This window comes from Rhipicephalus microplus, chromosome X, assembly GCF_043290135.1.
Source record: "Rhipicephalus microplus isolate Deutch F79 chromosome X, USDA_Rmic, whole genome shotgun sequence".
In the NCBI taxonomy this organism is placed as follows: domain Eukaryota; kingdom Metazoa; phylum Arthropoda; class Arachnida; order Ixodida; family Ixodidae; genus Rhipicephalus; species Rhipicephalus microplus.
This window is the reverse complement of record NC_134710.1, coordinates 97,012,327-97,084,415: the sequence shown is the minus strand read 5'-3', so window position 1 is coordinate 97,084,415 and position 72,089 is coordinate 97,012,327. Positions and strand designations below refer to the sequence as shown.

General features: G+C 44.9%; 1 pseudogene; it reads right to left on the bottom strand.

Annotated features, from left to right (window-relative positions):
• Nucleotides 1–24,220: 24,220 nt before the first annotated feature.
• Nucleotides 24,221–53,194, bottom strand: LOC119176313 (testicular acid phosphatase homolog; annotated as a pseudogene).
• Between the last annotated feature and the right edge of the window lie 18,895 nt (nucleotides 53,195–72,089).

Below are 72,089 nucleotides of genomic sequence, written 5' to 3'. Positions count from 1 at the left end.
AGGTGAAATGCAGGAGGCCCGTGTACTGTGTGTGGTTTAAGTGCATTTAAAAAAAACCCCAGAAGGTTGCAGTTATCTGGAGCCCTCCACTACGGCGCGTCTCTGATGGCCTGAATCACTGTGGGACGTTGAATCCCGAAAATCCACCGAATATCGCAGTATGAAAGCAAATAAGCAGGCCAACAGAATAAAACAACTAACTCAAAAACCAGCAATCTTTCACCTGACTTTCTGTTTATTTTCAAAAATAAAGGGATTGTGGTTTCTTCACTGAGACACTCACCCTATTATAAGGATGGATATTGTGCATATTTCATCATAAAAAAATCTAAGCTCTCTCTTACGCACTACTGCGGCATAACGCACTGTACGCCATTTACAGTTACCATTTCGTTCAAAAATAAAAATAAAAACGGGATCCATTTTGTTGTGACTACTGTAGAATACTTTGTGAGCGATCGAAGACACGTCAACAACGTGACAATAACACAAACTGTATTACATAAATATTACAAGAGCACACAGATACAGAGAATGAAACTCAGACCTGTTCAGTTCACTTTTCAAGTATCATCTGTCTGGGTTCACTCTGTTGCCAGGTTCTCAAAGTCTCATTCACTATCTGCTGAATGTCTATCATCACACCACATATCGGCATTTTTTCCCCGGAGTCGAGAAACCACGGTGGTGGCGCCAAGCACACTTGTAGCGTTGTGGTAACAGGATAGAATAAGGTGGGTCCACGCCTGCCCGAGACCTACACTCTATAACACTGTCTTCCTCTCTTCGTTCTTTCTTTCTTGAAGGCCCGCTTTTGCTATGCACTCCCTCAGAGAGTGAAACACATGAAGGTAAAAAAAAAAGACACAGCCACCTCCCAACGCCGGAAATGTTATACCTAGGAAGAAAATTTCAGAAGGTAAAGTAGCTGTATTGGCCGCCGTAAGCAGGACCCAATGGAAAGCTTCGCCATGCAGGCTCTGACCTTATTATCTCTTGTATAATGTGCCTCAAAATTGTGCTTATCTTTCACATCTGACGGGGAGCTTTCTCCTCATAGATGAGCACTAAATATCCAACATTCATGCTCCGGGTCATATTGTCAGAAATGTGCGATAAGAGGTATTTTTTCTTCTGGCGTATCCAAAAGTGCTCCAGCATTTGATTTTTGTGTCTCCAATTAATGCCGTGTCACCGTCTTCTTTGTCGAATCCTTTTTCTACGCAGAAGATGGTAGGGTGGTAAGCCTTATTCCCGTCAAAAAATGGGCTGAATTGAACACTTCAGGATCCTCAGGAGAAGTCGAGATGTATGTGAGAGGACGAAAATTCACGATACCTTCGACCTCATAGAGGATCGCATTCAGCTCCTCAAACGTCTGCTTTGCATGCCCAAGTACTTTTCTTAGGCAAACCTTTACTGTTCTCACCATTCTTTCCCAGAAGCCACCCCAACAGGCCGCTCTCTCAGCAATAAATTTCCATTTTATGCGCGCAGCCGTGCAGTGGCTCTGGAACTTTCTATCAAATAGCATTTTCTGCAAGGTCGCAATATCTCTTGTCGCTTTCTTGAAGGTTTTAGCGTTGCCAGTGTATATCACCGACGACAAACCTCTTCGTGCAGCGAATCGTCAGAAAGCCAACAATAATATTTCTTTTGACAGGCAAAAGACAAGCTCAAGGTGCACCGCTCTTGTTACAGCACAAGTGAATAGAGTGATGTAGGACTTGGAAAACAACTCTTTTTCTTTCGTAAACAACGGTCCTTCGAACTCAATACCCACAACCTCAAATGGTTTCAAACGGCAGATTCTTCTGCTGGTAAAGGTTCAGGGGGTGCATCACGTGGTTTTGCACGCATTCTCGCACACGAGTTGCATTTGCTGTCAACCCTCTTGACGTGCTGTCAGCCTCTTGGGATCCAAAACCTTTCGCGTACATCGATCAACGTGTCTCGAAATCCGCCATGCAACATTCTTTGGTGGGCGTGATGTATAACAAGCTTACTGAAATGGTGGCCAGTAGGCAATAGCAGCGGATGCTTGACGTGTTCACCTTCTTCTGAGAAATTCAGATGGCCTCTCACACGCAACATCCCATTATTATTCAAAAATGGACTTAGCTTGTGTACGCTTGGCTGCAAACCTACAGGATGCATTTGCCAAAGCCGGGAAATCTCTTCAGTGAATCCCTCCTCCTAGATAGTCTTGACCTAATAGACTTCTGCTTTTTCAAGTTCCTCAGTAATACTAGTAAGCGTGCCCTCGACCTGCATGGATGGCTCTTTGAAAACTTTTAAATCTAAGAACCCATGCTGTCACACGCAGAAGCCGGAGAAAATTGCTGCGATGAGTCAGCTATAAAATGGGCATGAAGGTTTTCACCAGCACCACCATTACTCCTTTCCTTTCTTCCGCCAACATCAGATGTCTGGCAGGCGTGATATGCTCTTGAGAGCCGGCCAATTATCAACATTCTATGAGAGCCACGAAGGTCCTTGCCACCATTGTCGTTCTTTTTGGAGGCTGTGTAACGACATGCCTCGCGACAAATGATACGCTGGGTTCTCGGTGCCTCGGCACTGTCTCCACTAACCGTTGTATGTTCAACTTTGAATCTCGACCATACGATTCCGGACAAATTGGAGGTCGCTTCAATCAACGAAACACTCTGCTAGAGTCTGCCAAGTAGAAACGTTGCAGTTCGCGTTGACAGATCAAACATCTAATAAGAAAGGCCGCTGTCCGAGCACCAAGAAGTCCTCCCAATAGTTCCACCTGTGAAAGCGTCATTTTCATCAGAGGCGAAACTGTAGACTTGGCAAATATAAGCTTTGTGTGAAAAGAGTCGTCAGGGCCTTCTATGCGCAAGTATATCCAACATCCGTATGCTCGTCGACTGGTGTCTCAAACTGTGTGCAGTTGCACTATTTCGACTCAACGCCCGGAGAAACACAACGTGGTACTGTAAACATGCACAAGTTAGTCGCCTCAGACCTCCATCTTTTCCCCTGCTCTACCATATCCCCGGGCAAATCTTCGTTCCACCCAATGCCCAATTTCCATAAGTCTTGGAAAATGATTTTGGCTGTAAAGGTGAAAGTGGCCAACATCCCCAGAGGGTCAAATATTCTGGCGATCGTCTGAAGAACCAATCGTTTGCAGTCGTGTTCTTTGCATAAAATGTTGTTCACCGACGTGGTGGCGACTGTGATAGTATCTTGCCGCGGATTCCGAAGGAGACCATGCACCCTCAAAGAGTCCTTCGAGTCGGAGGCGTCATCATGGTAAGTGAATAACTCCCGTAAGTGTTCTGAGCTAACGACTACTTTCGCAGCTTCATGTCGCAAGCCTCTAGAATGTTACTAGACTCAAAAAATATTTGTCCAGCCGCCTCTTCTGTTTCCGCTCCCACCAGGAGATCATCAACATAAAACGAGCTGGCGAGAAGGGCCGCTCTCCTAAGCTGAGGTCATTTGATTGTGTTCAGGTGATGCTGCAGAGTAGCATTCAGTAGAAAAGGACTATCTCTGGTTCCGAACGGCATCCTTTTCATTCTCCACTCCTCCATTTCTGGAGCTGGCTTCTCGTTCGAAGGCAATGTCCGGCACCAAATAAACCGTAACGCGTCCCTGGTGACCTCTTTGACGTTTATCTGCAAAAAGACCTTTTCTATGTCCGCTGCCAACGCTATCCGGTACGCTTTTAACTTGATCAGCAACCTGACGAGATCGGAAAGGAGGCATGGTCTTTTTTCATGGTGTTCATTCAGTGGCGTAGCACCCTGTTCATGAGAGGAAGCGTCAAACACAACCCGCAGCTTTGTTGTCATTGAGTCACCGCGCAGCACAGCGTGGTGAGGCATAAAGTAGATTGGATGACTGCTGTACCTTTCTTTAGATGCTCTTTCAGTGAAATTTATCTCCCTGTAGCTTCGCATGACAGCATCATATTGCAAGGCAAATTCGGGAGTGCGTAGCATCTTTCGGCCAAGACTCTGTAATCGCTTAGTGGCCTGTGCGCGATTATCAGACAGTTGGCCACAGTTTCCATTAACGGGGCAGTGCTACTTCGTAGCAGTCATCATTCGTTTTGATGTGCTGTTCAAACTGGCTAAGAACCGCTTAGACGTCCTCACAAGGTCCCTAAATTGATCCAAGATCCCTACGCTCTCCAAGAACCAAAACCTTCGAGCAAGTCTCTGCAGTTTCGACCGAGGTGCTCGCTCTCAAAACGCATGTTTTTAAACAGACGTGTAGGGGGCTATGGATGCCTATCGGACCCTGAAACATCCAACCAAAGACGGAACGGAGTGCAACCGAATCCGTATTGTCGATGTGCCATCACATTTCTTCGGTCATAAACTTCCATAGATAGTCTGCACCAATGAGGAGTACAATTCCAGGTATGGCAGGCATACCCGGTAAAAACAGTTTGTCAGCGAAACAGTTTGGCTGTCCACCGTCTTCCATAGCTTTCACTAACTCATTTTCAACTGGCACATGTATGATGTCGTTGCGAATTAACGGCATCTCAATGGCTTCGACATAGTAAACCTTTCCGTCATACTGGCTACGCAGGCATACCTGCACCAAATGACACTCTTGCTGGGCTGAAGAGGCATCTCCGAATGTGCCAAATTGAATTCTAGTCTTTCCAATCTTCTTCAGACAGAGATTTCTAGAGAAGTAGCGTCTTTCTGGGTTCACTGTCTGGCGCGATTCTCGCAGTCTCGTTCACTATGTGCTGAATGTCTGTCATCACACCAGATATAGGCATTCTTCCCCCGGAGTCAAGAAACCATGACCATGGCGGTGGCGCCAATCACACTTGTATTGTTGCGGTAACAGGATAGCGGAAGGTGGGTCTGTGCCTGCCCGAGACCTAGACTATATAAATCTGTCTTCCTTTCTTCGTTCTTCCTTTTTTGAAGGCCCGCTTTCGCTTTGCGCCGCTGAGAGGGAAACACACAAGGGTAAAGAAAATACACAACACCTTTAGTATAACTCAAGCATGCTGAACGAAAACGTCATATTTAAATGAAATGCTTCACTGGTTTCGGGCTGTTTTACTGCACCAGAGGCAGACTACCACATTGGGCATCACTCTCTGTCTCTCTTGCATGCTTGCTCGCTTCTAAAAGAACGTGCTGCCTTCGCAAGAACTTATTTTCAATGCGTGCGATGCTCTCTTCATAAGCTGCCGCACTTCATACGGCAACCTGCGAAATGCACGCACTGACGTCACCTCTATAATTATGTTTGTTGGCACATCACTCAAAAAGTGGCGAACGTAAATGCTGCGTGACAGCTCAGCTAGCAACCTCTAGAAAAATATGGAGGCCTTAGCTCTCTTCGCGTCACGCCACACGATGGGGCGGATAAAAAAAAGAAGATATGGAGCACTGTTCAAGAGAGGTTGTCTCGCAGGTGCACTGCGCGGAAACATTTTCTTTTTCTTCATGAAGAAGCATGCATGCATTTAAAAATATTATGCCACAAAACTGTAGCAGCAAACATTCATTTACGAAGCCCAGTTTTTTTTTTGTACTCGTTATATATTTGGAGCAATGCATGCAGTTATTTGGCCTCAAAAAATGTGGCTTTCCTTTTTTTGTTTGTCGGCAACGTCGAGAAGTTTGTCCTTCAGCTTCCTACAACAGTTCTTTAGCAGAATGCTGGTGCTCTACCGCAGGATGTGTTCAAGCACTAGTTCAACCATGTGGCCGTTCTCACATGTATTGAAGTCGGACTGCTCTTCTCTAGCCAGAAATTGTAGCGTCATTTTGGTTACGAACTTGCGTTGTTCAGGCATCATAAGCAGTGCTGGCTCTGTAATGAGCTGTTCTACTACAAAGTTGATGTGAGCAACTGTGTTAAGTGCAAACACTGATAGATAAACTACACCTCCTTGGTCCAGCTGCTTCACGAGCCCTTATTGTTCGTTTGTGGCAGTAACTGTGATCTTCTTGTCCATGGTCGGCAAGTCCTTGCATTGTTCGCAATTCATTTTTTAAGAGTCTCGTATACGGCATAACCTGCAACGTAGACGAGGACTGGATGGAGGCCCTTTATTTTCGTAAGAGCCTGGCTGGTAACAGCAACGTTGCTGCTAGGAAGCAATGCCTAGACTTGCTTTCGAACTCATTCCCAGTACAGGTCAGGGGAAACTGTAGGCAAGGTGTTCTGCAGGCGCAGCTTCTTTTCAACTTCACAAATCTGCCTGATCAAGATGGGATATTGCGCACCGGCCAGCTGCCTATACTTTCCAAACCGATCTTCAAGGCAGTCTGTATGATTTTTCTCAAAAAGTACATGCGACATTCCGAGCTCTCCGAAGCTGTACCTAGCGAGCTCAAAAAGCGCATATGTGGTGTGTTCTAGAACAGCGTGAGTCTCCTTTGTAGTACGCTTGTGAAAACCTTTGTTTTTCCACGCATCCAGTCACTTCAGGAACATGTACAAGAAGTCAATTTTCAGATTGTTATCAATAGTGCCACCTAAAGTTGTGAGCCGGCAAGCCCTAGCGATCCGAAAAGGGAAAAGAGAACAAAAAAGAAGTGTGTGTTAGCGCTTCGTTTAAAGATACATGCTCGTGCTCTTTCTGCCCCTCTGTTCCTGTCTTGTCTTCACGGCTCTTGGTGCGTAACAAACTGGTGGACGTGCTGGGTAATCTATGCACCCTACCCCTCCACATAGCAAGAACTCAAGCGCCGTACCGGTGGTTACTCCTGTGCCCCACGCCAGCAGAAGAATCCGAGGGCAATCCCCTGAGTTTGTACTGCTCGTAAACAACATGGCAGCTCGGACCAGCCCTACTGACACCAACTCAAACGGTACGAACGACACAACGCCGCTTCATTGCACCTTACTCACACCGCGAACGCCAAATCCCTTTCATGGCACTGCAGTTGAGGATGTCGAAGATTGGCTCGTTCATTACGAGTTTGTTGCCGTGCACAACCAGTGGGACGACGCAGACAAACTGCGGCACGTCTATTTCAGTCTTTTGGACGGCGTACGTGTATGGTATGAGAACCGGGCAGGTATTCTTACATCGTGGGAAGACTTCAAACGCCGACTTCTTCAGACATATGCCAGCCCTGACCGACGGGAGAGAGCTGAGCGCGATCTGCAGTCTCGCATACAACTGCCGAATGAAGGGGTTGCGATGTATGTCGAGGACATGACGCGTCTTTTCCACTGAGCTGATCCTGACATGCCAGAAGAAAAGAAAGTACGGTACCTCATGCGCGGGGTGAAAGAACAGCTTTTCTATGGGCTTGTGCGCAGTCCTCCCAAGACTGTGTCCGAATTTTTCAGAGAAGCCGTCATTATCGAAAGCACTCTTAGGCACCGGGCCTCGTCATACGAACGGCACGTCAACGCTTCAACTACGGACTACTTGGGAGCTTTCGGTGGCCAAATGGATTTCTTCCGAGAGATCATACGTTCAGTCATCCGCGAAGAACTCCAGAAGCTGTCAGTGCCCTCGCAGCCTACTATCTCTTCGTTGTCCAGCGTAGTTCGAGATGAAGTCCAGCATGCCTTAAGAGAACCTCCTTTCATGCGGGATTATTAACCACCCAGTGACTTCCTCCGCATGTCGTATGCTCAAGCTTTGCGGCAACCTGTTACACCCGCAATCCCGCATCCCACCGTGGCCCCAGCCATGCTGCAGACGGTCGAAGCGGCGCCATGTTACAGCGCACCTCGCCCGATTTCGCGGAAATCAGACGTCTGGCGTGCGCCAGATAGACGTCCTCTCTGCTTCCACTGTGGCGAAGCTGGGCATCTTTACCGACACTGTTCTTACCGGCAACTTGGACTACGCGGATTTTCGACGAACTCACCGTCACCCAGGTTCGGTCAGCGGCCCCCTGAAATTGAAGAGTATGTGGCTCAGCAGCGCGGAACTTCGTCGTCCTTGCACAGGTCACGCTCCCCATCACCGCGGCGATTTTCTCCTAATCGCCGTACCTATTCGAGCGTGGCGCAGGGTTGGTCACTCAGTCCACGCCGGCAAAACTAACCACAGCGACCATCGGGGGCGAGGCCGCTCATACTGGACAAGCTCAAGGCTTCCTACCGACGCTTCCGCAAACTGACGATACCCCGACGACGACGACACCAGCTGGTTCCGCAAAGATCTCATTAGACATTCCAGTGCTGCTCGACGGTCGCAAAGTCAGTGCTTTAGTTGACACGGGTGCGGATTTTTCTATAATAAGTGAAAAACAGGCTGCTCTCCTGAAGAAGGTCACGATGCCTTGGAACCTCAAACCAATTCGTACTGCTGGCGGGCACATCGTCACGCCACTCGGCGTTTGCACAGCACAAATACAGATTCGTGGTTCTACCTTTGTTGTCAGCTTGAGCGTTCTCCGTCAGTGTTCTCGAGACCTCATCATTGGCATGGACTTCTTGAGGAAGCATCGTGCTATCATCGACATTCGACAACGCCTCGTCACATTTTCAACAAAAAGTGCCACACCAGAGCATAATCCCAGCCACAATTGAGTATGTCTGCGTGTAATTGACGATGATGTGATGATACCACCGCGCTCAAGTGTTATGGTTAAAGTGGCGTGTAACGAATCAGCACAATCTGAAATGGTGGCGGAGAGCAATCGATCCCTACTCTTTTTCCAGGGTGTCTGCGTAGCACGAAGCCTAGTAGACCTCCAGGCTGGCCATTGCGAGGTTCTTGTTACAAACTTCAGCTACGAGCGCCGACACCTTTTCACTGGTACTGTCATCGCCTATGCCTACCCAGTAACCAATGTGACTGAGTGTTTTGCTTCCGAGGCGACCGATAATGCCGAAGCACCTCTCCAGTGTGTCGACGTAAATTCAACGCTTTCTGACGAAAACAAACGAAGGCTTAACGACCTGTTGATAGAATTCCACGGCTGTTTTGCACGTTCATCGAGAATTCGTCAGACATCGATTATCAAACACCGCATTATCACCTACGGCGACGCGCACCCTATACGGCAACAGCCTTACCGAGTTTCATCAACTGAACGACGCGTGATTCAAGAGCAAGTGAAGGAAATGCTTCAAGACAGTGTAATACAGCCATAAAGCAGCCCTTGGTCATCGCCAGTGGTCCTTGTAAAGAAGAAGGATGGTACACTTCGCTTTTGTGTCGATTATAGGAAGCTGAATAACGTCACAAAGAAAGACGTGTACCCATTACCTCGAGTGGATGATTCTCTTGACAGGCTGAGGCGAGCAAAGTACTGTTCCTCAATCTACCTCAAAAGTGGTTACTGGCAAATTGAAGTTGATGAACGTGACCGCGAAAAAACTGCTTTTGTAACTCCCGACGGTCTGTATGAATTCCGAGTGCCCCCATTCGGTCTCTGTTCTGCTCCGGCCACATTCCGACGAATGATGGATACCGTTCTCGCTGATCTCAAGTGGAAACGTAGCCTCGTCTATCTAGATGATGTCGTTGTCTTTTCAAAAACGTTTGATCAGCACCTTCATCGCATTCGGAGTGTTCTTGAAGCTATACGATCCGCTGACCTTACCCTCAAGCCTGAGAAGTGCCATTTCGGCTACAAAGAACTGAAGTTCCTGGGTCATGTTGTGAGTGCTGCAGGCGTTCAGCCCGATCCCGAGAAGACTGCCGCTGTGGCCGCTTTTTCAGCTCCGACAGACAAGAAAAGTATTCGACGACTTCTAGGGCTCTGTGCATACTGTCGCCGCTTTATCGAAAACTTCTCTAAGATTGCGGAGCCACTCATCAGACTTACGCGTGACGACAGCCCATTTCTGTGGACTGACGAACAAGTGACTGCCTTTGCGGAACTGCAACATTGATTGTTTTCCTCTCCTGTGCTTGGTCATTTCGATGAGGACGCTGACACAGAGGTGCGCACTGACGCAAGCAACATTGGTCTCGGAGCTATCTTGGTGCAAACACAAGATGGGACCAAACGTGTGATCGCCTACTCGAGCCGCACTTTATCACGTGCCGAAACCAACTATTCAACGTCAGAGAAGGAATGTCTCACGGTAATATGGGCAATTACAAAGTTCAGGCCTTATCTCTATGGGTGCCCATTTAAAGTTGTGGCTGATCGCCACGCTTTATGTTGGTTGGCTAACCTCCGAGACCCTTCTGGGCGATCAGCACGATGGAGTCTGCGACTTCAGGAGTTTGATGTCACCATCGTATACAAGTCGGGTAGAAAGCATGAAGACGCCGACACACTATCACGAGCACCTCTGGAATCCGACCATACTGAGCTGTAAAAGACTACAGTGCCTTCCTGGGGACTCTAAGTGGGGCGGACCTCCTCAGTAAGCAACGAGCGGGCCCCAAGTTAAGGCCAATCATCGACCATTTAGAAGGCAGCACCGTGTCGGTTCCTCGACAACTTTCCTGTACGTGGCCGTCATTTTGCTTACGACACGGCATATTATACAAGAAAAACACTGGTACCGGCAGCAGGTCTTATCTTCTAGTTGTTCCTCAAGACCTTCGTGATGATATCCTATTAGCCTGCCACGATGAGCCGACATCCGGCCATCTGGGATACTCACGGACGCTCTACCGGGTACGACAGCTATATTTCTGGCCAAAACTTGCAGCTTGTATGAAACGCTACGTGAAAGGATGCCGCGAATGTCAGCGTCGCAAGTCACCACCTGTAAAGCCTGCAGGCCTCCTACAACCCATCGACCCACCGCGTACGCCGTTTGACCAAGTTGGAATGGACCTTCTTGGACCGTTTCTTTTGTCTCACTCTGGAAACAAGTAGATCATCGTCGCAACTGATTATTTGACGCGTTACGCTGAAACGAAGCCACTGCCACGCGGTACAGCATCTGAAGTCGCCCAGTTTTTCATGCACCGCATAGTGCTTCGTCACGGCGCCCCGTCAGTCATCATCACTGACCGAGAGACAGCGTTTATGGCAAAACTGTTGGACGACATCTTCAAACTCAGTTACACGAACCACCGTAAGACAACCGCATACCATCCCCAAAGTAACGGCTTGACAGAAAGGCTAAACAAAACACTGGCTGACATGATTTCTATGTACGTGGATGTGCAGCATAAAACGTGGGACGAGATCCTGCCGTACGTAACGTTTGCGTATAACACCGCAACCCAGGAAACGACAAGGTTCACACCCTTCCGCCTCGTTTACGGTCGAGACGTGCAAACCATGCTAGACGCCATGATTTCTTGTGACATCGACCAGCACGAGCTGCTCACTCCTGATGTCGAGGATTACATTCAGCGTGCAGAGGAAGCACGTCAACTAGCTCGCGTACACATAAGATGGCAGCAATGTAAAGACTCCCGACGGTACAACATCCACCATCCACCAGTTACCTATCAACCTGGCGACCAAGTGTGGGTTTGGACTCCTCTTGGACGGCGAGGTCTCAGCGAGGAACTCCTGAGCAAGTACTTCGGACCCTAAAAAGTATTACGGTGGTTGAACGAGGTCAACTGCGAAGTCATTCCAGAAGGAGGCTAGGCAACAGCCCAGCACCACTCACCACGAACAAAGATTGTGCATGTCGTCCGCTTAAAACCTTATTTTACGCAGTAATACTCTCCTTATTGTGCCAGGGCAGCAAACATTTTTTTTCGTTGTCCATAGGGTCTCGAACGAACTTTGAACTGTATTAATGTTTTTTTTTTCTTATGACCAACCCCACACATTTTCCTTTTTTTTTTTGCACCTGCATACGCCCTGTGCACTATAAGTATTGTTGCTCCCTTTCTTTTTATTCCCTTATGGCCCTTCTGTCACCTTGTGTATGAGCATCGAGTCGATGCTCTAATGGGAAAGGAAATAATGACACGTAGAGTTGTGAGCCGGCAAGCCCTAGCGAGCCGAAAAGGGAAAAGAGAACAAAAAAGAAGCGTGTGTTAGCGCTTCGTTTAAAGATACACGCTCGTGTCTTTCTGCCCCGCTGCTCCTGTCTTGTCTTCATGGCTCTTGGTGCGTGACAATAGAAAGCACTGGTTATTGGAAGTGATCTCTAAGCCTTTCTACCTTCCATGGAGTTTAGACGTTTACAATTTTCCACCACTCGAGTACGATCTCAATGAATGTAGCCGTGGCCTCGAAAGAAAATAAACGTTGTAATTTGCTCCAAGAGCACGTAACGTCTCTGGTAGATAGTCATGGAAGATTTTTAAAGCAAGCTTCACGTCCTACCTTTCAAGATTCGAAGGGTAGAGGGCTTCCTTGACACCCCATAGCCATATTTCAACAGCTGGTCACACTCCTTGCTGTGAATGTCCCTGATTGTTGCAAATGACGCTGTTTGCATTCACTCAGATTCTGGCGTGTCTCCTTGCATCTCCGGGAAATAGAAACAAATTTGGTTATTCTTCGGAATTATCTAGTTATTTTGTATGTATTTTAGAATGTGCATTGGGTATACTATAAGGAAGAACGACGGCATTGAAGGGACTCGCTCACTGGATTCAGTACCGACCGGTCGTGCTTCACGATCTCCGACGACAGCGCAGCTCTCGCCGACCGGCTCGTCCTCCGCTATCTCCTGACGCCGCGAAGATCTCGCTGAGTGCTGCCCCATCATCGGACTCCTGCGACCATGTCCCCATCTTTCTCTATCTTCTCTTTACTTCTGTATGTGGGTGTCCTCATCTCTATCCCTATTGATTTTAATCCCACTTTATCCCCAGCCCTCGTGAGCCACTATTGAGGTGTCGTACTATGATGCACACAGTTACGGGGATCACTTTTATCTTTTTTTTTTCCTTTTTAAGAATCACTTGCACTTCCTTGAAGGGTCTGATGGGTGTTGGTACACAATTCCTTACGCGGAGGTGATTCGTAATGTGACATCGGTTTTCTGTTCACAGAGATGTTGTCACTGATGACGCACAGAACTCGGTACCCCATCTTTTCCAGCCCACAGATCAAGTCTTTAAGCGTCTTTTGCAGGAACTGTGCCTCTACACGGTGTACCGGCACGATGTGCGCAACTTCTTTAAACTTACTCATCAGCGCTCGTGTTGTCCTCTTTGCCTTCCATACCTCGAATTTCGTCTGTTTTTTCTAGCACATTCGTGCTCACGCTGCAACCCATATTATCATTACTCGTCAGGCTGCGCACCATGAAAACGAGCGCACAGTAAGCAGCTTCATTTTTAATGAGTGAGCGCCGGTAATACTGCCGACGTGTTGTCACAGTTATGTAACTGAGGAATGTTTAACTCTGATGTTCTTGTTGAGGAGTTATACCATAACACCAGCACACTGTTCTTTTCGTCATGAAATGCGGCAAGGTGATGCTTCCATGGCTATATGCATGAACGCGTATGCATGGGGCTATATAGTAAAAACAATGCAGCAAAACGTCATGAGATCAGCAGAGTAGTGCCTGAGCTGTTTTTTCGATAGTTGAAAGGTGACTTGCTATTTCTGAAATCGAATCAGTTGGCGTCGTCTTCTGCTTGGGATGTGGAAAGGTGATCGAGCAGTAAACAAACAGCCTCGCTTGTTTCTTCGACTGAGTTGAACATCAGGTCACCACCCCACTTCTCTATGCCTTCCAGGAATTCCACCATACCCCTTTTACTGTTCGCGATTTCAGGAACGCAGAGATTCACACCTAGCTTTTTTATGGCCGTTTTTATAACGTTTAGTGTCACGCTCAAGTTTCCTTTCAGGCAGAGTAGTTCAAGCACGGTGCTTCATTGTCGACATTGATAGAGAGAAGAAACATTTCATTTATTTCGATAACATCCCCGAACTTAATCCGTTGGCTCCTTGTATGGTTCGTAAGTTCGCTCAAAATTTTAACTTTATCCTCCACACGGGCTCTGATAAACGCCTCATTGGATTCAGTGATGGCTTTCTGAAAGACTGCATTCTCTATGCGCGCGCGCTCGGAGTCAGTATCTTCCCTTCTCGTGGTCTTTCTGGGAAAATAGTTCGAATAATTTGGAAACTTCGACGGTACAGCGGCGTCTGTGCGAAGGCGCACATAAGATAGCGGCAAAGGCAATACGCGGTCACTTGCTTGATCTGTATACGCGTCGCGTCTCGAATAATGACCTCGTCCATGAAAGGAAGTTCAAATACCTAGAAAAAAATAAGCTCCAATCAGCAAACCGACGGCTACTGGTCAGACAATCATGCGGCTCATGAGCCACTTCCACATGTACGTGTATATTCTTTGAACTAACTAACACCTAAATAAAAAAAATTACCCTGTAATTTTTGGTTACCTTGAGGTTTTGCCAAGGTATACAGCAAGGTATCTAAGCGTCCCTTAGAGCTTGATCTCTGTGAACTTGAAGACGTGCACCTTCGTGGCCCCCCTGTAGTTTCCGCGGCATCGAGGACGCAGCACTTGCACGGCATCGGGGTGTCGTCGCTTTCACATTGTTTTAACAGCGAAGAAAACTCGTCCGACTGAACAGCGAAGAGATGTACTACAGTACATACGCGCCGGGTAAGGAGTTTCTGGAGACGTGCGATCAACGCGCACCAGCGCGATACGGAGGCGCGGATGCGTCGTCGTGGCTACGGGCAAAATGCGCTCGCCGCGTCATGCGTCCGCCCCACCTACTGACATAGCGCGAGGGGAAAATGAAAAGAACTAAGGCCTTCATATTTTTCTAGAAGGTGGTGGCTCAGCAGGCTTCGTGGCCTCCGCCCGGCGCACGCAAAAGGATCACAATGCGCAAAAACAAGGGCATGAAATAGAAAGACGAGCACAGGACTTCTTCCGTGCACTACTCCCATCATGCCTTAAAGAACCTGCTTACCCAAACTTATAGCTATGATTTAAACAGTACATCTCCGTATGGGCAATACCGAGACGTTCTATTTCCTGAATTGGTGGTGTTGGCGGTAAGCTCAGGGGATTATTTTTGTGCTGACGATGAGCTGAGGATGAGGTTGCCACCTTATCACGGAGCAACGACAAAGGCGGACTAATTGATGGAAAAATAGAAGCCAGTTTTGAGCTTATAGCAACTGTCACAGCGAAAAAAAAAGAGTGTAATAAAATAGAACATAAGAATCCAATTCAGCGTGCCGGTATTGCAATCTCTGTTTCTAGGGCCAGTACGCTTTGGAAGATCAGATCTGATCTTCTGCAATGCGTCTTACAGAGCAATGGCTGACGCGGATTGCAGAGTTTTCTGTGGTTACCTTCCTGACTTACAGAAGAGCACTCAAGACTTTCGCAGCGTTTTTTGAACCTTCCCATTTGTCTACCGGCACCGACGTCTCGTATCAACTTTTCACTAAGCGACAGTCATAAGATCTACTGGGGAAACTTTTTGCTTCAATAAAATTCAACCAGCCATTTTGCATGCCTTTCCCGTGTGTAGATCATGTTAGGTTAGGTAAAGATGGGTTGGGTTGGGTCAGCATAGGTTAGGTTAGATTAGGTTAGCAAGCGTTTGGTGATGCATGTGCCGTAGCGTCTGGGACCCTGCAGCACACTCTACACTATGTGCGGGTGGCATTTTGTTCGTTTATAATTTTTACTCCCTCTACGGTAAGCCTGCGAGGCAGTTAATGAGTGGCTGATCAACCTCGTCTTTGTTTCAGATCCCTCTATATCATACTTACTCTTTCTGAAGTAGATATCACCGCAGATATTGCCAAGATTGTTGATCTGCTTAACTTCTATACGATGAGCCGGGTAATCTCTTCGCTCTTGGCGATATCAGCGCTAGCAAGCCATCTGTTTCATTGCCGTCAAAAGAGTTCAGGTTCTTGCGAGAACGCTCACGTCCTGCTACTGTTTGGTTATTACCTGCTATGGTGCTGTTGTATGAATAATTCTCTCGCACATGTCTGTCGTTATCATCGTGTGACGTTTTTTTTTCACTCTCGAGGCATAGTGATATACTTAGGGCTGTGTGGGTCTCAAAAAAAAAACGCTGTTGTCGCTATAGTGTAGCGTTGCGTGTGTGGTCTTCTTTCTTGTGGTCCAGTTCACGCTGCAACCAATTCTCTCATTGCTTACCATCAAGCCCACTTTGCAACTCTTGTGTCTGCCTCGTCAAGCCAGCGTGCGAGGGCCTTCGTTCAGCCGTTGTGCCATGGTTGCGCTATGGAAGAGAAAGCGAAGACGCTGGTCCCTTTGTGCCGAAGTTGTCTGCGTGGTCTCAGTGACGAAAGCGGCAAGCATGCATCGGACCATCCTGTGGACGCCACTCAGCTTGCCAATGAGTTAAAGCTGAAATATGTGTACCAGTGCTCAAATAGGCTAAGTGACAGGTTAAAACGAGTGATGAACGGAAAAATCGGTAATCTAAACGAGGAAAAGAAAGAAAACGCATAAAAACGACATCGACGAGCTTTATGGCTGACAATGAATGCCTCACTATCGACTTTGGTGACGCGTTGTGAAACTGATTACACGACGGTGCTGAGTGCTCACAGTGCGGCTCGTTCGACTATATAACCTTATCGTTCATCGGGTGAACTGTGCTTCGTCTACGAGAATAAACATTCATAACCAAGTGTAACGAATTTTCGCTTACATATGTGGGCCTAGCCGAGCTAAGTCGCAGCCATTTTTTTTATCGCGCTAACTACCCCTTGTGTATAGCTGTCGCGCTGTTAAACTTAAGGAGGCGGGTTCAATTACCGGTCATGGCGACCGCATTTCGATGGTTGAAAACTCAAAACCAGGCGTCTGCTAAGAGTACTGTGCAAGTTAAAGAGCCTGCGGGGGTCCCAATTTGGTAAAAATAATTCGGAGCCCCCCAATACAGCTGCATCCTTGAAAAAAAAACAAGACCACTTGTCAGAAAGCGTGATTATTATAACCATTGGTCAAATGCGTTGGAAGCGGCAGTAGTTTGAGAAGGTTTCAAATGTGGAAATTACTCCTCAAATCACAATTTCTCATTTTCAGTTATTCACTGTCGAACCATAGTTCTTGGATAATATAACGTAAGCAGATACATCGACACCTCATATCATCTAACCTTGTCGAAAATTTATCTTGTCATTACCAATAGAGCTCAGGCCACCGATGAAGGTTGGCGAAGCTACTGGGAAAAATGGTAATGGGCTTTTGTCGTGTGAAAATCAGCGTAGGTTTTTGTGACTTGGACGGTAGCGGCAAAGCGTACTCACAGACGTTTTTAAAGGGGTCCGCCACCCCAAAGCAATTGAGTTGAGGGGGAGGGGTGTTTGCTGTACTGCCGTGACATCAGTGAATAAACTTTTTTGTTAATTTCATAAAACAGACTATGAAGCAGCAAATAAAAGCCGTTCTCCGACATTTTGACGAGCCTGCCGACCCCATTACAAGGGCTCATGGCAGCACAGTAAGAGTTATTTACAACTTAAAAAGAAAAAGAAGGAAAAACGTACATCATTGTAAACAACTATACATTGCTTGTGAACATGGGCTTGAACGAAAGTAAGCAAAAGAGCTATGTACATCAGTAACCACTAGCGTTTACAAATTTGAAGCGTAACTTGCTTGATGCACAACAAAAGAGACATGACCGCCATGATTAGTCGTGTGCAATAACGTTTAAAATTGGTTCGCAATCCTGAAGGCCGTTTCACTCTGGTACGAGGACCCAGAGGGGGCTTATCGACGGATGCAGCTTATTGCAATGGCGTAGAAAAATATTGTAGAAAATTCCACTGGGTTCGGGGAGACCACTTCGGGACCTCAGAGGGTGCTGGCCAGCGGTGATCCTTTGTTATTTGTTCGTCACCGGCGGGTGGTTATGTCGTCTCTCGAATCTCCCTGCTGCGGCGAGGTCGCAGTCCCTTCGGCAGTCCCAACGTCCCGAGGCAGCGCCGAGCCATCGTGCATCGCGTGTTTTTGTCATCTGTACCTATGTCTGTTCTGTCTCTTGTGCGCTGGGCTGCAAAATTGCAGGAGCGCCAGCCAAAGGGTATAGGTCGTCCCTCCTGACTTGGTTCTTCGTTTTGTAGGCATGCCATGTTTGGTGACTAATTGAAATATTCAGTAGATTGTATTAGCTAATTAGTGCACTGTTACTGTACAATTACGCCCCAATTGGTTCTTATGTGAAGCAGTTCGTCTCATTGTTCTGAAATCCTGGTAATAAACAACGCTAGTGCAAAGTGTCACCTATCTCCCTCACTGCGTGCGCACTCGCCGTTCTTCGCGGTTGGCTCATTGTGTGCAGTCCCCGTGCGCAGTCCGAGAGCGCAGAGGTGTGATTGGTGCACAGTATGACAAACGGGGGTACGGCACCCTACATAAAGCTCACAATGCTCGGATCCTTGGTGGGGTTCGGCGCGTTCGGCCAAGAGTATAGCGAGGCCGTGTGTGCCGGAGTTGGTTAAGATGCATTACATGCAATGCAAAGGCAGATAAGTTAAACAATTAACGTCATAACTATATTGTTTGAAGATAACCCCCTTTTTTAGTACCTCGCACAAATACCACAAAGACAGACCCCTTTGCCGGAACGTAAGTTCAGGTGACATTCCTTGTTCGAACGCGTTTGATTCAATGGAGGCGTTCTCGAGATAATGGTGGTGTCTGCTATCAAACTTAATGAGTTAGGAACACTGAAAATCGCTGATGTCTGATGATATCTTGTATTGATTCTGAAGCAGACAAACACTCTAATGGTTCAAAGGTATACGCATCTGAGCTTTTTACAACACGGCAGCATGACTTTGTTTGCTTGCTGCTGTGTTTTTGTTTTCCCGCAATACCTGCTGTACCTATTGCTATTCTACTCTCAAGTTGCCGTTTGTCATAAAAAAAAACGAAACCATAAAGTACATCGTAGTTACTGGTGAAGAAAAAAGTTCACAGTAACTATTCACAGTAACTGAAGGTGAAAATGATAATTGAATGTGTGTCCATGTTGTGAAAAGTATTGACTAGCCACTGAGAAAGTCGCGCTTTGAATAAATTTATGCAGCTACGTTTATTGTGTTTTAATAGTGTTTGGGTATTTAGTTCTGAGGCGTTCCGGTTATCAATAGCTGCTGTGTGGCTCTGCTGCGGAAAATAAGGATACCCAATAAAGATACATAAAGCGTTTCTCTTGTGGTTTTTACACCTCTCCCGGCTCTGCAGTTTTCTGGACTACTATCCCATACGTCGCGGTTATGCATATACAACCTCACGAAACCCCCTCTTGTTTCGGGTCTGGCAGCGGAAAAGCATTGCATCCAGTGAGAGTGAGGTCACTGAGCCGCACCGCGCACCAGACGATGGGTCCTCGGAAGATTGCTTTCAGCTTGTCTTCTACCTCAAGGTGAAACGTCCAATCATTAACGCACCTTTAGCGTCTATTTCAATCACCATAAAAACTGCGTGTCAGCGATGGCCTCACAAAACACCACTGATAACCTACGTGTCTTGAACAGTCAGGCGCTGTCACTGTACCTTGAAAACACCGTACCGAAGGAAGTGAAGAATCTCAGGCAAAACATGACGGCTAAACTATTTTGGCTAAACTAAACTATCAGGCTAAACTAGTTTGGCAATTGATGTGAGAAACCTGAGTGCACTGAGTGCACTGAGTTGCCAAATTTGATAGGTTGGACTTGGCAACATCTTTCTAAACCAGCGAATAATGACAACATCTTGTGTTGGCCGGTGACCGGGTTACGCGCGTTGTGTGAAAATAACACTGAAAATGGCAGTCTTCCCTAATACGGGAAAGTGGCTTCTTATGTCACGGTGTTCTACAATTTGTTCCGAGGTCTACGCAATGTTTTACCAGCCAGAAGATCTACGATGTGAAGGGCATTCGCAGAAATTCTGCAGTGTGCCCCTTGATACACGGAACTCAACCTAGAAGCAACAGCTAGTAACGAAAATGTTGCATTGCAGTCTTCTGTCAGCATTACTTCGCGGTCCACATGAAGTGCCAGTATTTCTGACAGCAGAACTGTTACACCACCTGAAAATGGTCATACAATCAAACTTCAGCGGGTACCATTCACCACGGGATTATCAGCAATGAATGGGCCGATAAAGATTCACGTGGAAGATTCCCGATTGTAGAGACCACTTTCAAAGACCGAGTCAGAACGGAAGCTCCGCGTGCTCATTCGTCAATGAGCCACGTCGCAATAAACGAGCCGCATCTCAAGCACGCACTAGTACGCTCATTTCATCCATCCTTGATCCTTATAGCTACATTATTACTTCACTGAGGTTATACTACACATTTATACAGAGTTGGTTGTCGCACTGAGCAAAGCGGGTGTGTTCTACATATGGTGGAGGCAAGAAAACCACTCGAAATGTGCGTCCTGCAGTACAGTGAAAAGAGAAACTCACTCTACTCTGCAACGCACCAAACAAGTTGGACAACCAAACTCTTTCGGAACAAGTAATTCTTTGTCATCATGAAGTTTTCACATCACAGAAAGATGCTGTGCAACTGCTGCACTTTCTGCGTTCCACCAGTCCGTCTGAACTATACTCTGATTAAAATGCTTTTACCGTATGTGTGTGTTCGTGTGCTTTTTGGATTCCTTGCAGTTTATTGTTCTCTCCCTGTATACTTTTTTGACTCCTATATTTCCCTACACCTTCGCAGGGTAGCAAACCGCTTACGGGAACCGAGTTAACCTCCCTACCCTCCCCTTTCGTCTTTCTCTCAAGCAATGAACGCAGTGCTGTATGAACAAGCGCGACTTCCTTCCTTATCGATTATGCTTTTAGTCTGTGAGCCTTTGCAAGAGTACAAATTTTCCTGGAGACTGCTTTAAATTTTGTTTTTTCCAGGTTTTCCTCATGCCACATATTTGATGCATATTGCTTGCTGCTGTCAGTATATATGTATTTTCGTACAGGCATTGTTTTTAGCCTTTAATTGTAAATGCATATCTTCTCGCATTTCGCAACATAAGATCACTCAGTATTGAACGTAATGAAAATTATATTACCGTGATTACAAAGCATTTTGCTATATTAGTGCGTTCTAACTCCCCTCTATTTTTGATAACGTCATCTGTCGCCGGCAGCACTTCCATTCAAACTCTGTATAAGTGACTGTGACCTCATTGTGCAAACGACATGTGTAAAAACTTTTTTCTCTAGTGTCGCACAATAAAAAGCTTGACTGTTTTTGTCTTCCAAATCGCGTGATTTCACGCCTATCTATATTTTGTAGCCGCGGGGGGAGAGGGGGAGAGTAGAAGTTAAGCACCCATATAACACACGCGTAAACATTGCACAAATATATATATATATATATATATATATATATATATATATATATATATATATATATATATATTATGGGTACCACCAGGGGCGCAGCTACTATCACCCTCATTACACCTACACACCTGTCGGATGCTTAGCTGTCTCGCGTATCTCACGCTGTGTGCGTAGACCTTGCTTAATAATTTAGGGTCCCCAGCACCTAAATTCACCTGCGATATCAGTATCCTGTTCTTTATTTTTCTTTCTTTTTTGGTGTGTGTGGTCGGGTATACATATTTACGAAAACGCGTGCAATACTACTCTCACAACTACGCAAAGGCGCATAAGAACATAAATCACTTCATCGAATCCCTTGTGTAGCTGCGGAACTCCGGCCACAGCCTACTTGGCCTAGAGGCGCCATCTGCTGGATTCATTGCAAGACTGTGCTAAAAGGCAGTGATTATGAACGCGCTACGAGCGGCGTCATGCTTTCGGCGCTAAACGCGAGGCGATTTTCTCGTTGTTTTTGTTGCATGCAGTTCTTAAACCACGATCCTTTACGATCCAGGGGCTAGTACACTTTGCGTTTGAACGCTAAGTCGCCGTGGGTTGGCATTGCGAATTCGGTGCAGTAGGATGGATGAAAACGGCTACAACCACACGTAGAGAACGCTGCTCTGCCTTGCACCCACACCTGGATGCTTAAGGCAACCATTACAACCAGACAAAGATGAAACACTCAGCTCTATATATTAAAAGGCTGATTTTAAGAGCTGACGAACTTGTTATCAGTTGTCGTTGCCGGCCTTATTACATTTACTCAAAGTGATCTGGGCCAGACTTCGCAGGGACTAATATTTTCTAGATGAACACTGTTAGTTACTGCCTCTGAAGCCGCACGGAAGGAAACATTTTGAAAGATAAGCATCTGTAGCTTCACGGCGAGCTACAAAAGTGCACTTTTTTGTGTTTTTTTTCTTGTTAAAGGCATTCAAGAAAATAAAACTTAAAAAAGACGAAGGGCCAAAACTTATCATTAGCAACCAACGAGGAAGCCAACCTTACTTCTGACATTCAAGAAACGATGTAGGCATGACAAGGCATCGCACTGTCGGTTTAACTATATTGTCTTGCTGCAGGACCAGTTCTTTATCGTTTTCCTCTGGGACCTAAAGTCAGTGACAGTTTTTTCCAGACTCGTATCGAATGCTGTGCGTATGATGCTGTCGCTCGCAGCTCCACCAACCTCACATCCTCTTCTTCGTGAAGAACGCGTAGCCACGATGTGCGATGCGCCTGCAGAAAATTCGGGGAGCTCGCTGGGCGCGAACAAGTGATCGGAGAGTGTCGCGCGCTTCTCGTGCCTGCCTGCGCAGAGCATCAGAGCGACCCTTTTGTGAGCGTCGTTAGTGTGTGGGTGACGAAGAGGAACAGTGCCAGCTCTGATGTGCAGAAGCCACTGGAAACGATGGTGCTGTTAAAGAGAGCCTAAAGAGGAAGTAATCAAGGACTGCGCTTGTACAGGGTATACGCATAGTGAGCTTCGGAGCTGGTAACCGACAGGCGCGGGCCGTTAGCGCGAAAGGATAACAATCTATCGACCGTGTTGTTTACGCCCGGGAAGAGAGGAAAGAGTGTGTCGAGATTCGGGGGCTGACGCTTTCGGCAATGTTTAACGCGTCATTGGAATTCATTAATTGCTACCCCAAATTATAGGGCTCGCGCGCTCGTTAGAGCGGTCACAAGCGTCACTGTCCAGAACCCAGCGCTAGCGCATCTCCTATCGAGTCCTGGACGCGGTGCCAGGCATGTCGCAACCCTCGCAGTTGCTCGCACTAATAACATCCCGCTCTGAAAGCTCTATGTCGCAGAGCTGGCCTCAACCGCGGGGGAAGTCTCTCGCCATGAGAAAGAACAAAAGAGGGGGGGGGGATAATCAAATGAGAGTTTCCGGTTTACTACCCTCCTCTTGGCTGGGGTAAATCGGAGCTCCAACAGCCCGGTTCAGCTGCAACTTCGAACACCCAAGAGTCACAGTTTAAATACTTACGCAAAGCAGGCGTGCAGGAGTTCCCAGTAAATGTGCAACAAGGAACAACGGTTGGGCGCCACTTATTAGCTTTACGAAATGCTGCCGGCTTTATATGTTTCTCCAACCACACATCCTGAACTTTCAATGAAGCGCATCTTCGTGCATCTTTGCAAGCAAACGAAACCCAACTGTCACCGAGACGTAAGCCATGAGAAGATGACGCAATTCTTGCTTGAGGAAGTCAGCTACAGTGAAAATACACATCATGCGTGCGATGTGATCGTAACGGTGTTTTTACTGCTCCTCATCTCGACTGATGTTTGCACCGATGTGATTTGCACACAAGCGACCTCATAAGCGTACCACGTGCGTCCGCAGAAGAATAAATTTACATTTGTTCTAAAAGCTACGCATCTAAAGCTGGTTTTGCGTAAGCTGTATTTATTGTGTCTGTGTTTATCGTGTATGAAGACGCGACGCCGAGATCTTTACACTTGCTTTATTCGCACGCCAGCAACATAACGATAACCAAGAACGCCGAAGAGAAAGTGCCCCTGCCCATCGGTGCGCCAAGCGCTTTTATTGACATCGTGGCTGAGGGTGTTGCAATATCGCCACGTGACATAGTATTGCGCGAGCGCACGTGCACAGATATGCGATAGTATTTCTGTCACGTGGGCAGATGCTGATCAGAATTTACAATCAGATATGCGTCGTTGAGGTGACATAAATGATTAGCGCAATAATAACAAAGGAGAAAGTGAAGGAAACAGAACTTGGCGCCGCGTCTTGTTCGCTTCTTTCAATTTGCGCTTTGTCCTATTTGCGCCAATCGCTTATGCATCAAGCCAGTTCGTATACCAGCTAGCCCAACTATCACCATCAAAAATGATGATTTAGTGCATTACGCCACGCAATATAAGCGTGGGTGCTCTCCTCAAGGAGTCAACAAGAGCGTGTCATAGTCTTAGCGATATGGACAACAGTTGGGTGCATATATTTTTAGAAAACAAAATTTATTCGGAAGATGGCGTAACAGGCGCAAAGTACAGCGCTCTGCAGTGAATAAAAACAGCCATCGGAAAGGCTTCATGGACCTCAGCAACCGGATAGCTGCTTCAATGAATGTAATTCGACCGTGCCACCGACAACCAGGTGGTCTAGTCGTGCAATCATCTTCAAGGAAATAGGTTGGTGCCACCGGGTAGTGGTTCGAGGCCACATTTCTGGCGCCAGTCCTCGACGACGTACGGCTTCGTGATTGCCTTAAAGGTTTTCAGGTTGCAATGGAACCCTTCACAGCCGGGGATCTCGAGCCTGTAGGGCTTGCGCGTTGTGTCGTTCTTGAAGAGCATCTGGATGTAGAAGTTGCCATTGGCGTCTTCGTGCAGTTCGGTGATGACCGCTGTCGACGACGGCACCGCCAACTGGTTGAACACTCCGAATGCTGACGTAAATGCTGCGATCAGGACGTCGTGCTGCAAAACGATGAATATTGTAAGTCGCCAAGACTGCAAAAAGGGCTATGGTCAAATACGAAGACACGCATCCTAAAATGGCAACTCAGAAAAACATTGCGGCGCAGCCAAATGATGACAAAGTATGACATAACTTGAGCGAAAGTAATCACGCTGATTGCGAACTTTCCTGACGTGTATCGCTCATAGATCAAGTGACATGAACGCTCGCGACATGATGTTGAACGCATTTGTACTGCTTCTTTTTTAATTAATTCATGCGATTCCCGAGCAACATTTAGCAAGACGTGAATGCGCTTAAGTGTAATTTGATTGTTCGTTTAGCAATCATCAATAAATTATTTAGGGATGAAGCGATCTTATTGCATCACCCATTCATTGTAACAGGGCGTGTCAGTTTGCAATTAATTGTCCTTCTTTGCGAAAGAAGTCAATCGTACACTTAAAACATGTTCTCAATAAGTGTTTCCCGAGATAATGCGAAAAGTATCAAAATTTTGCTTTAATGCTGAAAACAGTTCAGAGCGAGTGGGTTGGACTAAGAAGGAATATATGTGAGAATGATCAAAGTGATTCAACTAGTGTTACAGTGCACTGATAAGCAGCGCTATCTCTCACAGCAGGCTATGCTCGCCACTAAGGACAATTTAGTTCCCTTTGGCACCAGTAATTCAAGTTTTTGGTCTTTCAGTCTTTCTTAAAAGAGGCATTTTTGTTAGTGCAATCATCCAAGTTTACTTTCTGACTCGATTGACTTATAGAGTCCGTAAGTGGACCACTTTTGCTCAAGTTGCTGAAGCTCGTAATACAGTGAAGAAAAAAAAGTTACATACAGCGGTTAAAATATAATATGATTAGAAAACAGGCTGTATCAAAGAACTCTGTATTCGTTTCTATCACCCGTGGATGCCTAAAGTTGTCTTAAATATAGCTTCACGTATGTTACTACATTTCACTCTTTCAAAATGTGACTTCTATGGCCCTGAAATGGAGCCGGCTTTGTCGATCTTCCAGCTGCGGCACCTTACCTATGCTATAAGCTACCACAGTAGTTACGGTACCATGGGCGCTCTTAAAAAAAAAATCTTCTCATTTTTTATTTCGCCAGCTGCATGGTGGAACTAACCACTCACACTTCTGCAAAAAATCAGTAGGTTGAATTGGGATACCTGACAGAAAATGTTAGTAACAATGGTAGTTGAAGTGCTACAAATTATTTTCTGAGTAATTAGTGCGTACTTAATTATTTTTGTATTTCATAAATATGGTTAGTCTTTTTTGTGCGTGAGAGTTCTAATAGTACCGAAAAACTTTTATAGTGCCCCTGGACACATTTGGGCATCGCAAACAAGCGCGGCGCATAGATCATTCGCTGATCGTGTCTACAAATTAAGGAAAGGTTACGTCACCGGCAAGTGGTCGACGTGTTAAACAGACATCCCAGTGATGTACCTTTACGAGGAATTCGGGCTTATAAAGAAAGTGAGCTTCACAGACTCACGCGCAAACGACCTATGGTATGCGTACGCTACATTAAATTCCAGCGACCAGGGCATACGACTCTGCTTAACTGTCCAATGCGAAGTTTGACGTATTCCACGGCTTCTCATGCGTGTATATTGCATACAAAACACACAAAAAAAGACATACCGCAGCGTACATGTACAGCTTCACGTTCGAGTTTTCATTAATGACTTCGTCAGAGTGCCGCAGTATTTCTCGGATCATCAGACCTGCAGAAAATTATTCTAGCAAAGCAAAAAAGAAGGTGCTGTTACACCGTGTATTCAACGATAACTCTGTGATTAAAATTCAGCATTCAAATATTTTTATCTCCTTTTCAAGAGCTGATAAAATACTCCCTGTTGATTTGTTCAGCAGCCTAATTAAGTAAAACCTTCTAATTAGCATCTTGTTACCAACATCACGGCTCCCTAGTGGATGAAACGTTGGTTAAATAACAACAACCCTATTATAGCTTTCGGCTTTTTTCGAAAGCCCTATAGACATTAAAAATTTAAAAAAACTACGTTGCATGATGAGTCGCAACTGCTCTTCAGCGCCTAATCGAACGCCAGCGTTTCAGGGTCACGCTGCGCAGTTGTCACACGTGGTGGCATTACAGAACAAGTGACGTTTCTTGGCGTGTCGGTTAGATTGCCACGATCACGCATGCGCGGAGCGTTTCGAAGGTTGAACTACTCGGTACGGACTCGTTGTCGCTATAAATGCAAACGCAAGAGACGCGTTAATAAGTGCATGGTACAAGAGACAGCTCCTACCCGGCCCCTTCTCATTCTTCTCCTGGCGTATACGTGCTTCCTTCCATGCACTGCCGAGGCTAGAGCACTCGTCATATGCGCTTTGCTTCATACATCTTCGTGTTTTAGCACTAAATCAATGGTTCAAACGATAGTATATAGATAAGGCAATCTCGGCTTCGGTCTGTGGTTAGGTTATGTCCGTCATCTGAGAACGAATAACAACAAAGCGAGCATACATGGGGGCTGGCCGACAGCAAGATAACGTGGGTGTATGCAACGACATTTTTTTTTGTGGGTGGATTTTTTTATGTGTTAGCTAATTTCGCTTGATTGTTCCTACATGGTACTTTTTGCACTTCGTCATTGTATCTGCCACCATCAATTAATCGGGAGAAGCGCGCAAGGGAAGAGACACAGAGTTATCTGACAAGCGCCATCAAAAAGGACACAATGCCAGCCGACTGTGAAAGAAGAAACTTATATAGAAACGCAATAGTGGGTGAAGAATGGGACAAATATTATTACAAAGAACATTTATTAATGCATTTTCATTCATTTAAAAAGTCAATGTTTAATGACTTTGTCGTCAGCTACCAGCGCCCGAATCCCATTTGCCAACTGTCACTGATAAATGTGTTGTTAATTAAAAATGTTATTTTATTAGGCTTCTAAATTAACTCACACAAAGCTTTTTTTATGTGAGCCCCTATGGCAGATTTCTTCATTCAAATGGCATCACTTTATCTCGATTCACTTAACTTTTACATTCAGGTAGTGTTGCCGTGGTAACATACGGTTCACTGAAATTTTGCATATTTAATATGAACGTGAGGCAGAAGATATAAAAAGTTTCAGTACGCTAAAATTTAGGTCTCATCACTTGTGATTTATGAAAACCCAATATCACACGTAAGTGTATATACCATTATTTTATCCAGAATGAGCTACAACATCAAGTTTTTTTACTTGAATGCCCACTTATGGACAGCGTGGACCGCATTTAGCAGGAACACTTGATTAGTGTCTGAGACGGTATAAGTACAGCATTTCTTTTACTTCATAACAAAAATCGATGTGAACACACACTCATTTTTCAATTAATATGAAAAGCACGTTCTTTTGACACGGGATGTCATTATGCCTCGCCAAGATGGCGTACCTGACAGAGAGGATAGATAAAGGACAGAGAAGACCTGTAACAGTCAATGTGACGTCAACATCGCGAAAGGCGAAATGATGGGATGAAAACAATGAGCGAACATACGCGTTATTCTTTCCTATTGTTTGCGTCACATCGTTTTGCGTCTTTTACCCCACCACCAAGTGTAAGTTAAATGACCTGTCATCGCTTCTTTGTAGCGTTCATACTCCAATGTTTTCGTAGCCATAACGTTGCATAATCTATTCTGTCCAGGCGCTAAGGCGAATAATTAGTTTTTTTTTTTTTTTCGCGAACCGACTGGAGCAGCATGTGTCAGTTGACACGCCATATGAGACCATTGAGGTAAGTAAATGCACGGACGAAAAAAGCAATGTAGAACCTTACCAGCTCGTAGTCTGGTATGCAGAGCGCTGTTGTAATTCAATATGGTCGTGTATTTCGCCACCCTTGTCATGTTGCCTCAAAGTGGAAGTGCCCAGTCAGGAATCTTCAGGTTGCGACTCCTCTGCGCAAAGAGAATACAACACTAACATTAACTTCACCTTAAGGGAAGCACAATTAGGGGACTGTTGCATTTACTAGTATATGCCAAAATGAAAGTCAACATTTTTTTGTAATGACTTATAAGGATTATCAGCGCATATTTTCATGAATGAAACAAAAAGTGTTTAGAGTAGCACTTGACATACTTCGATAGTCAGAGTGTCCAGCAAATCCCTCACGCTGACCCAGTCTGTCATTTTCTTGCCAGACAGCTGCTCGAGCGTCCTCATCAAATTCTGCAACAGGTATGCAACTTGTTAGATCAGTTTTGCAGGAGGATATGCAAAATCGCTTCCGTTTTGTGGCGCAAGCGTGTCTTTGCAGGAAACTGCTTTGTAGTGATTAGAAGGCCTACATTCAACATGAAACATAGAAGGTTTATGGAAAACAGAGAAGGTAACCGTAATAAATGTTTGACCGTTAAAGTTTCAATTTCGAAAGAGGACCTATAGGTATCGCAAAGATTTTCTCACGAGAAGGAAATGACATGAACGAGAGCTCGTATCAAGACCGGCAACACATAAGCAGCCAGACTGGCAGAATTACCGCACCTTACGATGGTGCATAATTTTTCAGGTACATTGAGTCCATTGTTGGTGTTCGTGCAGGGAAAATAAGTAACGGAATCATTTCAGCTATACACACCTGTCTGTCGCCTAAAATCAGTCAGACGGAAAGAAGCTCTACAATATATAACCGAAAAACGACCTCCTTTGAGCATTTGTAAGGACGCATGCCACATTTGTCGTTTAGTCACTGTGATGTTTTTTTTTTTCAACTAAATCGTGTTGTGTGAAGAAAGAGGGCCAAAAAAAAAAACTTTGGGATAAACTCACCGCGTTGTTGCTCATCACCTCAGCGCCTTCCGGTGACTCGCGGATTCGTTCCAGCTCCTCGTCATCAGCGGGGCATATTGCATCTTCGTACAGCATCTGTAAAGTGCATCCACGAATGGTCTTGGACTGGTGCCTCCTGGCGCTTTCGCATAGAAAGCCTAAATTGTCGCATGAACGTATCCAAAGTTTATTGCAGTGACTCCTTCATCGAATAACTCATCACTTACACATAACGCTTTAGAAATTGTACACTTACGCCATCCAAGTCGACGGGCATTGTTTGAATGGGTACAGGTTGCCATTCAACTTCACTGTTCCAAACTTTCTCGTCCCGTGGGGGATAAAGGCCGTATAAGTTAGTCTGGATGCTCTCCAGGCACCGTTCTCGGCCAGAGCTTCTTGCTCGCATCTGACAATGATGAACTAGAGTTAGCGCACCACTCACTGGTATATTATGAACACCATACTATGTCGAGTGAATGCGCCTATCAATACTCACAAAGACAGATATTAGGAACGGGGACACTTGCGTTATATATGCACACTATATCTTCACATTTAACTCACGCAGCCATCATGCTTACTATTGGCCATTACGTCTCAACGTATGTCACAGTTGGAAGCCTAACGTACCACATTTGATACCTCTCTTGAATTGTCTGTCAACCACTGCCATGCAGCAATGCTATTGCGCAGGCATTAAACGGCTTTTTTTGTTTTTAAGTTGCCGCGAATCATCAAAGAACACTTTTGCAGCCCTTTGGTTCTAGCCACAACCATACGTTTGCCTCAAGATATCCCGAATTAGAAAACATTCAATCAACAACGTGCCCGCAAAAGACGTACTTGAAAGTTATTTTTAAAAATAAATTTTACAGAATGTTGCTATTTTTATAAAAATCCTACGACAGTCAGTATGCAATCGCTTTAGCACATCAAGCATATAGTGTACGTCAATGTGGAAGTACTTTATCATAGCTAAAGAACTATGAAGTTACTAATAAATAAATAAATGTAACTTAACATGTAGTTCTTGACTTCAGCGCAGTTCTTTATACACTAAAACCTCGCTGTTACGTTCCCGGGAGCTGCGTTTTCCTTGCTGTTACATCGCTCTCGGCCAGCCCCGGCATAGCTATGTACGATCCAATGCATTGGAACCTTGCTAATACGTCACAACTGTGGGACCATTCCCGCATTGTATGTTGTGAAACGGCCCTCCAAGACCGCCCTATTGACTTTTCACGTGTCTTGGCTTGCTCTGCTTGGTGACTTGACGGTTGGATTGGCCGCCATAAGCGGTGAAGAGGACATCTATGATGAATCTTTAAGCCGCGCCACCAGAAACACTACCTCTGGCTGTTTTTTGTCTAAACATGGCGTTTTTAACGTGTTTAGTGGCTAAAATTTTCTATTGACGTATTTGACAAAAGTATGTACTTCAAGATCAGTTTTTTGCTTCCCGTAGTCATCCTTTATGCATGGACTGAGTGCAATGCCTAAATATATATACCGTTATCGTAGAAAATGCTTCTTGTAGTCTCCTCGCATGTCCTGTATCTCGTGTATGGTATACTGCCTAAGACACTCTAGGCACTATACTTGTAAGCTGTCGCGTCGGGTATGGAGGGCGTGTACTGGACGATGCTGAGGGCCACATGGCACTGCAGCTGCTTCAGGTACACCTTCTACTCATCGGGCGTGAGAAGATGTGCCAGGCGGTGCTGCATGATTCCTTCAAGCGAAAAGTGTGAAATAAAATTGTGCACGTGCGTCTTCCCAGTACTCTAATTTCTCTTTTTTTTAGTTTCTCGGCTTGTACGTTTGCCGGCGCTTGCGAGTTTTTTTTTTCTTTTTCTTAAGTTTAGGAAAAAATGTTTTAGCATGGTTCTACTGTAGTAGCAATCAGTAGCCCGTCAAAGTTTATAGCATGCCCGTTCTTAAAATTATATTTTAGTTGATTCGAGATATTCATCACCCAGTTTTTAATAGCGTTATCAAAACAGACCCCAAGCCCACCCCCACCCCTGGGCCACTCAGTTGCGTCCGTTGCGCGGCCACTCTGTTGATATGTGATATGGCCTTGTTGTCTATATTTATTTCTATATTTATTTTTATTACCTAGTTTTTAACGAACCACGAAATCACCAAAGGAAACCTTCTTGCGTTAAACATTTTAGCTGTCTAGGTCAAAGGTCTTGAACACGTAGACCTCTCTCTGTGCATAAATGTGTCTAGCCCTATCTTTATGAACTACGCAAGCGTGTGTGGCCTAGAACATTGTTTTCGTCATTTGCCTCCTGCTTTCACAATGTGTTTATACGTAATCGCGAAACAAAACTCTATATTTCAGAATCGGCGTCCAGATTTTAGTGATTTCGGAAATTAGTATTGCTATGTTGCTGGAATATTCTTATCAAATCTCATTTAGTAATTCCTGATATATTAAATTTGAAGGTCACCTTAAAAGTTTGAATGTTTGTTTTGACAATTGTACAACCCCCCTCCCCCTTCACCGTTTCCGCTTTCACTTTCGAACAAGGCTGGAGTGAAGACCACCTATCTAAACCAATGAATCGCAGTGAAGCTGCACCGCGCGCGGCGGCGGCCATCATGGCAAGATACGGGAGCCAAACAGCCAAAGTGCCCACCGCGCCTATTCGCATTGGTTTTTTAACGGTTATGACGTGTATTAAGGGACAAGTTGTCAAGAATAAAAAATCAAATGGCAGATAAGAGTAAAGACGACTGTGTTACGCTTTTGGAGTTTTCCTTGCAAGCATGCACACCGACGAAGGGTATGTGATGCTGATTTTTAAAAGTAACCATACTCGTGAGAGCAGACCTCACTTTTTCGGCACACACTTTCCTGTTATTTTATTCATGGGATACAATCTTTTGCATCTGTAGATTTCGGCTACTTCATTTGTGTGTAATATAAATGTGGGTGTCCAAAGCATCACACAAAAGGACATCCTCATCGAGAAAGATATCTTCGTGAAGGCTTTCATTAATGAAAGCCAGTTTTTTATCACAGCTAGTATCGAAACCTCCAGAACCATATGTCTTGGCTTTGCAAAGTCGTGCTTGAAATGTGGGTATTTTAATTGCAGCCGGCCTTATTAACAAAACTTTTTGATACTATTTAGTTAACGAGACTCTCTCGGCTCCTGTCCATGATTCAATTAAAAAAAATGACACAGGTGACCTCCTAAGTGGTAAGCTTAGGCCAACCAGCGTATGCACATGCCGTCTAAAATAATGCATTCAACTTCCAAGGTACTCACGTCCATCTAGTCGCCCACAGTCTCAACGTGTTTCCTCATTTGTCGTTAACAACCAACGTACAATAATACCCTGTGCAGCATTTGGTGAGATTTTCCGAGCTCAGCGACCCAGCTGTGAATCCAGCCTGTCCTTTCATGAAACTGTTTGCTATTCTAGTATAGTGCACTCTGCTGACAGTGCTCGATATTGTGCTTCCATCAAAACATTCTCATAAGCTGAGAATAGAAGTGCAGCGTAAATGCAAACGCCCGTAGCTCGGATGTTTACGTGCCTTCTGGTCTTTTTGTGGCCCGTGGAGGATTTTCTGTATGTATATGAGGGGAGACACCCAGCCTGCCCTCCTCAGACATGCGCTTTTGATTCTCGCTCTCCTTTGTTTTATCTCAATGGTTCAGTGTGCGATTTCTCTGCGGTATAGATTTTTATTCTTGAGCTGTTTTATATACCCTAAGAAACATGAAGCATTGTTTTTATAAGAGCTGCCGTGCAGCTAGTTGATGCAACTCTCCCATACTCAACAACTTTTTCCAATTGAATAGATAAAACGGTACGCGTACCCGGCGCCTCGGTTATGGTCGCTTTCTTTGCAGCAAGAACAGGCGTTGCACAGTTCAGATCTACTGGTTTTGCTCGCTGCACTAAAATAACAAAACGCAAGGCACGATTGTAAAAAAAATACAGGTTCTGGTTTGTTGCTCAAATAACGTTACTTAACCTTGTATTAGTGAGCTACCTTTTTAATTAACACAAGGAACCTAAAACGAAATGTAATTTTTAATTTTATTGAATAGGCTGCGTGCTTGTTCTATTCGCGCACCAGTCCAGTGATATAAACGAGCACAAGGAGGCGTATTACTGGGTTTTCCGGGTGCTTTGGAAATGCGTCAAGTCCAGCCGGACAACTTGCAGGTCTCAGCCTAGTCCGGTCGAAACAATGCGGCCAGTGCAGTCTTTTGCTTCCAATGTGAAAAAATTGACTCTTACGGCTTCCAGGCTTCCCGTAATATCAAGGACACAAAGCTTGAACAGCACGCCCCAACGGGCTTTGAAAAGAATGATCGTCAAAGATGAAGACAAGTTACGAGCTGTCAACATGTTTCCGGCATACAGAGAAGCTCGAAATGTGCTACTCGCCACCTTAAATTTATCCCAGTGCACTTTTATCTTGATTTATGTAACCTTAGGCATCGCACAATGCATTCATTACAGCGTGCGGACGCCACAACGCCAGAGAGCATCTGGAAAATCCTTGCAGCCGCAGCGGCTTGCGTTGCGGAAGGCGTATTTTCTGCGTATGGCAAGTGAGTGGCGGACGGCTTCACCCGAGAGGCACCATTTCCACTCCAGCAAATTTTACATTTTTTACTTTAAGATCTTTCGTCCTGGTCCTGAGGGAGTAAATTTTTGTGACTGTGACCCGTTAGCTGAGGGACCCCCATTGTAAGTCAAGGCGCCGAACTTACCAAGATCCATAAGCAAATGATCGATTTATTTTCTGTGTGCATCGAACATTACTTTTATTTATTTATTTATTTTATTTATTCATACTGCAATCCCTATTACAGAGATTTTAGCAGGGTGGTTACAGATATAGTTTTCACAATGTTGGCACCCAAGAATGCATAAACCAAACAAACAAACAAAAAATAGAACGGCATGACGTGAACAATCAGGTCAAATTTGCTGCAAACAACTTTAAGGACGGCTTCATCACTTGGTTATTGGTTAGTCCATTCCACTGAGTTACTGTACGAGGAAAAAAGGAATATTTGAAGCAGTTATTTCGGGACCGGAAAGGGGTTATTGTAAGTTGATGCCTTTGGCGGGTGGCGTACCCAGAAGAAAAGGAAATGATATTGGAAACATCAAGCTTGTAATGCCCTTTAATTATTTGGTAAAGAAATTGTAGTCCTATTAAACAATTTCTTTCGGTAACTGAAGGCTCATTGACACGATGTAGGAGTTCAGTTATAGAGGTGCATACAAAGCTATTAAAGATAAAGCGGACTATAAAAGCCACGTACAAGTGCTAACAATTTTCTAAAACAGCTGAAATATAATAGAGTGAAGTGATAAATAAATATGAATTGCTAACAATGTGACCAGATGTGGCTAAAATTCTTATAAAAGTTGCGATGGGTGGAACCAGAAAGAAGTGCGTCATAAATATTTAAAAAAAAAAGTGCACTGCACTACTGGTAGGGCAACTAATCCTTTAAAGAAGTTGCACTGTAGACTGCTCTTCACCTTTTATTTAAAAATTAGTAAAAAAAAAGGGACTTGACTTGGTGATTCACTTTCGCAAAGTAAATGGCATCAGTTATTTTTGGAGAAGCTCGCATGAAATATTTTCATGCTAAGAGTGCTTTCATTGACAAGATTTACTGATGACCAAGGCCATTCAAATATTATAACTATTTGCGCATTACTTTAGTCCGGTCAAGATACCTGTTCTGAGGAGCATATATATGTTGTAAAGTATTACAAAACAAAGAAAAACTCACTTCGTTGGAATCGTAGGTCAAAAAGTCTTCGTACTTTGTCCTCAAATATTTTCCCAAGTTGTACTGGTCGTTCTTGCCTTTCTGAAAAAGAAAAAAAAATATTTAGCCCTACATCTAGTACTTCAGCCTTATTTGTCAATTTTACCCTACCTCAGTGTATTCTTATTAAGTGTAGGCAAACCTTTATTAACGTGCATATCCCAACACGCTCAAGTATTTGCTCTTTCCAACTGCGCGCCTGCCTAGCATCATCATCATTAGCCTGATTACGCCCACTGCAAGGCAAAGGCCTTCTCCATGTCCTTCCAATCATCCCGGTCCCGTGTTTTCTGCTGCCACGTTATACCTGCAAGCTTCTTAATCTCATCTGCCAAACCACTTTTCTGTCTCCCTCTGACGCATTCGCCTTCTCTTTAAATTCATTCATTTACCTTTAATGGCCAGTGATTATCCTTCCTACGCTATAGCTAAGAGCTCGGCCCGTGTCCATTTCTTCTTCTTGATTTCAACTACCATATTATTATTCCAGGTTTGTTCCCTGACTCACTCTGCTCTATTTTTGTCTCTTAAGAGTACACCTGTCAATTTCCTTTCCATCTCTCGCTGCGTCGTCCTCAATTTAAGCTGAACCCTTTTTGTAAGCCTTCAGGTTTCTGCTCCATTGTAAGTATACCGGTAAGATGCAGCTGTTGTATACACCTTTACGCCTGGCACTATTAGACAAACGAGAAATTTGTTCACTTTCCTGGAATAAACGAGCGAGCTACTACTACAAAGCTTCACGTGACTGATCAGCCTTCCTTAAGCCACTGGTAATGACGCAGTAACAACGAAGGCATATATTCACAAACTTGTACAATAGGCATATATTAACAATTTTGTACAATATCATGTACAAAATTGTTAAAAGCTTGACCTATTGCCAGCCAAAGTGGTAGTCGAACGTCGATCCTTCAAGAACGGGCCGCCCTACAGATCCCAGCTGACATGTAATTGCAAGAGGGCAAACAATCGCCGAGTAATTCCGTCGACCACGTCAACCGAAGGATGAGCGGCTGGCATACATTTTCCCGTTGGTTTATGCCAGCAAATGAAGTTGACGCAATCGAACAGCTCAGCGCGTTCACGGAAGCACGCCTGCCAAATTCCGCAGCAGCCGGTCGCCGACTGCCATCACGCACGGCCCCACATGCAACAGCGACAGCGAGGACCGCGTCGTGTGACACGCGATAATGGCCGCGGGGTGCAGTTAATGGGTGCGTGAAAAATTGTGCCACTCCACACGCCTCGGGCTTCGCTTGAAATATAACTCTGTAAAATTTGAGTAGAGCCACGGCAGAACAACTGTGGCGAGTGATTTATGCCCCCCGTCAGCAAACATGCATCACGGTGTATTTGCTCGTTCTTTGATGTGTTTTTTATTGCTCCCCCTCTCTCTTTCTCTCTCTATCTATCTGTCTTTCCTCCTCTGTGACAACGCCATTGAACCAACTCGAAGGAGGAAGGACATAGAGGGGGAGAACGGAGAAAATTGTCTCCGGGAAGGGCACAGCAGGGGACGCCAACAAGCGCTCACCGAGAGGCATTTATCACTGCTTTGTTCATCTTTTAGTGTCGGATACTGCTATTGGATCTCTGCTGCGGCATGAAGTACGTAACGCGAACTCTAAGAGTCGCTGACCGCTCCACTGCGGTGCCTTGATTACTTTTGCTGCGTGACAGTGGCGAGCGAAATTCTTAGAGCCCACCGCATGCTAATCACGATTTCTTTTTTTGGCCCCACGAACTCGACTTTTTGTTTCGTCGTGGTAAATGTTCGTCTCTGCTTAGAATTTATTCGAAGTTAGTGTTTTGAATGTTTTTTGGAGGGACGCATGTTATGCCTTTCCTCCTCTTTTATTCTTTCCACATCCTGATTTCATGAATCGGGAGTCTGTAGGAAGACAGGTGATCAGCTGGATGTGCTGATTTTTTTTCCTATTAAAAAAAGGGGAAAGTGCACGCGGTAATTCCCTGTTTTTTTTTTTTTTGCTGTTCTGATCCAACTGACGTGCGGTAATGAATTTGATGCCTATATTATATCCACTACTCCATTTCTACTGGTTCTTCCCCGATAAAATAAATGAATAAATAAATAAATAAATAATTAAAGTGCTTATTCAGAGTAAAAAGTTAACAACTAAAAAACATACAGCACGCTGACATAAGTTAAAATAACCTGACAATGTACAGTTGGCTTGCACGAATCCAGATTGCAATGAAACATCCTCCCGCACACATTTCTGATAGGGCCCACAATATAGTCTGTCGCAAAAGTCCCACATTTTTTTCTGTTGTTGTTGTTGTCGTTGCTGTTGTCGTGGTTGTTGCTGTTGTTTTCATTCAAAAAAACATTCATTCAATATATCCTTACAATCTTTTCAGAACTTTACAAGTAGTCCCTGGCTTTTTCGATGCGCCGTTTCTGACGTTTCATACAATCTTTGAAGTCGCCCTAGAAACTTCCGTCAGTTATGTCATCGCTGCTGCTTTTACCATCTACAACGTCTCATGTCAATTTTTTTTCTCGGGGTTCTTCTGGTTCTCTGTAGCAAAAAAGTCCGGTGATGCCAGATCAGAGCTGTGCGATGGTTGGGGCTCCCCATGCAATTCATTTTGGCCAGCAACTCGGAGATATTGAGCGGTGTCTGTCGTAAATGGCATGTTTGCGTTGTTCCAGTTCTAATTATCGCAATTTTTTCTCTAACAAATCAACTCGTTGCTCGAGCGTTTGATCATATTACAGTAAAACTCCCTGTTGCCAGCTTGTCCTTGTGGCACAAATTTACTGTGAACCATGCCTTTTCAGTTAAAAAACAAAGTGATCATTGCCTTGATTTGCAACATGCTCATCCTTGCTTTTTTTTTTTTTCGGGCTATGAAACTCCTTGATGTGCATCTGGCTGTTCTGACATTATTGAAACCTTTTGAACCACATGACATTTTTTTTTCTCTCAACGAGGGTGCAGTATTTACATGTGCGTGGAGTTCGACCATGCGTTCACAACTGCCACTTAGGCAATTGAGACAGGTATCATTCCGAAGTCTACATCCCACATTAACCCATTTTCCCGATGACCTGCCCTGCCAGGCAGCGTTGCCGACAACACGAAAAATTTGTAGCAACTTTTGGGAGTTCCCTGTCTGTATACATCAGCACATCATTGCGTATATAGCAACACACCGCGGTTCATCGCAAGCGCTTATCCAGTCAAGTGTTTCCTAACAAGTATTTCAGGAAAATGTTTGCTTTTTCCTGAAGACGCATTTTATGCCACGGTGCAAGTTATTTCTGTAATGTGAGGTGGCACCACTCCAAACTGCTAATTTTGTTTCTAATTTTCTCTCTCACTTGCATACTTTACACTTTCTAAAATAGTGTTCCTTAATTACAATCTCATCTTCGTGACCACAGTCGTATTCCTATTCCGGTGAGGTGGATTGGTGTATCTTGTGCAGGAAGCTGTTCTTGACGCACACGTGATAAACTTACAAATTCCGGGTAATTTGTATATAACAGTGTTAAATAAAAGTAATACGCAATGGTCCAAACAATCCTCAAGAAGAATAATAAAAATAAAATAAAGTATTATTTAAATATCACATTTGTTATCTATGATCTGTCATCTGTTATCTATGGTATCATAGATAACAGATGTGGCTCTCACATTGCTGAAGGATGTATTGAGTGGCATATGGAAAAGGCCACGTTGACCAAGTCAACGAATAATACTTTCGGTCGGATCACGCATACCAAAGTACAAGGGTCGCTTGCCTCTCTCTCATGAAAGAGCAAAACACTTTTGTGCTAAAAAACACAAAGTATAATTCAAGACGCCCTCTAAAGTTCAAACGCTTTCACAATTCAACGCTGAAAAGGTGCCCTTTTCTATTAACACAGGAATTTAGGGTGGTTAGTCGTAATTTAAGCAGAGTGCATGTCATGCTCAGAATGTTGATGCGTAGCTAATTGAGGGAATGTGTTGTACATTACCTCCATTAGCCTTAGCCAACTTGTGGTGTTAAAACACCATTTCGGTCTCGATCAAAACAGCGTGATAAGCATGCCGCGCAATTCAGTAAATTATTTATCAAGCCATGTGTTCGTATACTCACGGGCGTTATGTGACCGAGGCCTTCTGGAAAATCACTGGGCGAGTTTGGATCGTTGGGGTATAGCGACGTTGGCGTGCGGTCTCCGTGGCGAAACATCTGAAAATACCATTCATTCGCAAGAGCTTAGTTTCGGAGTACACCCTGATTGCACGTATACAGATTTCAATAGAAGAAAATCACAGAGGTGCGTCACTTTTATGCTCGATTTTTTTTTTCATTCGCATATGTTCTTGCTATACCTTTTTTTTACCGTGTATGCAAAATATTAGGTGCTATGACAGAATCTGTTTTCCAACAAAGTGGTGAGGCTCTTGTTCATTCTCCGTGCCATACCAATATGCCCGTCTTTCGTAACGAATTGATCAAGGGGTGCTTCATTGCTGCCTTCGAGAGCTTCGGTGTGTCAGGAATGCCCGCGCAAGCCGCGCTCAACATTCAAGCGAGCTCGCTGGTGACACTGCGCGAGCAAGTACGCAGAATAACGTGCGACCGAGCCCCTATACACGTTGCACGGCGTGAACCGTGCCTGCAGTAGCATCGCCGCCTAAAAGGGAACAACGCCTGCAGTGTGACTCAAGCTAAAGACTTTGTGGATTGGTGCTAGAGTAGCTTCACGTTCGTGTATGCGCATGCACGTAGTATCCGTATTCTACAACTGTAATAAAAAGTGCGCGCCATGACTAACGCATTATCGCTGCCCAAGATGCGTGAAGGAGTAGCGGTGCTCGGAACTGGTCGCATTCATTTTCATCTGCACGTCCCTTACTTTATTTACAGAAAAGGTGGATGGGCGGCCAATCTGAATTGTAAAGAAAATCCGGCAAATGCGGACATGAGGTTCCAGCATCGCCCCTGGGAGGGGTGCGCGCGAAAGCTCCAGTAGGCCGATCGCGGGGCGCGACACAACGCCAGAGACGGCGTTCTTTTCGGCGCGCCGTGCGCGTGATGGACGACCTGCTTGGCCGCTGAATACCGGTGCGCAAGCGCCGCTCGTATTTCACCGCGTATTTCACGCACCGCCGCTCGCGCGTCAAGCGCGGGCGCTGACGCGCCGCGCTACCGCTTCGGCCGAGGCGCAAAATGGGTGGCGGATACGCGACGCTTCTGCCGATGTGCGTGCTTCGACACCGACGGCCGATAAAGCGGCGCGATCGCCGTCCACCCTTTCACGCCGGCGGCGTCGAGTCGGTTGACCGTAAGTTATACACGTCACAGTTGTCGACTCCACGGCTCTCGGTGGTTAGTGCCATAAATAGTACGAATACTGTGCAGTGGTCGGGCAAGCGGCGATTCAAGGTTTAAGGATTGTGTCGGTGCTTTTCATTAAGCCATAAAACAGAAACAACGACCCATTATATCAATAGCAAAAGCAATTGGAAATGCAACCCTTTTTTTTTCATATTTACACGCGTACGTGCTGTTACGATGAAAATTACCCGCAACACTGCATCCGATTATTTTACACGTTGCGAAACGCACTCATTCTGAAACAAACTCACCCTCTCATGTTATTATGACGGAAAAGAAAGGGAGTATTGGTGGCGGGGAGTTGCGGGGTCACCATCTGTCAAAAGCACCTCGCTTGCAGGATTGCCAGCTCTAAAAGGCAAATATAATTTGGGTGATAAAAGAATGGCTCATTCGTATAGAGAAATTCATTATTCGTGTCCGTAATACACGGCTGAGTAAGAACATGCATTGCGCGGAAAGCCCCACAACAACGTCAATAATTTGTCGATTCTTGACGCCGAATACACCCCAACGTATCGTCAATACTTCTTTTTTTTTTGTCCGCGGTTAGTTTATTGTACGTCCGCGACTTACAAAATCGGATGACAAAGAAACATTTATTGGTATGATCTATCTATCTATCTATCTATCTATCTATCTATCTATCTATCTATCTATCTATCTATCTATCTATCTGTCAAATCTTTAGTGCTCTAGTGATCACTTCGCTGGCTTGACATATACCAATTATTTGATTGACATGTGGGGTTTAACGTCCCAAAACCACCATATGATTATGAGAGACGCCGCAGTGAAGGGCCCCAGAAATTTCAACCACCTGGAGTTCTTTAATTGACATATACCGAAGTCATGACAAACATACCATTACGCACATTTTATGTGTTCATGCGAACCATGATATATGCGCCCTCGTTTTTGCGCCCTTGTGGTCGCTGACTTGATATACACTAAATCTTGCATTGTAGGGCATAATGGTATGAAAGAAAAATTAATGACAGGTTGTAACAAATATTTCATGACATCCACGTAATGTAGGTGATGATATAAACGAAAAATTGTAATCGTGATTTCATTGCAATAGTTTTATTGCTTCGCTTTTATGCCGGAACGTGCACCACATTAAGTATGCGCATAATGAAAGTACCTATAGACATGAATAGCGTCAATGACATGATGTATGAAGCCGCCGTGTCGTTTACTTAACAGGGTATATTCGAGAACGAGCATGCGCGCATGATAAACATGCGTTAATAAATGAATTTTCATGACATGAATCGCACGAAATATCATGATGTGTATCCGGTGCATGTCATGTATGGCATGACATAAAAGACCTAACTACGTGGTGCCATTCTAGTAATTTATATATATATATATATATATATATATATATATATATATATATATATATATATATATATATATATATATATATATATATATATATATATATATATATATATATAAATATATATATATATATATATATATATATATATATATATATATATATATATATATATATATGCGATCTAACAGACAGTAATGCCGAGGAATGTACAGGGGAAGTTATTAGAACCAATGAAATGTAAATAAGAAGAAAAAAAAAGGGTGAAAGGATAACCAGCTCACGGCTGGTTATCCTTTCACCCACTTTTCTTTCTTCTTATTTACATTCCGTTGGTTCTAATACCTTCCCCTGTACACTCCTTGGCATTACTGTCTGTTAGATCTCATTAATATTGTGTCAAACACTGAAAAACGAGCCCTTAGGTATACACTTCTTTTCCTTATATATATATATATATATATATATATATATATATATATATATATATATATATATATATATATATATATATATATATATATATATATATATATATATATATATATATATATATATATATATATATATATATGTATATATATATATATATATATATATATATATATATATATATATATATATATAGATGAAATAGATGATCAAGTTTCTTCCGGCTACCGTAAAAAAAGTTATAAACTTCGAGAATAGTGCAGTATGCGACGTTTCGTGAAACACAGAAATTGAATTACTCAATTAATTTATTTATACATACGGGAAGTCGCACACGCAACGTGAAACTAAACGAATTCGATGCTACGTGAACCAAACGGCGTGTGTTAGTATTATTAGACTTTATTTTCATTTCTGAGTACTTTTTTAGTATTATTTATTTTTTTATATATTTTTTGTTTACGTTTTCATCCTTTACAAGAATACCCAATCATTTATTTTCAGTATGACTGGTTGTACTTTCTTCTGCAAGAGAGGGCAGGTGGAGGGAGGGGGAGAGGGCACATTAGCTTTCCAACGTGGCCATTATATTCCGAAAGCTGGAGTGGGTCGTATGCTTCTTGTGTGTGTGTGTGTGTGTGTGTGTGTGTGTGTGTGTGTGTGTGTGTGTGTGTGTGTGTGTGTGTGTGTGTGTGTGTGTGTGTGTGTGTGTGTGTGTGTGTGTGTGTGTGTGTGTGTGTGTGTGTGTGTGTGTGTGTGTGTGTGTGTGTGTGTGTGTGTGTGTGTGTGTGTGTGTGTGTGTGTGTGTGTGTGTGTGTGTGTGTGTGTGTGTGTGTGTGTGTGTGTGTGTGTGTGTGTGTGTGTGTGTGTGTGTGTGTGTGTGTGTGTGTGTGTGTGTGTGTGTGTGTGTGTGTGTGTGTGTGTGTGTGTGTGTGTGTGTGTGTGGCCCGATGCCACGGGCCAGCCGCCGAACCACGTGAACTTAAACTCGATCCATGTGTGGGATGCGAGTAAGCGGCAACATGTTCCACATTTTTCCGTTTTTCTTGGTCGCCTCCGCTGGCGGCGCGTCTTACCTATACCCAGTAACAATGCCAGAATTACCCGCTCGTTTCCGGCGGCTCTCCGTCGCTCCTTTCTAGTTCCTCTCCTTCTTCTGCTTCTTGTTGTCTGTTACTACCTCGTTCGCCCGTTTGTCTCTTTTTTTTTTTGGAGGGTCTTTAAACTGTGAGGGTGACCCTCGGCTACGGGAACTTGTATAATTTCACTTACATCCTCCTAAGAAGGCTGGTCCACCAGCCGAAACTGTTAGGATTAAATAAATATTTTGTTTCCTATACTGCACTATTCTCGAAGTTTATAACTGTATATATATATAAATATATATATATATATATATATATATATATATATATATATATATATATATATATATATATATATATATATATATATATATATATATATATATATATATATATATATATATATATGTGTGTGTGTGTGTGTGTGTGTGTGTGTTATGACGTGTCCTTCATTTGTTCGCATGCAAATATTGTGTAATAGTCCATTGCCTATAGACCACATTACCTGAGCTATAAAATAGCTTTTCAGCGTCGATAGTTACTAAGCGTGCCTGATGTACACGCTAATGTACACTTCTCCATTTTTGTGCATCCGCCTCGGAACACTTGCCTCAGGGTCAAACTGTATGCCCTCTCCTTGTTGACTGTTTCGCATAGCACCGATTCCCACAGTGCGTGAGATCTGCTGATATTTTTTTCTTTCTCTGTGTATGATTTCGTTTCACAGCGAAGCTGCGCATGGTTCGCTCCTCAAAATTTCTTGGCATCCTTCTCAGTGAAGCGTGGGAGGCTGCAATCTCCCGGCCGGACCTGGTCGAGTAGCGTCAACCACGGCCAGACTCGACTCCTTCTCCGGCGCTACCCTTAGAGCGTGCGGAAGGAGCGTCGAGTCCGGCCGTGCGTCAACTTGTCACTCGAGCCCGGTGGGCTGTCCAGGCCAAAGGGTTCCTGGTATAACGCACCCTCCCACCTTCACTCACAAGCTTGATTCAATAAATGTTTTCTCTCTCTCTCTCCTTCAGCAGCATGCGCTTTGGGACGAAGCCATCTTTGCACGTCTCAACCTTTATTCGAAAATGATCACTGTGCTTGACATATACCAATTGATTGATTGATATGTGAGGTTTAACGTCCCAAATCCCGCATATGATTATGAGAGACGCCGTAGTGGAGGACTCCGGAACGCGCCGTGAATTCTCCAGTTAAGGTGACCCTAACGTTACACCTAGTTCTGTTTAGTTCACGTGATTACTTATTTATTTATTTATTTAAAGCGTCCTTACAGGCCTCGTCCGAGGCATTCGTATGGGGCATCACAAAATAAATGATCACGTTTAAGAAAGGGAGGAATGAAAAGGCAGGATACAAACCAGTCGAGAAGGACTGGTATGCTACCCTACGCAGAGGACAGCGGGAGGGGGGGGAGGGGGATTTCGTCATACATACAGTGATACAGAATTAAATGGGGTTGAAAGCACACACATAGCTTCACAAATACGATAAAATTTTACCTAACAATTATTGTAAGTAGTGATAACTGCAGCTAAAGATCCGGTTACATTACCTTGAAGTTTTAAGTGTTTTGAAATTCCTATCGGCCGTAAATACTGGGGCATTTAGGGGGGAGCAAGGTCACAGAAAATGGTTGTGATTCGTACTTTACGAGCATTATCTCGAAAAAATATAGCTGATGTTTGGCTTTTAAATTTTAGGGGCGAAGCTTTTTAAAGCCGCACCCGTTCGTCTCTCGTAGTCGTAGTGTGTAACCAGTGTTACATTTTTACCTGCAAGGTGGTGCCAGTGGGAGATTTCTCCTGTGCTTTGTTGAACAATAAAAAGTTCGCGGCGTGCGCGTTTTAACTAAAAGCCGAATGCTCCTGTCTCTCATTCCCCATTAGCAGCCATTGGCATGTTCCAGTAGGAAACGTCAGTAGAAGTAGAAGTGTTAAAAGCCGACCTCTGCAGTCTCGCATTCCCAGTAGCAGCCATTGTTTACCTGAAAGGTAGTGCCTGGTGATATTACTCCTGTGCGTGATTAAACAATACAAAATTTTTGTTCTAAACGCCGTTGATTGATGAAATAAACCAACGAAAGACGCCAGATGTTTCTAAAGCAAAACAAAAAGAAGACGCCAGCTGCTTAACGAAAGACGCCAGGTGTTTTCTAAAGCAATGATTTTATAATCAAAACCATATCGATACAGGTTTGTAGTTGCCGATGTTCGTTGCCATCGGTGTGTGCTCGTATGGTACATTGAGCACAATCTGAAAGAAAATGTTGCTACGTTATACTCGCTGGGCGTAATCTTCTTGGTTTTAGAAAGGTTTAGCGTGCGTTGGGCCGCAGTGCCATGAATATAGTGAACTAGTATATACCATGAACTCGAGGTGGTTAAAGGTGGGAAGTAGACCCGAAGCGCAAGCCGTAAGAAAGTGTGCGTGTGCCACCTCTCGTTTAGTCCTTGGAATGTCCGCTGGATGGCGATGCTTCTATAAGGGGAATATATGATGAAAAGATGCGAGATGGTGGTACTTGGAGTGTTGAATAGATGGACAAACGGACACTGTCACACCGGTCCCGTTAATTGGGGGAGGCGATCGCCGGGCTAATTCCAAGAGCCGAAGTATCGGCCCCCCGAACCGCACCACGAAAGCGTGGACAATTTAGAAGTGGTCCTTTTTGGTGCGCCAGCGGACGCCGGCTGTGGCCCAAAGAACAAGTCAGAGCCGAGAGTTGATAAACAAACAAATTATATTCTCAATAATGGCAGATCGAAAGCAATACACAAAAATGCACACTCCACAATAGTTACATACAATACGTCACCAAACAGACAATGTACTACACAGTACAATCAACCACACTTGAAACAACGGACACAGACAACAATACGCACTACAATGCAGTCGCATGCATTGAACAACCAAGACACTTAAAGACTAAAGAGATATAAAACCTATTCAGTCCAAAGTCCTTGGAACAAAAGTCTGAATGATACTCTTCCGAGAATCACTCACTCAAAGTCCAGCGTTGTTGTCGTTCCGCAGCTCTCGAAGTTCTCTCCCAGGAAACCTCCCGTCTTCAATTGGCCACTCTTCCAACTTCAACTTCCTCGCCGGAAATCCGTCGGCTTCACACTCGCAGCGGTTGCCACGGGTCTTCGCTCGATAGCGGTAAACACACACTCTTGCCTGTAGCTCGAGCCGTCCCTACGGACCACAAACTTCGCCGACTACACGGCTGACTCTCTACGCACTCTGGCGCTCACTTCCGTCTCCTCCTGTTCTGTCACTACGGGCAGAACCTTCGCCGACTACACGGCGGAATTCCTACGCGTTCTGGCGTTAACTTCCGTCACCTCCTGATTTCTCGTCTCGGCTGCTCGGTTAAATACCTTGCGCGCGACTTTCCAGAAATTTCTGGTCATTTCGCCGGCGCGATACGCGGCGAAAGCTGGGAAGAGGGCGAGACAGTTGGAATGCCCTCTCCTGCCGGTGAGTCAACTCGGTATGGCCCCGCCCACTTCTTTCTGGAAAAATCGCGGGCTTGCTGGGCCGCCGATGTGGGGTGAGGAGGTTCGTCTGCGAAGCCGTGCTTCTGCGGGGAGAGCGCGCGCCCGGGAGCCCTCGATGTTTGCTTTCTTTTTTTTTTCTCTTTTTACCTCGCGGCGTTTCTGCCGCCCGTTGTCGCAAGGATTTGGCGGCGCGCTCTTTTTTAGCGCTCGTTCTGTGACACTGCCCCCCACTTTAAGAATATTATCTCATAATATTCAAAAACCACACAGACGAGCGCGCACAGTCACCACACATTCTCACAGACTGTAACACAATCCGTCGCTCATGACACTTCACATTCACAATATATCACTCAATACAATCGTACATTGTAGTTCAATTCCACAACACATGAAATATAGCCACAGGTACATGCCTACAACACTTCATCACACATTCTAAACAATACAACCGTACAAAGTTCTGTCTATCCAACAATTATACAACACTATACATCACACCATCGCACAGAACACTGACTCACTCGACATACACTTGAGACACAGGATAACAAGAATATTAACACAACATATGTCACTCAGCCCTGCCGAACACATTCTGATTCCACCTCAGCACCTATCTTGAGTACTTCGAACAGCGCTTGCGCCCCTTTTTGCGGTGCTCGCTCGATCTATTCTTGTGTTTCCACGTTCTTTTTCGGCGAGCCCTTTCCCACGACGATATCTGAGGCGTCGTCTCAGCCATCGTTGTCTCTTCCGACACCGTTAACGCGTCATTACATTCGACGGGTCCTGTCTGTTTATTTACCCGCTTGATAATGCCTCTACATTTTGCCCGGCTGGCCAACTCCGTCTCCTTTACACTGTCAGTCGGTTGAGGTCGTGCCGACGTACGTCCGGTTGCTCGGCCCGTGAACTGATTCGACACGATCGTCTTCTCCTTCGCTGTCTCTTGCGCCGCAGCTTCACCTTGGGCTCTAGTGAGCTCCGTCACGGGATGTTCCTCCACTGTATCTCGCGGCCGCTGTGTTGGCGAGGGCTCTATCTTCGGGTCTTCTCCCAAACATTCTGGATCACTTGGCCCTCGCGCCCCGCCGATGTTTCCGATGACAAGGTCATACAGGGGGGTCGTCATGCATAACGCAGTAACCTTCCCGCTGAAGTACGGGGTTTCAACCTCGATTTCTGCTTCGGGAAGCATCCGGACCGTACGGTCAATTAGGCAAACCGGTTTCGTTCTGCCTGTCAACTCTCTTTCCCGTACCAAATTTCTCCTCACGATAACCGTGGAGCTACCGGTGTCTCTTAGAACCGTAATCTTCTTGCCTGCAATCTTTCCAGGAAGCGTTGGCATTCCCTTCGTAACACCGGTTGGCTGTTTTGACATTACAGCACCCACAATAGGAATTTTCTCCCCATTCTTCAACTCTACGAATCCATCAGTGACGGCATTATTATCAGATTTCGGTGCCGCTTGCACACAAGATACCTGGTGAGTTTGACTCACTCCGTTCCGACAAGCGTCTGCTTTGTGCCCAGTCTGACCACACTTAAAACATTTTACAACCGTAGGGCTCGTAAAGATCGTTCGACAGTTTTTCGCGCGATGACCCACTCGGTTGCACAAAAAACATCGCGGAATGCTCTCTGGTGCACGCTTCTTTTCTTCGGGAGCCAATTTCTTCGAATCGTCGGGGCACTCCTTCTTTACCTTGGCCAAATTAGTGCCACCTTGCGCTTCCAAGAATTGATCAGCCAATTCAAGCATTCCTTCAAATGACTCTGCCTTCCTCTCTTTCAAATACAGCGACAGGCTTGGGTGGCAACTAGTAAGAAATTGTTCTCTAATTAGGAGCTCTCTAAGCTCATCGTACTCCTGTGCTGTCCCTGAAAGTTCAATCCATCTGTCGAAATAATGGCAAAGTCGGGCAGCATACTGCGTAGCTGTCTCACCATCAGCTGGCTTTCCTGTCCGAAATCTGTCCCGGAATCCTTCCACGGTAAATCTAAATCGCTTCAACAAAGCAGCTTTCACCTTTGCGTAGTTGGCTGCATCGGTCGGCGTCAGCCTACCGTACATACTGAGCGCTTCACCACTCAAGCAAGTACTCAAAGCAGTCGCCCATTGATGTTCCGGCCAATTCTGGCTCTTCGCAATCGTCTCAAATCGGTGAAGGTACGCGTCAAGGTCGTCCTTCCTTTCATCAAACGCTACGAGCAGCTTGCTTGGGTTCAAGCGGAAGCCGTGATCCTCTCGTTCGCTGCTTTCAACTCTAGCTTGGACGGGAGTTTCGTTTCGCTGTTGCAAACGGAGCCGCTCGAGTTCAATTTCGTGCTGCCGCTGCCGTTCCCTTTCAGCCATCTCCGCTTCTCTTTCTTCTCTCGCCCTTTCGGCTGCCAACTTCTCTCTCTCCAGCTCCAACTTCAATTGCTGCTCTCTTTCTTCCTTCAGCTGTCGCTCTTTTGCCTCTCTTTCTTCTTTCAGCTGTCGCTCCTTTGCTTCTCTTTCTTCTCTCGCCCTTTCAGCGGCCAGCCTTTCTCTCTCCAACTCAGCTGCCTTTTCTTCCTTGGCCCTCTCTGCCGCCAACCTCTCTCTCTCCAACTCAGCTTCTTTTTCCGCTTTGGCTCTTTCGACCGCCAACCTCTCTCGTTCCAACTCAGCTGTTTTTTCTTCCTTGGCTTTCTCAGCTGCCAACCTTTCTCTCTCCACCGCCTCTTTCTCCTTCTGGCTTACCCATTTCCGTAGTTCGGCGCCGGAAAGACCCATCTTCTCACCAAGCGCAACTAACTTTTCGAGATCCATTGTGTCTCGCAACTCGCAAATGAAACCTTGCCGCGTGCAAAAAGTATCTGCCTAAATCAGTCTATCGGAACACTTCCCTGCACTCGTTAACGAGAACACTGAACAACACACAAAATCGTTCCGATAGCACTATCAACAACTCGAGGCTCTTTCTCACTACTTTGGACACACTGTGCACCAAAAGGTCCTGTATCGCGGACGCCAGATTAATTGTCACACCTGTCCCGTTTATTAGGGAGAGGCGATCGCCGGGCTAATTCCAAGAGCCGAAGTATCGGCCCCCCGAACCGCACCACGAAAGCGTGGACAATTTAGAAGTGGTCCTTTTTGGTGCGCCAGCGGACGCCGGCTGTGGCCCAAAGAACAAGTCAGAGCCGAGAGTTGATAAACAAACAAATTATATTCTCAATAATGGCAGATCGAAAGCAATACACAAAAATGCACACTCCACAATAGTTACATACAATACGTCACCAAACAGACAATGTACTACACAGTACAATCAACCACACTTGAAACAACGGACACAGACAACAATACGCACTACAATGCAGTCGCATGCATTGAACAACCAAGACACTTAAAGACTAAAGAGATATAAAACCTATTCAGTCCAAAGTCCTTGGAACAAAAGTCTGAATGATACTCTTCCGAGAATCACTCACTCAAAGTCCAGCGTTGTTGTCGTTCCGCAGCTCTCGAAGTTCTCTCCCAGGAAACCTCCCGTCTTCAATTGGCCACTCTTCCAACTTCAACTTCCTCGCCGGAAATCCGTCGGCTTCACACTCGCAGCGGTTGCCACGGGTCTTCGCTCGATAGCGGTAAACACACACTCTTGCCTGTAGCTCGAGCCGTCCCTACGGACCACAAACTTCGCCGACTACACGGCTGACTCTCTACGCACTCTGGCGCTCACTTCCGTCTCCTCCTGTTCTGTCACTACGGGCAGAACCTTCGCCGACTACACGGCGGAATTCCTACGCGTTCTGGCGTTAACTTCCGTCACCTCCTGATTTCTCGTCTCGGCTGCTCGGTTAAATACCTTGCGCGCGACTTTCCAGAAATTTCTGGTCATTTCGCCGGCGCGATACGCGGCGAAAGCTGGGAAGAGGGCGAGACAGTTGGAATGCCCTCTCCTGCCGGTGAGTCAACTCGGTATGGCCCCGCCCACTTCTTTCTGGAAAAATCGCGGGCTTGCTGGGCCGCCGATGTGGGGTGAGGAGGTTCGTCTGCGAAGCCGTGCTTCTGCGGGGAGAGCGCGCGCCCGGGAGCCCTCGATGTTTGCTTTCTTTTTTTTTTTCTCTTTTTACCTCGCGGCGTTTCTGCCGCCCGTTGTCGCAAGGATTTGGCGGCGCGCTCTTTTTTAGCGCTCGTTCTGTGACAGACACACAGACAGATGCATGGACAAACGCAGGGGCGGATGCATGGATGAACGCAGGGACGGATGCACGAACAGACGCACGTGCGAATGGGTGGATGGACGCATGGATGGTCAGACAGACGGACGCATGGACGAACGGAAGCAAGAATGAATGGACGGACGAATGCTTCGCCCCACTTTCCATCATTCACTCTGTGGATATGCTGCCATTTTTTATAAAGCACAGTATTACACAAGTGAGATTTAGAGTTGCGCTTTGTCACACGCAAAAAAAAACTTGGGCTAGAATTTAATAACAGTATATCACAAAAATTACTTATTGGACTGGAATGTTGCAAGACATATTATACTGCGTGCAAGCACGATGTCTGCCTAGTAAGATATTGTATTTTAGTTCTGAAAAAAAAAGTTTTTTTATCTACAAAGGTTAACAAGCGCCATTAAAAGCGAACAGTCTATTTTTACGTAAATAGAGTTTCACTCAGTTATTTACAAAGTGTGCTGCGGGAAAGAACACTGTTAACATAAACTTGTGCTTATGCTAACCTAACAATTTTGTTATAGTCACCGCATACGAAACGCTGTTTCTGTATACAGAAGCAGATGCTTGGGCGAGTTGGTTTTGGTAGTTGACGGCGTGCGTCTACTTTGACGCTATGTGATGGCGTATAGCGTAGCACTATTTTGCTACCCTTTTTTTTCTATGTTCACGTGCTGCGCTGTACGCCGTCATGTGTGTAAAGGGCGTAATAAACATATGCGCCCTTGTTTCACTGTATGTCACGCAACCTTTACTAAAGCATGCTTTTATATCACAACAGTGTCGTTGCATGCCTGCGGGGTCGTCAAGTCTTCGTAACTGTTCTTGCGGACATTTCATTGGTCTCCCACAACTGTTGCTAGTTAGAGGGATTGAGGGTAAGTCCGCTATAACAGTGCCTATACTGGTGAGTGACATACCTCCGAACGAATTGGGCTGATGGTAAGACTGAAACAATTCTGTTATACTTTAGACCACGGTGCTGAGTAGACGCGAGGCACCAGGCACGTGCGCCGGAGCTGTGAGTGAGTGAGTGAGTGAGTGAATGAGTGAGTGAGTGAGTGAGTGAGTGAGTGAGTGAGCGAGTATTCAACCAACTACATTGGTTGTGGCACGTTAACGCTAATTTGACTAATTTTGGCTTATTCGTATGGCGATGTTCTAGATTTTTATTTGTGCACGTAATATGCACATATCTAAACGCAAGCACAGTCGCTGTAGTAACATCACGTATCAAAACGCAAGCACAGGCGTTGGAATACTCATGTAACTGGTCAAAACTTGTTTCTTGTTTCAGTACACGTCATAGCAATAATTACAACATTTAATTTCCCTTGATAAATAACAAATATAAACACGTAATTGGCACACATTTTCCCAAAACACACTGAGCCTTCCAAACCAATAATAAGTGTGCGTGACTACATGGTAACGAAACACAACAGACCTGCGTGTCATACACAGCGGCACATCAGTTTGATCACGTTATTTTCTCTACTACCAGCTGTCTTCATCACCAACACGGAACGCAGTGCTTGATACTGTCAACATCCATACGCCCTCCCAACTCTAAACGGCAAGCTGTGGAGCTAAAGGTACAATTACGTGAGTTATTCATAGAGAAACAGGTCGTATGGTGCCCGCGCGCAACAGTTGCGGCGGCGGGCTACTTGTGAACGCACCAGGCCACACATTTGCATCTGAAAGAGCAAATTGGACACGGGGGGGGGGGGGGGGAGACAAAGAGTGCCGCACCGCCGAGCGACCGCATGCATTGAGAGGAAGAAGACGAAGAGGAAGATTAACGGGCTGGCGTTGATCGGTTACTCACGACGTGTAGCTGGCGTAAGGTGCTCGCCTCGCCGCACTGCTGTATACTGCGGGCCGCGGCGCCGGCCGCGAAAACCAGGAGACACGCAAGCTTCATGTTCAGAGGCAGCAGCGGGAAAAGCTCTAAGCGGCCGGCCACGCGGTCTCTGTTTTTGAAGGACTGGCACTCAAGGACAGCGCGGCGTGAACTTACGGCCGCCGGCGCGCGTGCACAAGTGGCGGGCCCCCGCTTGACCAATCAGCACGGCCAAATTCCGCGGACCACCCGCTTTGGCACCGCACCACCAGTTTCTGATATCATCCAGCTCGTCAGAGGCCTCCTACTCGGTCACAACTCTGTAACGCCATTGTGTCCGAAGCACGACTAGCAAAAGAGACAAGGTGGGAAACCCAAGAAGCCGCTGCGTTCGCTCGAACCGTAAAGAAGGTCAAGCCAAGACGTCCCCGTATTATGTTCTCCAATGTGTTTGTGGTGATGCCGCGATAACGGTAGTGGAGCAGACGAGGTTCTTCCGAGTTCCGGTCTTCCGAGTTATGCTGATATATAGTTAACGTAGGCTGAACGATGAAGACAGCGTTTTTTTTTCAATATAATTATTACTGTTTTGTGCTCGTGTAAGCCGATGAAGATAGTCGTGCATACGAAGTAATGTAGCACGCCTATACTGGTACACGCTGTCCGGCCAGCTGCGATTCCCACCAGTGCAGGTGCGTTGGTACTACAGCAATACGCGTCAGTTGCTATTGCAAAAGCGCGATATGCAGTCTATTTTCTCCGGCTTTTGGAAGCTCGTTGGAGCATGTTATACTTAGGATGCACAAAATAACTCACTCGGCAGCATACGAAATTGTGTCCATTTCCCTCAGTCGCCCTCTTCCTTTCATTTTTCATTTTCTTCTTCTAGAGGCAATCTGTTTTATGAAAAATTAGCAAACCAATCTGGTGTTGTTCATAATATACATGGCTGATGCAGGCTTCCGACGGATCTTCGTAGCGAAGCTAGCGTGCGAACGTTTTGAATTAAATAGATCCTAGTTAACCAGGTCGTGGAGACACCAGCAAGAAAAGCATATGGAGTGCACAACATGAAGCTTTACCGTGTAAGTAGAGCAGGAAAAAAGAACCACAAGATGTATCACACTATTGGGTAATTCGCTTTTCTCATTGCTATAGGAATATTCCTAAATCCCTAAGAGGAGAGGGGATAGCTAGCTGTAGGCAGCTACGATGCATTAATTCGTGAAGACGCGGTACAGCGTGGTGCCTTGTCCACTTGTCTTTGTGTTTTTTCGCTCTGTTATACACGATGAATTTGCACCAACTCGTCCAGTTTACCAAGTTACTTAATGCATCAGTGTTCGACTGCCGCCACCATGAAGACAAATGTGCGCAGTGAACACGAGTCGTCTTCTCGAAGATGCAAGTGTTGCCCCAGAGGCAATTGCAAGGAGCATCAGCTTAGACTACACCGTTGCGCTTGTCTCTGACAGCGAGGTGGAAAGTTCACGCACGACCACCTCATGGTTCGAAAAAGCAACTCAAAAACTCGAACTGCAGCAGCGTACGTGAGACGTTCACAAATAATTGGGAGGTGAGTCATGACATCCAATATATTGCTGCAAACCAGATGCAAGTTAATGAGCTCACATATGCTGGAAAATACAAGTGCGACAGATACACTATGTCATAGGTCACACTATACCATATATATATATATATATATATATATATATATATATATATATATATATATATATATATATATATATATATATATATATATATATATATATTGTGAGAATTCATTGTACGTCATCTTCCTCATCTATCAATAACCATCATCAGTCTTCGCCCCGTTCCTCTTCATGATCGGTGCCATCTTGCTGTTGCTTCAATAAAGCGTCAGCTGCACCGTTGTATTTCAAGTGGTGGAAGGTGCTTCCCGATCTCTTCGACCTCTCTCCATCCAAAGCCAGCTCCTGGAGCTCCGTTCGGGACGTCGCTTGCGCCAGCAGAGCACCATGGCCCAAGAGCAAGCCCAACCGAACCACCCGCCGGCGCAACCACCAGCCGCCAACCCTAGCCCGGTCAACAACCCCCCTCGGGAGCCTCCAATCTTCTCCGGTCTGCCTGGCGAAGATGTCGAAGACTGGCTCGACAACTATGACCACGTAGGTGTCTACAACAACTGGAACGAGGCATCGAAATTGGGACGCGTCCAGTTTTACGTCTCTCAGGTTGCCAAGACGTGGTTCCTGAACCATGAGAGCGACTTCCGCGATTGGTCTTCCTTCAAAGACCAGCTCCGACGCATTTTCGGTACACCGACCGTCCGTTCAGAAGTTGCTCGCAAGAAACTGGCAGAACGCGTTCAACATTGTGGTGAGTCCTACACTTCCTATATTGAGGATGTGCTTGCACTTTGCCGCCGTATCGACGACACCATGCCAGAAGGTGATCGTGTCCGGCACCTTCTGAAGGGTATCGGACCTACCGCTTTCAACGCCCTCGTCGCACACAACCCTTCGACGGTTTCCGACGTCGTCTCGGTATGCCAGCGGCTTGATACCTTGCAGTCAATCCGCCTACGACCCGACTTCTCTGAGAACCCCCTGGCAAACAGTATGGAGCTCCGATCCATCATTCGAGCCATAATTCGTGAGGAATTGCAAGCCTACACTTTACCTCCTTCTAACAACGTTCCCACTCAACCCGCCTCTAGCGATCTGCGTGGAATTATTAGGGAAGAAATGTCAGCGTTCCAAAGCATTCACCGTGCTCCACCATGCGCCCAACCCCCTTCGTATGCACAGATCGCTGCAATGCAACCCTCGCCGTCTCAAGTACCACCACCTGTACCTGATCACGAACATCTCGCACCTCTAGTCGCCCGTCCACCGAACCCTACCTACCATTCTTCCTGGCGGGCCCCACGTCCTATTTGCTACTACTGTGGAATTCGAGGACACATTTCCCGGGTCTGTCGACGTCGGCAGCAAGATGAACGTCGTGGTTATGCCGCTTTTGAACGAGAAGACACATGTGCTCGAGGCTACTACCGTTATGCCGACAGTCCTTCCAACCACCGATCACCGTCCCCTGTGCGCATTTCCAACACGACCAACAATACACGTGCATCCCGACCACGCTCCCCTTCGCCACTCCGACGCTCTGTTTCACCACTTCGGCCTGTCTCTCAACTGGCTGCCCAGCGATCGGAAAACTAAACAGTGCAGTTTTTGGAGGGAAAACTGCATCGTGGCGAAATGACCCAAGTCCTCCTGAACGACCGTCAAACATGTTATTGGTAACTGTGGAAGGTGTGCGGGTGTTGGCTTTGGTGGACACGGGAGCAACTATTTCAGTTATGCGTGCCGACTTGTGTTCTCGATTGCGGAAAGTGAAGACACCCTACCTTGGATCATCTTTGATTGGGGCCAATGGAGCAATAATTAGACCATCGGCCCAATGTACAGCGCGTGTCTTCATTGACGGTATTCTTCATCACATCACCTTCGCTGTCTTAATTTCATGTGCTCATGAACTAATTTTAGGTTGGGACTTTGTCTCATCAGCATCTGCATTAATTTCTTGCCGTCAACGTGTAGTCTACATGACCGAGACCGATCACTGCAGCGAACGTGTCGACGAAAAACCATTGCGTTTCTTCACAGCTTCCGAATCCATACTGCTCCCGGGTCAAGAGCAACTCATCACCATCACTTCTCCGAATATTGCCAATTGTGACGTCCTTATCACCCCTTCCAGCAGCTGTCTAGCTCGCGGCGTTGTTGTCCCCTCCAGCCTGGTGCGGTTCAAAGACAGTGCAGCGATAATCATTGGCCTGAACCCTACCCCAGAGCCCGTCCTCCTACCCCAACGTTCTGCAGTGTCATGTTATGTGGATACCCAACCGGTTTCTTTGGTCTCTCTTGACGCCTTGACAGCTCAGCCACAACAGGCCCAGTCTGTTACTTCCTCCTCCTTTGCTCCCGGGATAAATCCTGACCTTTCTCCTTCTCAGCGTGAGGCGTTGCTGAATTTGCTCAGGAAACACCAGGCCTCCTTCGACGCCAATGCTTCGGCACTAGGACAGACCACAGTTGCGCATCATCGCATCGACACTGAAGGTCAGACTGTTGTACGCCGTCGTCCCTACCGAGTCTCCTTGGCCGAGCGCAAAATCATCGAGGAGAACGTGACCGATATGCTAAACAGAAACATCATACGACCCTCTACCAGTTCTTGGTAATCACCCGTTGTGTTGGTACAAAAGAAGGATGGATCGGTACGATTTTGTGTTGATTACCGCGCGCTCAACAAGATTACCCGAAAGGATGTATATCCGATGCCCCGTATAGATGATGCACTTGACTCATTGCAAGGCGCCCAATACTTCTCCACCCTTGACCTTCGGTCCGGGTATTGGCAAATACCAATGGACGAAGCAGACAAAGAAAAGACCGCCTTTTCTACGCCGGACGGTCTTTACAAGTTTAACGTAATGCCATTCGGTCTATGTAATGCTCCCGCCACATTTGAAAGGATGATCGACACTGTTCTTCGTGGCCTCAAGTGGAAAACTTGTCTATGCTACCTCGATGATATCGTCGTGTTTTCTTCCACTTTTGATGATCATCTGCAACGCCTAGATCAAGTGCTCACATGTCTCTCCAACGCTGGACTTCAACTAAACACAAGGAAGTGCCATTTTGTCAACACAGCTATAAAAGTTCTAGGACATCTCGTTACTAAAGATGGCATCCAGCCCGATCCGGACAAAATTTTCGCAGTCCTCAACTTTCCGCGACCCTTTCGTTCCAAAGAACTACGCAGTTTCCTTGGACTCGCATCGTACTTTCGCCGCTTCATTCGCAACTTTGCCACTATTGCCGCTCCTCTCCACAAGCTCTTTGCTAGTACCGGTTCCTTCGATTGGAATGATCAATGCGAAGCCTCATTTCAAGAACTCAAGCAGGCACTGACATCCCCACCGGTGCTTTGTTATTTCGAAGACAAGGCACCTACGATATTACACACTGACGCGAGTGGACAAGGAATCGGCGCCGTACTGCTCCAGCGCGACCATGCCTTTCGCGAGAAAGTTGTCGCGTATGCAAGCCGCACTCTGACCACTGCAGAGAAGAGGTACTCGATAACCGAACAAGAGTGCTTGGCTGTTGTCTGGTCCATCCAAAAATTTCGTCCGTACCTACATGGTCGACATTTTACTGTTGTGACAGACCACCATGCTCTTTGCTGGTTGTCCACAATCAAAAACTTGTCGGGACGACTTGGCCGCTGGATTCTCCGATTACAATCTTATGACTTTGACGTCATCTACAAGACTGGAAGACAACATCAAGATGCCGACGCTTTGTCACGATGCCCTTTGCCGCAGTTTTCAATGCACGTCACATCCCCTTGTCAATTGGCTATACGGAGGACGCCTCGTCGATATCATCCATTTCTTCCCTACTTCATCCACCCGTCCGTCAGCACTTGCTACTCACCAGCGAGCCGATTCTTATTGCACTGACATCATTGGTCGGCTTACCGGTGCTTCGTCTTCCCCTAATGCCAGGCTCCGGAAACAACTCCGACTATTCAAATTGGAGGACGATGTGCTATATCGATATATTTTGCACCCGGAAGGCCACCGATGGGTTCCCGTCGTACCACGCGCACTACGCACTGAAGTTCTGCGCGCTTCCCACGACGACCCGACGTCAGGACACTTGGGTTACTACAAAACATACGAGCGCATCCGCAGTCGATTTTTCTGGCCAGGTCTTTCCACGACAGTAGCTAAATATATTGCCTCGTGCGCACTTTGCCAACACCGCAAGCGGCCCACTACTGCTCCAGTCGGGACCCTACAACCACCTCCTTGTCCATCGGAGCCGTTCTCTGTCGTCGGAATTGACCTCTTCGGGCCCCTCCCAACTACATCAGACGGCAAGAGGTGGATCGTCACCGCGGTTGATCACTTGACCCGGTACGCTGAGACGGCCTCAATCGCTTCAGGAAGTGCTTCGGAAGTAGCAACTTTTTTCTTGAATGCTATTTATCTACGTCATGGAGCCCCTCGTGTCCTTTTGAGCGACCGAGGAAAGGCATTTCTTTCAAGCACGCTCAGTGAAGTTCTTCAAGCATCAAAAACAGTTCATAAAACAACATCTAGCTATCACCCGCAAACCAATGGCTTAACGGAAAGATTTCATCGCACGCTGTGTGACATGCTGTCCATGTATATCCGACCGGATCATCGCAATTGGGATGCCATACTACCCTTTGTCACGTATGCATATAATACGTCAGTTCAACGAACCACAGGCTATTCTCCATTTTTCCTAGTATATGGACGCCAACCGACATCACCACTCGACGTTTCATTCTTTTCTGGCCCCGTCAATTCTTCACCATTCGTTTGCGACCAGTTTCTGTCCCGCGTTGCTCGATGCCGTCGTCTTGCCCGCGTAAACACCGAAGCTAGCCAAGAAGATCGCAAACATCGTTACGATGCCACTCACCGCGTCGTTCTCTACCGCCCTGGCGACAATGTACTTCTGTGGACTCCTGTGTGAACGCCTGGCTTATGCGAAAAGTTTGAGTCACGCTATCTTGGCCCTTACAAAGTTATCGAACAGACCTCACCGGTGAACTACCGTGTCACACCTGTTCATGTCCCCACTGACCAACGCTGCCGCGGGACAGAGATTGTGCACGTTTCGCGTCTCAAGCCCTATTGTATGCGTTCCACAGCGTAATTCGCGGCCAGGCTGGCCGCTTCCGTCGACGGGGGAAATTAGTGTGAGAATTCATTGTACGTCATCTTCCTCATCTATCAATAACCATCATCAGTCTTCGCCCCGTTCCTCTTCATGATCGGTGCCATCTTGCTGTTGCTTCAATAAAGCGTCAGCTGCACCGTTGTATTTCAATATATAGGTATGGGATATGGCACAACGGGAGCGTTGTCAACAAGGATAAATATATTTATTTCCCAACAGTTTCGGGAGGGGTCCTCCCTTCATCAGGGGATGAGTTATACTGACATGAGCTTCCAAACTTCGTTGCTGCCGCGTTCCTCTCGCCTTAAAAGATGTTTGCGAGAGTGAGAGGGAACTAGAAAAAAGAAAAAAAACAAAAAAGGGGGAGAAAAAAGACGAAAAAAGAAAAAAAAAGAAAGAAAGTAAAAAAGAGGAAGAACTACTGTCAACACTGAGAACGAAACCAACTGTCCGTCTACATCCACATACGGTTCATATCACGTGCTGTTCATTTCTTGAGGTGTGTCGGGCCACCCAAGATTGTCGCCGCGGTGCCGGGAAGGTCCGTGACTGCGTGCGTAAAAAAGGGGGTTTCTCCGTAATGGGTCGGTCGGCGGGCGGCGGGTGGCGTGCGTAAAGGAAGGGTTTCTCGTTAATGGGTCGGTCGGCTATTTACCTTTATTCTTCGTCCGTTTCCCTACAATGGTCATCAAGTGGTAGGCGAACGTAAACACTTTGTATGTGCATGTGGAAAAAAGAAAAAAAGGTAGAAAGAAGAGAAAAAAAAGAAGAAAAGGAAAGGACAGTGTACACGTACGAGTCAGTCAGGAAAAAGCATGGTCTCCAGCTATCAATCTTTGTCACCAATTTTCTCCTGGCTTACTTCTCGGAGGCAGTTGAGTTTTCCGGGGTCCTCGTTGATGCCGGCTACTAATGTACGAAATTTGAAAATAAAATATGCCTCACGCTGTTCGCGCTCGCGTCTGTTTGAGAAACCGGACTGCAAAAGAGTTACGCTGATATTTTCAAACCTGTGGTTTGGCAGGCGCAGATGTCTAGATAAAGGTAGCTTCGGCAGTGAAGTGGCGTGGTACCGGTGATTATTGAACCGCAGCCCAAATGGCGTGTCTGTTTGGCCGATATATTCTTGTCCGTTTCGTTCTCAGTGTTGACAGTGGTTCTTCCTCTTTTTTACTTTCTTTCTTTTCTTTCTTTTTTCGTCTTTTTTCTCCCCCTTTTTTGTTTTTTTTTCCTTTTTCTAGTTCCCTCTCACTCTCGCAAACATCTTTCAAGGCGAAAGGGACGCGGCAGCAACGAAGTTTGGAAGCTCATGTCAGTATAACTCATCCCCTGCTGAAGGGAGGACCCCTCCCGAAACTGTTGGGAAATAAATATATTTATCCTTGTTGACAACGCTCCCGTTGTGCCATATCCCATACTTTCACGACGACTAACTGGCCCATTGAATTATTACTCCCACTATATATATATATATATAAATTAAAAACGGCTGGTTATTTTTTCACCCACTTTTCTTTCTTCTTATTTACATTTCATTGGTTCTAATAACTTCCCCTATACATTCCTCGGCATTACTACCTGCTAGATCTCATTAATATTGTGTCAAAACACGGAAAAACGAGCCCATAGGTATACACTTCTTTCCCTTATTCATTAACGAGGTTCTTGTACTGGCAGACTTGGTGTCATTAGGTTGTATACGAGGGACTATTGATCAGCTGCGCGCTCGTGATGAATTCACGTGCTACGTGACGCCACACATGCGCATAAAAGAGTGTTGCACCATCGTCGCCTGGCTTATAGATGGCGCTGACTGACACTCCTACTTCTAAATTCCCAAACAAACCCAAAAAAGTGGATGGAGGGAAGGCCTCTGTGATAGCGCAATGGTTAGAGCATCGAACGCGTTATTCGAAGGTCGTAGATTCGATTCCTGCTCACGGCTGGTTATTTTTTCACCCATTTTTCTGTCTTCTTATTTACATTCTATTGGTTCTAATAACTTCTGCTATACATTCCTTGGCATTACTGTCTGTTAGATCTCATTATTATTGTGTCAAAACACGGAAAAACGAGCCCTTAGGTATACACTTCTTTCCCTTATATATATATATATATATATATATATATATATATATATATATATATATATATATATATATATATATATATATATATATATATCTTGCCTTTCTTTTCTCTCTCCGGTGTTTGTTGGTTGCTGTGCTTCGCTTTGGTTCTTGACCGTGCACTATCCCCAATATCACTACTGCTACGTTGTTTTTAGTTGAAGTAGCTGATATGTAATCTATTTTTGTATATTTCTGTGAATTGAAATACAGTGTTGTTTTCCATTTATGACATTTAACATGCCCCTACCTTTGTAATATGAAAACCATGAGGGTAAAATAAATAAATGAATAAATAAATAAATAAGAATAAATATTGTGGTAGTGGGTGTATGCCTACAAGATTCAGCAACACATTGCTATATTGTGCTGAGTTATATAAGAATATGTATGTAAAGATTGTTACATTACGTCAAAGTCGGATTGTGAACTGCGGAACCACAATTGACGTTACCGGAACATATGTTTTTCCGAAGTAGTTTCGAGTACAGGCGTGGCTCTGTGGTAGAATACTTGGCTGGAAACAAGGCTGGGCCAAATGCACAGTAAACAAGTCCGGAATGCAGATTTCGTCTACATGCACTAGAATTTTGAAACAAATACTGAGATACATATGTCTCTGTCGTAAAGGGATAGTTTCGAAACTCCTAAACAAAAAGACAAAAAAATGTTCCGGAATACAAATACAACAATACTAATACTAGAATACTTTATTGATTTCGGGAAGGTTGATGCAGCAAAATGACATTAATTGGGCGCAAGATAACGATGTAATTATATTTCACTTCATTAAAACTTTCAAATCAAGTCTTCTGCTTCAATCATTAACGAACACGACGAAATTAGGAAAAAGTATACATTTATTCTAGACACTAGATCTGCCTATATGAAGAGGTTGCGTTAAAATTCGCTCAAGCAACAGCATGTAACTTCTCAAATGGACTTTCTTTTAGACAACATCTGTTCGGTCTCACTAGAATCGCGAAATGTCATGGCGCTCGAGAAAAAGAGCAGCTTAGAGAGACCACGACTTTGTCGGCAGAGTGTAAAATTATGCTTGGGCGAATCTGCCTTGACGGCATTGGGAGCTTTGGCCCTTGAGCCATTCTGTGGGCTGAGAAACCCTTCCCCGCCACTCGTCTACAGCCGCGTGCCTTTGCTTGGCTCAGCTTAAAGATCTTTTGTTGCTTCTTACGAAAACAGATCACCTTATTTACGAAAAAGGAAACAGCAACGAGATACCCGTGTCCTGTGCAGTATCGCGTTATACTTGATAAATTTTAAATGTATTTCACTACTAAGATGCAAATACATTTTCTTGAGGTATCGATACAAAAATACGGACATTCAGAAGTCAAATAAAGAAGCCTTTACACTTGTGATTCAAACACCCTTCTTCTTCTATTATTCTCGGATGCGGCGTCAGCTTTTACACGAGTATAAACAGTGCGCCCCAGCTATTTAATCAAAGTTTTAAAATGTGCCGACACACGCCACTTGCAGTCGGTTTACTGCAGTAGGGAGAAATACCTTTACCTGATCTGGGTATGGATTTGTCTGTGCCTGTAATTTTGTCTTTTAGAGCCTATATTTCTGGGTTCTCTAGTGCGAAGGTATGCGCGGTTGTCAGGAACTACATTAAAAAACTAATCGGTTGAATAAGTAATCAGGTTATTATCCAAACGTGTCTATAACCGTATATACGTATAAAAAGTCAGGGTATTGCTTTTTTAAGGAAAAAGTTTTTCTCTTTTTAAGTTAAAAATGTATATGTATTAGTTAAAGCACCATGTCTTCCTTGGCAATCTGTAACCGTTTTATTATACAAGCTCCAGTATTCTAAAACTGCACATTATTACATAAAATCACTCAACTCTTGGCCAATCACCCACAGTGGGTATGCGTCGCCAGCAACAGGTGAACAAGAACAAGAACAAGGCTGTCAGATGATTGTGTTGGTCAGCCACTTCGACGCTTTTGACTGTGCCTGTTGTATAGTCTGTAAATAAATCCTGTATATATTTCAGACAATCTTTTAACAATAAAAACATTCATTTTTTTTAATTTTCTTCTATTATATTAACAAGGTAATGTTTGTCCCTCGAACGAAGTTGTAAGCAGCGCGAAAACGGTTTGGTTTCGTTTCATGAGCTTTAATGTGCCGAAGCAAGTCAATGTTTGCGAGATGCTGTAGTTCCGGGCTCCATATAATTTAGACTGCTAGGCATACTTTAATGAAACTTGTTTTCTCGTGAACAGAGAGAGTGCCGTTAAAATTTTTGCAACTCGTTAAGTAAGAGCAGAGTTGCAGGGATTCACCACACACTTAAACGGACACCAATGATAACAAAATATTTTTTTTAATTGACAAACTGCACTTTGAAGTAAAGTGGGGGTACGAGCTCATCGGTATTTTATTTTTTAGGGTAAATACAGCGCAAGGGAAGACACGGGACCACGATATGAATGGAGACGAGCGCTGACTCCCAACTGAACTTTATTGTCAAGAACAAGCAATTCTTGTCCCTGATTTATTGGTTTCGAGTGGTTGCTCATGTCAGCTTCGAGTTTTTGGATAGGGGGTGTTTTTTATCACAGGCTGTCGTTTTCATAAATTCTGTTTTTCACAATAAAGTTCTGCGTGAAGTCAGCGCTCCACTTTGTTTGTAGCGTTGTTCCGTGTGTTCTCTCCCGCTGCACTTACTCTCCACACTGTGAACTCTAATGCCATAACTGTCATTTTTGTAAGATCGCTTTTAGCAGAGAAAACCAAAGTTCAAGTTTAAAGACGGATAACATAAGACCGTAAGATCTGTTAGAGTTATCCGCTAAAAAGACGAGTCAAATAAACCGCCTTCTCATAAACACCCGCGCACAGATATTACCTAACTCGCCTCCAAACAGCTCTACATGCTTGCGCAATAGATGCACAGGAATCTCCTAGCAAGAATATTGACCAGCGTATACCGAAGCGTAGGAACTCTCTTAAAGACCACTGATAACCTCCCAATTTAAATATAAAAGGAAGTTTTTCCACAGTTCAAGACATCAGTCAATATTTTAGAGAATGGAGCAGCCTAGGCCGTGCTTTATTCTCTGGATAATATTTATACCAGGCGTGAAACTATGTCATAAATGATCCCAGTCCAATGTTTCACATGAACTCCACTCCGTTCAGCTCAAGTTCATGGAGCATGAGGAAGTTTCAAGAAGCAATCTCCTCCAAAGGCGTCACTCAGCTGACAAACTTGAAGAAGCATTTAAGTCAGTGCCAAGCCGTTTCGCCGAAGCTGAGGAGATTGCCCCTTCTTGGCACTTTCAGTGTGTTAAGGGAGACCTTGAGTCGCAGAACGCCCTCGACAGTGGTGTCTTTCATAAACGACAGTTGATGTGGCGGGATCAATGTGAGCAGATCTTTCAACTCCAGGTCTCCTAAAACCTGGCTCTCAGCACTGGCGCCTGCAGCGTACAGGTGAAACAGACACGAAGCCAGTGTCTTCAGTCCGGTCCCACCGAGTTCAAGGCCAAGCTCGGCTCGCTCCAGGGAGAATACATTCAAAGTCGCTGAGTGAGACTCCTAGGGTGCGATCACTAGACACTCGCTGTAGGCCTAGTGGCAGGATGTCCTCTTGGCCTGTCAAGATGAGGCTGACACGACCTAATAGAGGGAAGTTGTTAGCTTCGTGGCTTTGCGTGAATTGCAGCAGTCGGCCTAGGTTGTATGCTGTGAAGTCGGACAAGTTCAGTTTGAAGCCGTTAAAAAATGTGTAGCTGCGGTAGCGGGTAGTACATGTCGGTCGTGTGGCGGGGCAGGTGTCCAGCGATGAATGCGGTCTCTCGAACGTAAGACACGCCTTCGTCATAGTTGGAACCGAACGGCCCGCTTGATGGAGTTGGCAGCCCTGGGTAGGAGACACAGGATAGAGTAGGGCATGAGCACACCGACCATAGAATAGAATAGGGCATGAGCACACTGGTAGACTATAACCGCGACGACTCGAGGGACAATTGTCGCATCAAATGTTGCGAATATAGAGCCTGTATAATAGTCGTAAAACCATTTTAGGTATGTAAACGGGAACCATGATGCGTGTCCGAAAATAGAATGAGTCCCCCAACGAGGGGAAAAGACAAATTCACAGGAGCTCTCTGAGAGCAGCGCTTTTTGAGAGTGTGCGCGTGCTGCTGTGTTTGCCGCATTGCTGTTTAATCATTTTATTGGCATAAGTGGGGACTATCCTTACATAAATGTCAGTTAGCGCAATTTCAGATTCATCTTATACGCAATGAAGCATGGAGGTCGGGCTGAAGACGTTCACTCGTGATTGATTAGGTGGCTATGCTCAAGAGGGTAATGTAAACCACTGAAGCTAAAGAAGAAAACGTTCGGAGTAAATTGAAGTTACTCATTTCCTCCTCACACAATCGTACGGTAACTGCTCGTCGCATTTGCATCCAGATGCATGCATCATGCATAGATCGAGCAAAATATGAACTAGTCGCGACTCATCGAGAAATAAGCTAAGGTGTAGATAAAGGAACACCACGGAAAGAAACAAAGAGCACAGAGGCCGCTAATTGTGTTTGTGTAGTCCAGTTAGTTTTGTTGTTTCGTGTTTTCACGTCCCACTTTCTTTTATAGTCCACCATACATTTGCACCATACGCAGGGTGTTGGAAGCTCGTCCTCGATAAAATTCTTCCCTCCAACCCTGATTAAGTCGCTATAACTACAAGGTTTCTTTAGGGGCGAATTAGCGCAGCACGCTAATAATATACCAAAGCTAGTGCAGTCCACAATTAGCACTATAGATGGCAGTAAACGTTCCTATTTAAACCTAATTGTTTTTTATTTTTACAGTGAAGCAGGCTGTTGATGTTCTGTGGAAATGTTTGTTTCATCTAACGTCTAGTGAATTCTTACTTCCCAAAGCGGAAAAAGCTTTTCTTTTGAGGCATCAGATGTGTACATCTGTTCTATGTGCTGTCGTTATTTAAAAGAGGGGAGTTTAAGGTATGAGCTACACTAAAAATAATACATACCTTTAATATCCAGCACCGGAACTTCTTCGTCAGCTGTATCATAAGCTTCCTTTCGAACAGTTGCGTCACTGTCGATCGTAGCAAGGCATCTGCAAAGAATGGCAGAAAGTATAAGATTCCTATTTCCACATTCTTTCGTTCTGAACTGCAAGCTATTCGCGTAAAGAAGAAAAAACTCTGAAACAAGCTTGGTTACACTTTGAAGTGAACCTTTGTCTAAAGTTTCTCGGAGGACCACCAGAAGAAGAGTTCTCGGAGGATCAGCGAGACCGTCCTTGGCGCACAAAGCGTTGAACACATTCTTGTGTGGCTTGAGGAAATGTAGGGTGTGGGGCCGCTAACGCCCCCTGTTAAGTGGTTTTTGCCTCGTGGCTCATGTGTTTCGCGCAATGGACGCATTTTGGGCTCAGAATTACCGAGCGGTAGGTGGCGTGGTGCTCGCGAGCGTTTATCACCACCATCATCATCGTGATTAGAACGGAGGCGCTGGCAGGGACGCCTGGCGGCAAGCCATGGTGGCGGCACGGAAGAGTTGAGCGGGTCATTATTATTATTATTATTATTATTATTATTATTATTATTATTATTATTATTATTATTATTATTATTATTATTATTATTATGGGCGCAAAAGTCAAGTTATTATGGGCGCAAAAGCCAAAGAGTGCCATGAAAAATAGCAAAAATTGTAAAATTTGTTGCTGTATTACGCAGGTGTGTAGGTATGCGGGCTATGATAATGCTACGTGACTGTATAGTGGCCTAAAATTCCGCACCCTAAAGCGGATAAAACACATAGATACTAAAATCAGGAGAATGACGTGACGCTTGGAGTGAGACCGAATGACAAGTGATCGTAGCGATAAAATCATAGAATGATAACAGCACGAATGTCTTATCAACAACCCTTCAATCAATCAATCAATCAATCAATGTTTCTTTATTAGCCTCAGAAGTGTACATTGTGAGTAAGTATGCAGGAGGAGGTCCCAAGGTAGTAAACCGCAGGCGGGACCTCCTATGTTATTACAATGAAAAATCTAAAATATGAATATCGAAAGAGCAAGTCACAGAACATTTTGAACTTTTTTTTTCTACAAACAAAGCAAGATATCAAAACTTAACAAAATCTAGCAATTATACGTTTAATAGAGACTTTTTCAATTTCCTCTTAAAAACATGAATGTGCATTAAGTCTTTCACATCATGTGACAAAGAATTCCATAATGAAATTGATGAAAAAACAATGCTCATTTTTCCATAATTAGTGCGAACTTTAGGTAATAACAGGTTATGAGCGACCGCGAATCTAGTATTATTGGAATTATCCAACAAGGTAATAGGAAAGATGTCGGTAGTGAGGGTACGGTGGAAAATTTTGAAAAACAAAACACACACATTGTAAACGTACATTTGGGAGATCCGTAATATGTCAAGCTGGCGAAAAATCTCATGTGATGGCGCTTGACGTGAAGCGAAAGTTATGAGTCGAATTGCTTGTTTTTGCAATACCTTTAACGGCCAAATGTGCACCGAATATGAATTACCCCAAGATGTAATGCAATATCTGAGATGACTGTGTATGAATGCATAATACAATGCCTTGAGAGTTTTGATGTTAAAACACGTTCGTGACTTGACCAATGCCCTGATACTGTACGAAATCTTTTTACAAACAGAATTATATGTTGCTGAAATTTTAGATGTGTGTCCATTAAAACTCCTAAAAATGACGTATGATCACTTAAAGGAATAACTACTGAGTTCACATTAAGGTAAGGAATAAATGATAGTTTTTTGTTTGGTGAATAAAAAAGCATAAAACATGTTTTGCAAGGATTAATCAACAATCTATTACAGTTGCACCAGTCAACAAGACAATTAAGGTCAGCTTGAAGTCTTGACACGATAGTCGCTAAATCGAAGTGATGAGAAAAGAGAGTCGTGTCATCAGCGTAAACAGGAAGAATAATTAAGGCAACGTGGTAAATCATTTATGAATAATAAAAATAATAATGGACCCAAAATTGAACCTTGCGGAACACCTCTTGTAATGGGGTTGGGACTGGATGTAAAATTATCGACCGAGACCACCTGCAGCCTATTAAGAAGAAAGCTCTGTAATAGCGTTAATGCGGGACCAGTTATGCCATAGTACTCGAGTTTGCGAAATAGGATGAAATGATCAATACTGTCAAATGCCTTAGTAAAGTCGACGAAGACAGATCCTGCGATGTTGCCATTATCAATGAATGATCTGATTTTGTCAGCGAAACAAGCAATTGCAGTATCAGTGGAAAGACCAGCCCTAAAACCAAACTGACAAGGAGAAAGTATGTTATTTTTTTTTTGCTTAAATATTTAGATATTCTCATTTCAATTAGTTTTTCCAAAATTTTATCCAGGAAAGGAAGGACAGATATGGGCCTGTAATTGCACATACTGAGGGTATCACCTTTTTTAAATACTGGCACTACATTCGCAACTTTTAATTTATCCGGGAAAACAACGTTCTTCAAACAGCGGTTAAAAACATGGCTTAATATAGGAGCTACAAGATATCTTACAAGTTTAATGTGCTTTGAATGAATGTTGTCTAACCCAGCTCCGGTAGTTTTTAATCCAGAAATAATTGAGGAAATTTGAGAAGCACACGTAGGAAAAAGAAACATCGACTGAGGGCTGTGAGAAAACGGAGGTACATAGTCTGAGCAGAAGGGGACTGCAAGGCTAGTGAAAAAGTGTACATTAAAGGCGTTCACCACGTCACTGGCCGCAGTGAGGGTGACGTTGTCGACACGAATAGAGGTCACTTTTCTGCGCGATGGAGTGGAATTTAAAAATTCTTTTAAAAGCTGCCATTTTTTCCCTGAGTTATGTCCCCAATTCTGTAGTTCCCGCTCGTAATAACTTTGTTTAGCCTTTCTCAAAAGTGTGGCTAATGTGCTGGAGTAAGTTTTATAGCGTGATTTCAAGCGTTAAATAAAAGGCTGACGTTTCGTCTTTTTATATAGGTTCTCTTTTTTGCGAAGAGATCGTATCAGTGATTGTGATAACCAAGGGCACCGTGGGGCGAAGTAGCGTCTGTTAGATGATTGCAATGTAGTTGAACGCTCAACTGCTGAATAAATAGCGTCATAGAACCTGGTCAAGGCCTCTTCAGGATCATTCGCGGCATATACACTGGACCAATCTTCATCGGCAATGAGCATGCAGTACTTGTCTGAATCAAAGCGATACTTTTGATGTGTTATGTTGCTACAGGTGATGACCTGTTCAAAATATAGGAATACAGGAAAGTGATCTGTGATGTCACTCTCAATGACACCAGCGTGACTGACGTCATAAATGTTTGTGAGGATGTGATCTATTGATGACCGTGAACCGTTATCAGAACAGCGTGTTGGTACAGATATTAGCGATTTAAACCCAAAACTATGAAAACAAGTCTTATACTCGAGAGCAGAATGGTTAGAGGAATCTAGTAAATCAAAGTTCATATCACCCATAATTATTATACTCTTGCGCTCAGCAGTAAGTTTATCAAGCAAGAGATGAAGCGCATTACAAAAAGCGGAGGGGTCACTGGAAGAGGATCGATAGACAGTAGCAAGAATAGTTTTTCGTTGATTCTGACAAAGACCTGGCAGATCGATTTCCAACCAAAGAGATTCACATTTCGCCACATTTAGGTTTAAATCATTGCGCCTTTTATACAGAATGTTGTTTGATATACAAATGGTGGAGCCACCATGACGATCATCAGTTCGGTGAGCATATTCGCTTACATACCCGGGAAAGCCATACAAGTCCCCATGACCAGGCGATAACCAAGTTTCGGAGCAACAGATAGCCGAGAACTGATGATTAAGGGAAGCTAGTAGAGTGGTAATACTGTCATGATTTTTAGGGAGGCTACGAGCATTGAAATGAATCGAAGAAAAACCCCAGTTCTGCGAAGAAATGTTATTAAAGTCACTCGGAAGAAAATAAGTCACGATGTTTTTTTTTTCAAGCTTACGTTATTTCACACCTATGAGTTGAACACATGTAGATCGACATCACTGGCAATTCTGTGCACTACACTATTGAGAGTTTGTCTTGCCTTAATAACACAATTGTCAGTCCACAGAAAAGCCCACTTTATTTGTTTCTTGAGAGCAAGTGCTTTAGAAAACAGCCGCTTATTATCAGACGTCAGATGCTCATTAACGCATATAGGCTTTTCCTGCGCTGCCGAAAAACCGAGCAAGTCTGTTTTTGGGCGGAACTTCCGAGCCTTCTTCAGAAACTCTGTGCGCATTTCGCGCGAGCAGAAGCGCACAATGATGTTTTTGTTATTTATGTCGCGCGTTGGTACTCTGTGTACAGTATCGATGTCATCAGGTTTGATAGGACAACCGACCTTTTTGCCGAGAAGCTCGACAATGTTTGTGCAGTTTTCGCCTTGCGTTGTTGGAACACCTCTTATTTCCAAATTATTGAGGCGAGAGTACTTTTCCAAATGTCTAATCTTTTGCAGCAGCATCTGATTATTTTCATTTAGGTGCTTATTGTCAGATTTGAGGCCGCTGCTTTCCGACTTTGCAGCCTCAAACTTACTGCTCATGAAATCCATGGCTTTTTTCATGTCATCGATCTCAGATTGCAGCTTGTTCACACTTTCAGGATGACACCCAGTCACTGCAGATTTTACAGATTCCAACGTGTTATGAACGCTAGCTAATTTTCTTTCAATTGACACCTTAAAGTCTTCAAACTCTTTGGAAAGCGATGCAACGGTAGGAGCCATATTAAAACGAGCGATCAGAGCTTGTGTCCAATGGCCACCAGGAAGCTGCTTTTTATTCTAGTTACCGCAGCAGCAACCTCCACACGTAGGTCGAGCTATGGATTGTCTGGGAAAGATGACGTAAAAACTATTTATATCTTTTATTTTGATATGTGGGGCTTAACGTCGCAAAACCATCATATAATTATGAGAGACGCCGTAGTGGAGGGCTCTGAAAATTTCGACCACCTGGGG